The sequence below is a fragment of the Thermobia domestica genome, chromosome 11 (genome assembly GCF_964235325.1).
Source record: "Thermobia domestica chromosome 11, izTheDome1.hap1.1, whole genome shotgun sequence".
Classification (NCBI taxonomy): domain Eukaryota; kingdom Metazoa; phylum Arthropoda; class Insecta; order Zygentoma; family Lepismatidae; genus Thermobia; species Thermobia domestica.
In genome coordinates this window covers 157259859-157331947 of record NC_137464.1, presented here as the reverse complement: position 1 = coordinate 157331947, position 72089 = coordinate 157259859, and the positions used below count along the sequence as shown (strand labels likewise).

Here is a 72089-nt window from a genome sequence, read left to right as displayed (position 1 = left end):
CAGAAATATAACAGGTTATCATATTAATTAGGTATTTTTATTTCAAGTGCGTCATGGTACTAAGAATATTCACTTTTTAAAAATGGGCCATGTCTCCTTCATTTACCCTATTGAGTACTTCATAAATAAAACTTCACTGTTTAGTAATATGAAACAAGACTTTTGTGTGAGTAGCAAAAACTTCATAGCGTCCAAGAATATATAAATTCTCTTGGGCAAAACAAGCAAGGAATCTCTTGCCCTCCTCCTATACTATCGAACTATCGAACAGGGTAGTAGTTGATAGATACCTCTAGTGTGGCCATGTGTATACTTACCGTAATAAGAACCGTTCTTTGTGGTATTTAGTTTTTCTCAGTTGTAAGGTCTAATGATGTATTTTATGATAATACTTAAATTGCTCACAGGAAATGTTGTAACAAAGTTCAAAAAAAAAATATTTATTTGCCTGCGGTAACGAAATCCGAAATCGAAATCCAAGAGCGTGATGTTCTATATTGTCTCCCTTCTTACACTTCTGCCATTAGCGCACTGCCAAACTACAGGAAATAGGCATAAGTACCCTTAGCTCTCTTTACCCTATACATCGATATTCTAATGAACACGGAAAGCAGGCCAGTTTTATGTTTCCAAGAGTAGTCTCGTTTACGTAGCTTTATCTTCGATCCTCTGCAGGCCCAGTTACTGAGCTCAGGAAGCGAAGCTGTTATGCAGCTACTCGACTGTTTCTTTGTCATCTCATCATACAAACAACCGAAACTCCAGTTATCGAATTTTGCATGGCGTTTGTGAACATGTTCGTAGATTGAACTTATCAAATAAAATCTGAGGTCTTACACGCCATTGAAGAAAGATTTCGCTTTACTTGTTTGAGTTCGCCATTTTGTTACAAGAAATACTGCTTGTGGTAACCTGTTCGTGCCGCCTTGTGTCTGAATGTGTATAAATTTCATACATAAGATATTTCTTAGTGAGTACTAGTTTTGCTTATAATGTCCAAAACTAAATTCAAAGTGCGACGTTGGAGCCACGGTGGCTCAGTGGTAGTGCGTTCACTTCTAGTGCGTGGGGTCCCTGGTTCGATCCCAACTTCCGCCAGGTGAGCTTTGTGGTGGACAAATACCGTGTGCGTGAGTTTTCTAGGGGTTCTCCTGTTTCCTCCCACTTTCCCCCTTCCACAATTTCATTTATTTCTCATTATCACCTTCTCAGTGCATAATCATGAGATGTTAAACTAACTAGTAAATATTTCATTTGTTTCGATTTGCGATGTTCGATTTACATGTTAATATTTGATTTTGGCTAAAGTAGTTACCTGCCTTTGCCCAATTGGGCAACTGAACTTAGCGCATTGTATCATAAAAACCAAATGAATAGACTAAGATTAGAAGTGTGAGTCATGTGACCTAGAGTCCTATTCTGCAGGTCATTTTATCAATCGAAAAGTGTTAGGCTTGCAATTGTAATATCAAGTGCGATTTTGAAATGAATAACCCAACATATTTCGACTGATAGACACCTTTGCAAATATTATCGTTACTATTCCGATAAAATTACTCGTGTATCACCGCTTTAAGACTATCACTCCGAGGTTCCTCCTGCCTATGATTTGAATAATTTCTTTCTGAGATTTTTAACCACTTAGGCTATTGCTCTTAAGTCGATCACTGGAACGATGATGTAACTTGCAAACGACTGAATACACACCTTCCAACCTACAATCTTCGTAATACTACACTTACCCTCAGTTGAACCAATCGAAGATTAAGGTCGGTTAAGATAATCCGTTGATTATTTTTGTCGTTCGATAAAACAACTTAGATCACTGCACCAACAGTTTGTGAGAAAGGATTAACTTTTTCACAAATAATCGGAAGTTGCATAAAATAATGACATTCTACAACATAATGTCATTTAGACCTAATATCGTGCTTTCATTAGCTAAAAAATGCGTGTAACAAATAAACACTGATTCGTGTAACATGTGGTAAGAAAAAATATTTAGCTGTAGTGTTTAGTGATTTTTGTAGTGGACATAGTCTCTTGTTACTAGATATTTTTTAAAAAAGTGATAACTTCACTCCTTAGGAAGGCGAATATGTCCTAATGCTGGTGGACAAATACACACATCGTTAAAAACGAAAAAGATTTGGTTTAAAGTTGCAGAACGTGCCACTACATTTAGTGCAAAGATGGGTCCAATTCTAGTTTATGTTTATGGGTCTATTCTAGTCTGGGTCCAAATAACTGTTTCGATTTACTATTCCAATTTATTTATTTTTCTTCTTTGCAGCAATATTTAATATACAAGGGTATATTCAACTTCAATAAAGCAAAGCTATAAAGATTTTAAATGCAAATAGGTCTGTTAAATGAACGAATGGAGACGTGTATACCATACAATATAATTAAGTGCCAGAGACTGGCATGCCGTAGATTAGAATTTCATAAAAATAAGCACTTAAATGTGATATAAATTTAACATATTGTTTCCACCTGTACTAAGTGGCCACTAAAAATGAAATTTCTTCAATTCACAAACTATAGTAAATTAATCTTATATATAAAAGAGAACGCACAAATCCTTTGTTCCCTCATCACGCTAATACGGCTGAACCAATTTCTTTCATTTTTGGGGGGTTATTAGGATTTGGACCCTAGATGGTTTTTATCATATCACTTTAATTTTTAATTACCAGTGTCTTGAGATAATTGACCATTCAAGTGTCCATAACGTACAAATCCTTTGTTAGTTCATCATAGGTAAAAATAAACGTATTTATATGCAACCCGCATGACCGTGTCACTCGGCGGGTTAACATAAATGACAGGCGATATAATGTTAACATTTACTGCAATCTACTATGGTTTTTATCATATCACTTGAAAGCGAAAAAGTAAAAATTATCTAAGTAACAACGTTTATTGCGTTCCGGGGTGACCGCAGCGAAGCGGGGCGGGTTAACATAAATGACAGGCGATATAATGTTAACATTTACTGCAATCTTCTATGGTTTTTATCATATCACTTGAAAGCGAAAAAGTAAAAATTATCTAAGTAACAAAGTTTATTGCGTTCCGGGGTGACCGCAGCGAAGCGGGGTGAACGCTGCTAGTCTTATATATAAAAGAGAACGCACAAATCCTTTGTTCCCTCATCACGCTAATACGGCTGAACCAATTTCTTTCATTTTTGGGGGGTTATTAGGATTTGGACCCTAGATGGTTTTTATCATATCACTTTAATTTTCAATTACCAGTGTCTTGAGATAATTGACCATTCAAGTGTCCATAACGTACAAATCCTTTGTTAGTTCATCATAGGTAAAAATAAACGTATTTATATGCAACCCGCATGACCGTGTCACTCGGCGGGTTAACATAAATGACAGGCGATATAATGTTAACATTTACTGCAATCTACTATGGTTTTTATCATATCACTTGAAAGCGAAAAAGTAAAAATTATCTAAGTAACAAAGTTTATTGCGTTCCGGGGTGACCCCAGCGAAGCGGGGTGAACGCTGCTTGTTAATTAATAAAATAAATAATATAATGTAGTAGTGCAAAATTGGCGTTTTTAATCGTTTCGTTGTAGTGATAGAGTGTATTAGTACAAATATTATTTCATGCTTTAGAGGTGATTGAAATAACTACAGTAACAACGCTGATCGCGAAATTATAGCCCGTTTTCCATTATTTATCTTAATCCAATGATTTGTTGATATAATCTTCAGATCAGTGTTGGCGCAACGCATTACCCACAATTCGATGATTAGTTTCATACCTATCCACAGATTAATCCTTGGTTAGTGGAACATCATTACTAAAGTTTAAGTTAATCCTCTCTTTCTTATAAAAGGCCGGTATTCATTTTGATTAATCACAACTTACGTAGTTTTTTTCCTAATCGTTCATTGTCTTATTCAGGAAACGTTAAACTGACCTGATTTTTGTGAATGTTATTCATCTTTCGCCAAATATTATATGTTAAGTATTCTGTATAGGGCATATTATGGAGGTATTCTCTATACTATGTTGCATGTCGATACATATCTCATGCAATAAAATAAAACAGCGTAAGCAAGTAATGGGAATCTGTTCTTTATACATAAAAAGAAATATCAGCATACACAAAACACATTCATGTTCTGAACGCAAAACGAACTCTTACTTTCACAATTCCACTTGAATGTGTTTTGTATATATATATATACTTTAACGCACTCTCTCAGTCTTAACATGACATGTGAAATATTATTGGAATTTGCTTTGTCATATTTCTTGCAAAAGAATTCACTTTGGTTTTTGTGGGAAATTTCTATGTACAAACAGCTCTCCATTCATTTTTAGCATAAATTGAAATTGAAAACCACAAGAAAGAAAGATGAAATGTCGCTTTTTGTTAGAAATTGAATTATGGATATCAATGTGTATGCCTTGACGAGTAGAAATTGCTATCCTAACATTATAGTCAAATGGTGCGTACGTTATTTACTGTCAACTAGTGGAAATATCAGTTGTTCGCAAAATAAGAACGTGTTTAAAGTACGGTATTTGAAATTCTTTCGCCCTTAGGATATGCATTTCAATGAAAGTATAATAATAAAAATCCGTACTTTCGTGACTCCTTACCCCCATGACGATTGGGATTGGACTTAGACTTAAACGGCATTTGGAATGTCACCATTCATCTCAGCCACCCCGAAAACTATGAATTGGACACTAATATTAGTCTCTTTCGATTACTTTTATATGTCAACCTTCCCACTACCACCTCTCACTAACATAACAATTGTGCATTTAAATGAGATCGAGAGTGTCACTATTCATCTCAACAACTTCGAAAACTATTGATTTGATGCTAATATCGGTCACTTTTAATTATTTTTACCTGTCGCCTCTTCCCCTACCCCTCATGCTTATGGGGGATGAATGTGGACATAAATAGCATCGAGAGGTTCACTATTCATCGCAGGCTATTTCCACGCGTGACGCACTCTACAAGGGAAAATGCTCGTATATTTTAAAACTTTACTATGATAATGAATGTAATGATTTTTAAATACAAACCACTAAATATGATTATAGAAAGGACATATTATAATTTCCACATATTGGTATTTTTATATTTAATTATTAAAATACCAGGTTATATTTATACACTAAAACGTGACCCACACTACAGAAAGGGAAGTAAAATTTTACTCATATTTTGAATTTAGGAAATCTTCCTCCGTATGACTTTACAAAATGTATTTTGTACATAATCATTTTCCAGAAGGAATGCAGTGTTCTCACAACCACCGTTTCATTCGCACTTCACTGTAGTAAACATATGACAATGAAATTTCTCTGTGACACACACTACAGTTCACTTGTGACGCACACTACACTTCCTTCAATGACAACACTGAAATTTTCCTATTGTTTGGAATCTTATTGATTGTTTGAATTTGTTATTCATCGTATCTCATACAACTGTGGAATGTATTTCCAAAACATGCTATCGAGGTAGCTCTGTTGATACAGCGTTGGTTCGCAATCGGAAGGTCGTGGGTTCGATACCGCTGCCGACCATTCTGACGGGTTTTTCTGCTTTTCCCTCAGTCCTACCAGGCAAATGCCGGGATGGTACCTAGCAAATCTACTCTGGCCGACACTTTCCAAAATCCTTTCCTTTGTTATTATTACGTATCCAGTGTAAAAAGCCTCTGAGCCGTATCTGGTGTTCGTTAAATAAATAAACGCATTTTGGTGATTCAATAAGCACATTGTTTCTTTTATTTTTTCAAATGCCTATCGATACCTGCAGTAGTTTCGTTTCAATAATGTTTGTTAGAAGAAAAAACACACTTAAAAAAATTAGGGAACTGAGGTATATGTCGAAAGGTATTCGAGAAATGAAAGAGCAAACTCAAATATACTTTATTGAGCGACCAAAAAACGATTTAGCATGTTTCGGAAATGTGTAGTTTTCACTAAAATTTATTTGCATGATTATTGTGTTTTCCGGTACATTTTCTTTCAGGGAGCCCCTGCGTAGTGGCTAGCACGCTTGACTTCGGATAGCGTGGTCACGGGTTCGATTCCCGGTGGGGTACAGTTGAAGGACCAAAGTGGTTAGGATTCCACTATTATCAGTAGGTCCACGTGTTCTTTAGCCTAGCAGGCATAATCTTGGGACATTAAACTAAATCAACACAATTTTTTTCAGGATTTTAAAATAATTTGCCTGATGACGCAGTATAAATGCATGCTATAAAAAACGGGGTAGTTTATTCTATAGTTTTTTCATCACTTCCTTTAATGTTCCTGACATTTCCTCTTTCGGCACGTTGCCAGTCTCATCAGTATAGTGTATTGTTGATAGGGGATTTCCATATTTAGGCATGCGCACGAGACAAGATCTGAGGCTGTCTCGACTCGAAAATGTACTGTAAAAGTTATGTCTCGACTCGAAAAATGTATATTTTTCTATTGGAAAAAATGTGTCTCGACTCGAATTTTGTCAGGAAAGTTCTGTCTCGTCTCGTCTCGTGCGCATCCCTATCCATATTCGTGTCCATTGGTTGAGTAGAGTTGAGAAGCAAAACGAACTTTGGTAATTCACCACGTTCTTGTCAAGTATGAAACATACAAGTCTCAGATTCATCGTCGCACACTTCGAGACGAATCAGATCATTTGTGCTGTTTGACAGAAATGAACATGAATTTAACAATAATCTAACATTCTCGTGATTGGTACACAGAAAGATTTGGTGGTGTTTGCGTTCAGCAGACGTGTTTCGGCCGAAGTTCACAGAATTTACATCTTCCAATCTCTATATCAGGATTCTGTTTCTCAAACTGTTTCACCGAGTGTTAGGAACGAGTACCGTTTTTGAACTTTTTGTTTGCTGAATGAATCTCTGATGATTAAACAAGCTCGAAGTCCTAGTGCCTGGTAAGATATTACATCGCTTAAATAAAACTGAATAACTGTTCTTCAGTTGCCGTTTTTGATGAACTTTGATCTAGTGTCTTGGCTGGCTTGCTATTGTCGGGTGCAAACTGTTCAAACAATTGTTTAACAACAATCTTACGTTTATTGGAACTATGAGGTATGTTTCTTTTAACTTTAGCCATAGCTTTTCCATATGAACACCAAGATGAAAACACTTTGTTAGATGAAGATGCACTGGTACTTCTTTATTTAACATAACATCAATAGCTGTGCTTAATTTCTTCCCTCTTCTTCTTTCGCATATGCTCCTTCTCTTCAATTGTAATATTTTTTCTTTCTCCTTTCACGTCTAAGTCTCTGTTTCTGAGTCTCTTTTCTTCGAAATTCGGCATTATTTCCGGACGTACGGAGCCTTTCCGTGCTCTGCTTTACGTTGTGCAGCAGTTTTCGCCATACTTGAACGTGACACACACTACCAGTGACGCACACTACATACACTTCAGTCTGTGTTTATTTGAGTTTCCAAATCAATACCACGTCAAGTAGTTGCTCTATCTGTCAAGAAGGAAAATTGAAAGTATTAATCCGTTACATGCAATAACTAACTTTCAGCAGGAAAAAATGTTTTTTTTTTTTCGTGACGCACACTACAGCACAAGACCAGTTCTCTAATATGAAATACCACTTAGACAGCTGAAAGTAGACAACATTCGCATATGTAGTGATACACAATACAGTACTCTGCACTCAAAATTATAAACACCATTTTCTTCTATTCTCAATAAAATGAATGATCGACAATTAAATGTCAGTCGATATGGCTTTCAGCTTGTCTCGCAGAGCGGCCATATTGGATCAGCACTGTTGTCAGTTCAGCACTTTACAAACTGCAGCAAATTATATAGCATTCATAATTTTAGACCTCAATCGAAGATATGGGTGACAAAAACAAGCGAAACAAATAAGTTTAGAAAATACATTTTTGGTGTACATTCCCGTGGAATTACCCCGCAGCAACATTGTAAACTATGAATAAGACACTAATGCCGTCGTTTCCGATTATTTTTATATGACACTCCTTCCCACCCCACCCCTTCTCATTACCTATGCCGATAATATGATAAAAGCTTAAATTGGGGCATGGAAAACTCATTTTCCAAAAATAATAAAATTCAGTACAGAGGTCTAGGAGGAGTTGTCTTTCAAAAATTGTTACATTCATTTTTATTTATATGGATAATGTCCCAACCCAGGCATGTACCCAAGAACTTATTTCGGGAGATGTCCAAGGATTTTGAGGCCCAAATTTAATATGGATAAATGATATTAAAATTTATAAAATCGCCCCCAAAATTAGACTAAGTTTACAGAAAAGTCGGGATTTTTGGGGGGGAGGGTATCCGGACACTCACTGTCCACCCTTGCGTACGTTTCTGCTTTAGCCTTTCTTAAAAATAAAAATGTTCAAACACGCTGGAACATGTAACCCATTATTTTTAATAAAGAGTTTTATACTGAGTCTCATCTTTTTAACTTGACAAGCTCGTGAGGCACTCTATTTTTGCCATAAATTATAGAATATGTTATCATTTAGACTTAAATTTTGTTATGTGTGGAACATTGTATAGACAGGAACCGATTGTTTCTTCTTTTTTCTTGTAGGTAGGACAGGATGCTAACTCGAGAGGAAAGAATCAAAATTTTCCTTTTGACTGGATGATGCAGTTCAGCAATAACATCCGTCTTCAAAGAGCGACATCCTAATCACGAGACGGTGACAGACAGTGCTGTACGAAAACTAATCCGCAAATTCATGGCAAAGAGAAATGTTGCTGATTTACCTTCATCAGGACGACCACGAAATGCAACTGTTCCAGGCACATCAGCAGCTGTGTTGGGGTGTATTGGTGAAAACTCCTACGAAGAGTGTGCGACGACTATCAAGTGAACATAGGCTAATGTTAGTGTCAAAAGTATTCAAAGAACATTAAAAAGGGAAAAGTGGCACTCTTAAAAATTAAAGATGAAACAAAAACTGCCAGTGGATGATTCAGATAGACCAATGGAGTTTTGTGAGTAGGCGTTGGCCCAGATAGCTCGTGACCCAGTGTTTCCTCATAACATTGTTTTTAGTAATGATGCAAATTTCTATGTAACAGGTGAGGTTAACAACCAAAATGTCCGATACTGGGCTAATACAAATCTTAATTGGATAGACGCATCAAAGATGCAAGATGCAGGTAAGGTAATGGTGTGGTGTGTAATATGGGGCTAAAACTTATTGGACATGTTTTCATTGATGGGACCTGGGATGCTGCACAATATGGAGATATGCTTGAAAACACTGTTATTCCACTTTTGTTGGAACAGCAAGGGTGATTTCGTCAATATTGGCAACAAGATGGAGCACCGCCGCATTATGGTAGTAGTGTAATCGATGGTTCAATGAACACTTCCCGGTTGTTGGATAGGTCGACATGGACCAGATGAGTGGCCACAAGGTCCCCCGACCTACCTCCTTTGGATTTCTATCTTTAGGGACACTTTAAAGCTATTGTCTAAAAGTGTAAACTTATTGACATTGGCTACCTGGAAGGGAGAATCATTACGGCCTCTGAACAAATATCACCAACTATGCTTCGCAGAGTGCACAAGCACTGGGTCTCACGGTTAAGGATATGCATGGAACAGAACGGTGGGCATGCTGAACATGTCATGTGATTGTAATTGTCTCATGTGTGTTAGCTCTCACCTTTCCTGGTTATTAAAGAATACGTAATTTGAGATGTTACAAAGCTTGTTTTTTTACTTTATCTTTAAATTCGAAACTTCGCACAGCACATTTCACAGCATTTCATATATAACATATCTTAAATCTATTGACAACTTCAAACCTGATGCAGGTTTTGAAAAAATAACCTTACCATTTGGTTTCTCTTCGAACGAGGATGTTGTTTAATATGTCATACGATTATGTTGCCATTTAAAATAAACAAATTGATTCCAAAATGGCGGTCACCAAGATGGTGGAGGACAACCTTAAACACATCATAATGTTTCCCCCCCTTGCACCAACATTGATCGCAATTGACTTCGGATCGACTGCATTTACAGTTTCTCAAATATTTAGCCCAATCCAATTTCACTTAACAAAATATTATCTTTCATTTACTTCGGACATTTTGACATTTTCCAATATGGCGAACGAAGAAGTTGTGGGATTTTAGTATGTTATTTAAATAATATTTGTCAACATCTATGTCAAATTTTAACTAGTTAATGTTTACTTCCTAAGTTTTATAAAATTGTAAACCATTGACGGTAGTTTTCGGAATTTTAGAATTTAGAGCTAAATATTTGTAAAAGTATGCGTTTTATGAAAAATTGTTTCTCTTTAAGAAATATTGTGTTATCTATGTTCTATAAAACGACACTAAGTTAATCTCTTTATGCTCAACCATAGCGAAGATATTGCTATGTTTATCTGGGCATTGTTCATTTGACACTTCCAGTCGCCATTTTCCAATATGGCGGCGAAGGTCACCTGGGATTTCAGGGGACTTTTAGTATGTTGTTTAGAACATCATTTCCAACATCTGTACCAATTTTCAACTTGTTATTAATTTGTTCCTTTCTTCATTAAAATTAGAGCTTCATTTACTGCACTATAAGCGAACTTTCGCCTCATTGAATAATTTTATTCGAGTGAAATTAAATCCTTCAGTCTAACGTCCAACGATTATTTCCTTTATGTTAAGGGAGACAGATTGTTCAGGCAAGTGGATAATGATGAAAGAATCGGTGGAATGAAAATATGCAAGGAAACGGGACTACCCCGAGATAACCCACGGATACGATATTGTCCATCATAAACTTACTTGGTCGAGGATCGAACCACGAATCCCACATCTCAGAGGTGAACGCTCTCTCACTGAACCACCGTGCACAACACTATATTCAAGCTTAAGGTTTAAAATACGCTTTTTACGTGGGGCTATAGAACTTTTATAACGAAAATGTGTTCAACTTTCTCTGAAAATGGCTACAACTAATGATGGCGAAACTAGTTCTCCCCTCCCCTTACAGAACTAACAAATAAGCCCTATCGAATTGAGTTTCATCACTTGAAGGGTCCCCTATATTCGGGGGCCCGTACGAACTGTTGTATCTGCAGGGTTGCTATCGCCGCCACTGTCTACAATTCCTTTTAGATTCAATTAGAATACTATATTTTTTAAATAAACGAGAGAAAAGAATGTAATGAAAGGTTCAATTAGTGTACCTCGATAAAAAAAAAAGTGTAAAATTACTCCGCACACATACAGAACAAGTGTCATCTCGAACCTTTTTTTTTTTTTGTTTTCTTCAAGAACACTATAGCAAGTATCCAACCATTTCTTAAGATATTTTTCTTTTTCTACCTCTCTTTTATGCTACGAAAAGTCGGTGATGCATGCAGTTGAAAGAGGAAGTAGATTGCAAAAAAAAAAAAAAAAAAAAAAAAGCAGAAAACACGTAGCTCCGTAATCAAAGATCACCGTAAGTCATGTAAATATACCACCTTGTTTTCATTGCATAATCTGTAATACATTTTACAGATATAATCAAATGTATATTCTCATTTGTTGTTAATAAACTACCATAGCTACAATTTCAAAACTAAAAACAATTTCTTTGCAAACAAACTGAATAAAGTAAAGAATTACACAGAAGAACAAAATCGTAACACAAAAAATTGTCGTGGTCTGCCTACTCTCCATAAAATACGTATTCGCCACTCATAGTTTTCTTTGGTGACAGTGAGACGGCGCTTTCGTTAGTTTTTTGTCTTTTGCTTCAGCAATAGTCTGTGACCTGTTGTACCAATCAGTATAGATACCAGGTACATTGAAGCGTATTGTATTGACAACACAAATCTATTTTATAAACATAACAACATATATTGTAAGTTACCTCTAGTAGGTATAAGTTGTCATTTTGTTAACTTAATATAAAATACTGCTGTTGAACAATTAACAATAAAATGAAACATAAGAAGGAATTTCAGAAAGAAGTCGGCCTAAACTTACAGGTACAGTACCATAAAATTTGCCTGATGTGAATGAGGAAAATCTTCGAGCAAATTACACATAAGATGCTCAGCCACAGAATTCGAACTTGGGATATCCTGATTGGAGAGCAAGTACGAAAGGAACTGAATAACTAAATTATATTTTGAAACCATAGTTAAATATAACGATAGGCCTAACATGAACTATAAATGAAAACAGATGTAAATTTAAATCAAAATACATAGTAATAGCAAAGAGGGGCTACTGTTGGTTTTGCTACTCCAAAACCGGAGTCTTTTAAAATGTTTGTATATAGATCATGCACATGCCTGACGTTCCCCGTCCCCCACCTCTCAAAAATTACACCAAACGTCGCATATCGTTAGTGCACTAAGAACTAACGTTAGTGCTATCAGAGTTTACGAGTTATTGAAGATTTTTGGTAGGGGATAACCTCATTTGAAGTTAGCCCCCACTCATCTTTATGCAAACAGATTTTCACCAAACTTATCACATAATGCATCATTAATGCACTAAAACGCACTAAGTACTAACGTCAATGTTACCATACTTTAGGATTTATTCAAGATTTTTGGTGGGGGGCCAACTTCAGAAATATCAAATTCCATACAAATTGACATAAGGTTAACGACAATCGTTAGTGCATCGTTAGTTCACTTAAACGCACTAAACACTAACTTTAGTCTTATATTTTGGGAGTTATTCAAGATTTTTGATGGGGCCCAACTTCAGAAATATCAAATTCTATACAAATTATTAGTGGTTTCTAGAAGGAATAACGATGCGCTAATGAATGAAACTAATTTTTTGTTAGTGCTTGAAGTGGGAGCAAGTTGACGCTAACCTCCAAAGATATTTTACTTGTAACACCTACACTAATGAAGTACTAAGGTTAGATGTTGGTGCACCAAGAAACATTAATGATGCACTAACAATTGCACTAGAAGAGGTAATTAGTGATTTTGAATGTGGCGGGAATTTGACACAATGAGAAATTCGCCCTGTATTTCCTATGGAAGTTTCGTGACTTATAATTGGTCATATCTACATTAATTGTGAAGCACTAACGAAACTACTTGTGTTTTCTAAGAAGCACTAACGATCCACTAACAAATGGCACTAATTTTTTCGTTAGTGCTTATAGTGGGGGAGCCTCTGTCTCACTTCTGTATCTCTAACAGATATTTATTGGTTGCAATTTTTCATTGAGAAATGTTTAAGTTTCTCCCTATATCAATTTATGAATATCGTTTCGTCTCATTTTTATTCTTTCACTTTATTGACACTAACTAATACATGTATATTTTGAAATTAGAATTGTGCTCATGTTGTTGCTTATTTTAATATGGGAGGGAGGAAAAGAGGAGAGAGAGAGGATAAGAAGGTGTATATTGGATGGCCTAGGTGCACGCTGTCACTTTTTTATGCGGAATGTGTAAGTTCAGTACTTCACCATGAATAGAGTCAACCAGAAGTCTGTTTGTAACGAAGAAATAACAACATGAAATGTGAAATTTCTTTTAACAAACTGTAGAGATTTGAGAGTCGACGAACTTTACTCTTTCCGGTACCGATTACCTCGAAACCCGGGTAGCCAGAATTAGCCCGGGAATGGGAACTTACATCTAAAAAAAATGACCATTACAGCAAAATGCAGAAGTCTTTTAGTCTGAGATAAAAAAGGAATGGAATATCTAATTTCTAGTTCTATTAATCTTGTAGCTCTGAGTGTGTGGCAAGAAATATGGATAATGATTTATGATTATTTTGTAGAACGTTCGACTTTAATATCACAGGAATTTCATCTTTCGGTTTGCTTACAAGGGACATCACCCAATTGTCCGGCTCCGATTTCAATGACTTTTTTCTAGCTTATAGAGGACATATATGTATTATTTGTGATGACAGAAATTTTTGCCATGGTGCATGTTTTCTATTTTTTTAATAATTTTTAAGAGTTGTGATATGGTTATTAGAGATTACTGCAGTAGTCCGTTACTAATCTTTGTAAACGGAGCGTTAATGAAAGAAACACCATGTAGATACATATAAGGCCTAGGGGGAAGTCATACGGTAGGTATGACATTGACGGCAGCCATCTTGAAATCCGCCATTTTGAATAGGAATAGGGTAATATGATACATAATTTCGGGCTGGAATTTAATCAGAAAGACAATGGTGAAGTTAGTTTTGGAATACACCCATTGGGGAAAAGTTACAGGCATTTAATTGTTCGCTTACTACGTGCGAATGTCCCTTACCTCTGCTTCTAATGATAATAAAAGTGGATAAAAGCTTCGGTAATACATATTATGCCTAGAGGGAAGTAATACAGTAAATATATCCTTTACGGAAGCCATCTTGAAATCCGCCATTTTGAATTAAAGTGAAATTTGAAAAATGAAAACCATAGTATGTGACAGCATTTTAACAGCAAATTTTTCCAAAAAGCCAATGGTATGCTTATTTTTGTTCTATAGTTAACCAGCATGAATTTAGGACTGCTTCTAATGTGCACCAAACGTTCATTATTCAATCTTTCAAATTGGCAACACTCCTAATTTTCAGCGCATGTTTTAAGATTCCAACTGGCACTTTGCAATTGTTGCCATGGCTCATGTTTTCTAAATTTATTACATTTTTTTTAGGAAGTGCGATTTGTCAGTTTGTGAATAGTGTTGGAATAAGCATCCAGAAATCATTCTGAATTTTGAAGAGTTGCAATGTAACTATTTATTTTAAACGAGAATACATGAAGAACCTATGGACCTATGTGACGTGTAGAAATACAAATGAAATTATAACAAATTGGTGTTATACGAACACAAAATTATCAGGAAATATAGCTTACATGTTCCCTAAACGACTAACAATAAAATATTTTTAATAAATACAACTTTAAAGGAACAGCAGCAATGATAGAAAATATCAAAGAGGCATAATATGACTGTTTCTAAAACATTGTTTGTACCATAAACGTAATATGAAAACAGGTAACTTGTTTATAAAGAGGTAACTTAATTGAGTTCCCGATCAATACTGCAAACATGAATCATCAACAACAATCGACTTTTTTGTTTGACTAGCAGAAAATTGCCATAGAAAATAATTAAATATAAAACAAAACAAAAGACTCTTGATTTACACAACAATCATATTCGTTTTCCTTTTTGAAGTGAATTTCCACTTGATTTTTCGTCTCATCTACTATACAAGCTACGTCTTCGGTATTACCTGAATGCAAAGTTGGAATTGTTACGTTTTGTGGATTCATGTCAGTAAAAGAGTTTTTGAAGGGCAGGTATAGGAAATAAATAATTAAATGGCAAGTCTTCAAAATTCAGAAAGATTGCTGGATGCTTATCCCAACACTATCCATGAACTGACAAATCGCAACCCTTAAAAAATGTAATAAATTTAGAAAACATGAGCCATGGCAACAATTGCAAAGTACCAGTTGGAATCTTAAAACATGCGCTGAAAATTAGGAGTGTTGTCAATTTGAAAGATCGAATAATGGACGTTTGGTGCACATTAGAAGCAATCCTAAATTCATACTGGTTAACTATAGAACAAAAATAAGCATACCATTGTTTTTTCTGGAAAATTTGCTATTAAAATGAAGTGTCACACACTATGGTTTTCATTTTTTAAATTTCACTTTAATTCAAAATGGCGGATTTCAAGATGGCTTCGTAAAGGATACCTTTACCGTATCACTTCCCTCTAAGCATAATATCTATTACCGAAGCTTTTATCTACTTATTATCATTAATACGCGGGTTAGAAGCGGAGGTAAGGGAGTTACGCACATAGTAAGTATAAACAATTAATATGCCTGTAACTTTTCCCTAAATGGATGTATCTTAAAACTAACTTCACCATTGTCTTTCTGAATAAATTCTAGCCCGAAATTATGTATCAGATTACACTATTCCCATTTAAGAAACTTGAACTTAATTCAAAATGGCGGATTTCAAGATGGCTGCCGTCAACGTCATACGTACCATATGACTTTCCCCTAGGCCTTATATGTATCTACATGGTTGTTTTTTTTATTTACGTTCCGTTTACAAAGATTAGTAAGGGACTTCTGCAGTAATCTCTAATAACCACATCACAACTCTTAAAAATTATTTAAAAAATAGAAAACATGCACCATGGCAAAAATTTCTGTCATTACAAATAATGAATACATGTCCTCTATAAGCTAGAAAAAACTCATTGAAATCGGAGCCGGACAATTGGGTGATGTCCCTTGTTAGCTGTAAAAAATTATAGAGTATATGGCTATACTATGTAAAGTATGTGTACTGCCACTGATTTGAGATGACAATCAGGAACAGATGTAAAAGATAAATTAGAGTAATAGTTTTCTATTAAGGGGAAGTATAACTACTTTTAGTTTAACACTTTTTTGACTTAAAGTATTTGTTCGGATTCACCCTCTTTCCCCTCAACCTTTGGTATGGAAATGAAAGAACACATTTAGATACTGATTGTTGATTAAAGTATATTCCATATCCTAAATTTTCGATATCGATCTTCTTAGGGGCGAGGTATAGGGGGCCCCTAAGACTTGCGATAGATGAAGTAATAAAACTTAGTTTTTACAATAGTGTTTTCTAATGACAATTTCTTCATTACGACAAATTGCGATGTAAATAAATCTAGTTGCAAATTTGCAATATTATATACTGTAATTTGTTAGCCGCCAAACAAAAGAAACAAAAAAGTACCTGCCAAAAGAAAGTGCTTCGAACTTTGACCTAGAATTTATCATAAGAAAGTTATGGTTCCTCTCTCTCGGAGATTTCCATTTCTTTTGGTATTTTTGACTGCTCATTGAAAAAAATGCACATATGACCGTTACTATATGCAGACATGCTCTTAGGCAGAGTCAGAGATTTTGAAAAGGAAACGAGTTTTCAATAATAATAATAATAATAATAATAATAATAATAATAATAATAATAATAATAATAATAATATAAGACAATTGGCTTTACAACTAGTTCCTATCCCTTAATTTTCATGCGAGGCACGCAAGTCTGCTACGCGAATAGTCTTCCTTAGTCTATGTTTATCTTTCTTTCCGTTTCGTGTTAATGTTTATTTTTGTGCGGTTAGGCTTTTATATTAAACCTTTACATTATGTAACCTTTTCTTACGAGTTTTTGGTTTTTTTTTTGGGGGGGGGAGATAAAAGAAACTGATTTCCTCTGATATCTATTTCTTATCATTCATCTTGTTTGAACTGCTTAAGGAAGATCATTTTGTAACTTTTTATGTCATCCATTGCCCTCACGATAATAAAATCGTAATTCTTAACGATGTATTTTTTTCCTCTTATTTGCAGTTTGCCACACTGATATATTTGTAACAAAATTGAGGTTTAGTTGAACGCCTTTCTAATTCCCAACCACTCCAACAACTCTGTTTTTGGGTTGTCTACTATTTCAAGAAAGGGAGAATTGTAGGTGGGAATGCACTTTTGGAGTCGTCCATACAACACTCACCGTCTAACACTTACAGTTAAGCTGCGAGTAACCTGCAAGTCCAATGAGTCCCTTTATAAAACATAAAAATATTCATTCTTCTTATCAAGTGGACTTTTGTATTTACAGATTGCGCTATAGAGCTTCAGCTCTTTTTCTTATTTAAAGGCTACATTGACTCTGGCATATGCAAAGAGTAGCTTCGGAATGTCAACCCTCCCTCCCGTGAGCAAGATAGTAGGAAAAATAAACATTACTATATTAAGATATAGGGCCTTTACAGCCTACGTAGTTGCTTTTTAAGATATAGTTCCCTTTACGTATTGCACGAAACCGGCTTCGTATGTCCGTTCGAGTCAAGGTACATACATTGATTCAGCCTATACTCTTATATTATACTATATACAAAAATCACGGGTGTCTTGAAATAATATAAGATTGAGTGCGTGAACACCTCCAGTCCTTAATAAAACTCTGCGTACACAACTCAATTCATTTCGTTCTAAAGAAGCTTGGTTTGAGTAAGTTTTCAGAAGAATCTTTCCAGTTTAATTAGTTTTCTTAATATATCTTGGAAACATTAATTTACTCAGTATTTATTTCGATATATCGAGTATCGTTTAATTAAGTGTAATCCTTGAATCTTACATTCATAAACATTCCATTCGTAAAGTTCTTATTTGTTACACATATTTAGAGTTATATAATCCAGATGAAGTATTCAGATTATATTAGCTATTAATGGAAATAAAACAAGTAAATAAAAATTTGGTTTATTAAATAATAAGGAGTACATTACCAAATAACGTACTACAATTGTGTTAAAAAATTGAAGCTTGTTCTCTTGCATGTTGCAAAATCTATAGTCCAGTAAGCTAAAACAGCCAATACCTATTATCAACATCAACATCCTGGTATTCGACACATCAGGTACTGAAAAGAAAAAGAAAAGTCTCACAGCATATGAACGCTATAAGTTACCAAAAGAAACTAACTGTTCATTAACACTAACAGCTGATTAATAAAAGAAAAAATGTAAACTAACTATGACTATGCAATGTCAAAATCATTCAAAATTAATGGAGATAAATTGGGTATTATCAGTGATGTTGGTAATAAATTTAGTTTCTGGTTAGAAGCACTGTTACAAGATGGGTATTGAGGAAACCTCCAGATTATAAGTGAAACTAAGAAAGTATTCTTAATTCCAGTAGCATCAATAAGATTCCCCTAAAACTATGGAGTAATAGCAATATTAATGATAATATAATGATTACACTGTACGACTTTGTTTTCGTAAAATAAGTGACAGAATGTCGTAACTCTTTCAAGCCAAAAGGAATGAACAAAATCCGTGCACCTATGTGGAAGGTATCTGTGAACATATCCACAATTCATTTAACAACGGACCAAATTGAGAACATCCTCGTCGTCCTATATTTGAAAGACAGTTAAAAAAAAAAAAAAGCGCATTGTGCAAACTTTTTAACATTTGCAGTAGCAAGTTTCAAGAAATTACAAAGCCACCTTATGGTATTAAACGAGCTCGGCTCATCAATTGAGAGCGAAACAGGCTGAGAAAAGAAGGTGGAAGAAGTAGAAGAATAGAGTGAAGCGGTGATGGCAGTGTACGAGTAATCAAAAATCAACTGGTGGTACTAATTCACCCAATGGTGCCAACACTGCCTTTACCAATACCGGTTTCTCTCTATTGCACAGAGCATACCTGTGGTAATGGAGATGAAGAGGATAAGAATGGAAATTTATAAAGATAACCAAGAAAGTTTTGATGCCTTCTGTGAAGGTCTGTGTTCCATTGGCCCTCACACCGTGAGTTGAATGCGAATGAAGATAAGACAAAGGTCAGCTGTTGGTTGGGTATATTCAACATACTATCTGGTTGTGGCACTTCAGTTACACTGAACTTACGTAAGGACAGAGTGAACATGGAATCTCCACACAGCATCATAAGGATGTGTATGCTGTACGAGTCAAACGCCTCTGCAGCGGAGCGGAAGATATACCAGGCCTTTCGTGAGGGTGTCTCGCTTTGTCTCACTATTTCTCGCCCTATGGAAAAGTGATAATTGATTTTTATCAATTCTGCTTCCAATAGAAGATTAAAATAAGAGGTGAGACATATTCTTTCGTTGCTGAATATATACATAAAAACTGCTTGTTGAAATCATTTTCCGTTTTATCCACTATGCGATTATTATTGTGGTCGGAAATCGTAGGATTTTACCACCTAGAGTTTGAACACACAGATAAAAGTAAAAACAAAACGCATTTTTGGGACGCTGAATCTGTGTCGAAAAAACGTTTCTCGATATCCCTTACCGTCTTTCCTCTATGAAAATTAGCTGAAAGCAATAGTAAATTTCAACCACTTTTGGATTTAGTACATTAGGCCTATTGTAGGTTTTCTTGAGATGTTGAGTCATTTAAAAAGAAAAAACGCTTGTACCCACATACTACTGTTTCTGTTCCATGAAGATCAACGCTAAAACCGGAAACGGTGGATTTCTACCACTTCCGGTTTGAACAGAGGATTAACGGAGGAGATGAAACCTATTCTTAGGACGCTGAGTCAATTGCAGAAAACCTCTAATCATTATCTCATACCGTTTTTGCTCCTTTACCTATTTACAGATAAAAAGACGGACACAGTCATTCTTTAAGACTTTTGAGACTTTATGCGTAGCATAGTTTGAGAATCTAATATTTGTTGTTTTGAGTTGAATGGATTTTGAGTTTAAAGTCCTTTCAGTAGCAAGGCGATATGTGACGTGGCCCTACTGATTAACGTTTAATGCGAACCACATGAGTTCCCGCCGGGAAACGAACCCGGGTTACCCACGCCAAAGGCGTGTACGCCAACCGCTTAGCCAGGAAGGAGCAATTTGTTGTTTTATATAATGTATTATTCTATGTACAACTGTGCATTGAGGAGTGTGTAAATTCGCGACTGCACTTGCGTGTAGTCTTCTCCCCCTGTTTGAAAAAAAAAAACTGCGGAAGTTCTTGGTAGTTGTATGTAAATTCTGAATATCAAATGTCTTCCTCTCCCTCCTCAAAATCTCTAAAGAATCTGGTAAACTTAGAGTGAAATAAAATCTAAGATAGATATCAAAATTTCTATTTTATTCTCGTTAGATAACAAGCGAAGTGTATCATGCTACATTTGTTGAATAATTTAGCTTTGCGATAAATTAGGAACAAAAATCATATCTTTTATCTTCAGAGAATAAAAAGTGTAATATAACTCACTTCAAAAATGGATAACTCTTAACATGCACTCACTTCTGTAAATAGGTTTTCATATTTCACCCAGTACTTAGTTGCTTATTCTCTGCCAAAATAATCTACATTTAGTTTCTGATTGGTTGATCCTCCTCCTCTTCAATAGTGTTACTTTTTGGTTAGGTTCTGGCACTCGGAATCTTACTAACTAAGTAATGTTAATTATAGTTCCTTCACAGCGACTCTTCATTAGTATCTAATTCATAAGAAGTTATAAGTAGTTTTCGAGTAAACCTATCTGTACTACAAAACATTGAAGCAACTTAATTAGTACTTTCAAAGTCTCACGTACAGTACACACGATATGCAACTTCAATCTCTTCGTTAAAATAAATCAAGCTGATGGGCAATACTTAAACACGTAATTTTATAACTTGGAAGAAAATATACGCATGGGCGCTGACCCTAGAGGCGGTAAATCCAAGAGCCTCGACTTCCGTAAGTTTGCTTTGGCCTACGTATTTAGGTTTAAATTCTTATTGATGTATTGTTAGATTTTATCTGACAAGTCTGAATGGAAACCTCTAAAGTTCTACAGAATTCAACGCTGCTGCATACACATATATATATTTAGTAGTCGAGAATTAGCATTGTATATCCGACTAGGAATCCTAAGAGGTAAGCTACTTCCATTTCTAAAAGGTAATCTAGAGATTCTTTGTTTTCGTGCCCCACAATTACGCGAGAACTGTCACTGCGTTCTGGATTAAAACCATGTAAAGACTTTAATTGAAAAATATCTCAAATCCATAATTTTCTAATTTTCAGATATTTTATTAGTCAGCATCTATGTTCAATGGTATTACAGTCTAACCGAACTATAAATTATCTTTTCAATAATAGTATCAGCTGAATAGAATAGCGTCCCAAGTCAAAGGATGTCAAGTTTTTGCACTCAGGCGAATCAGGTCGATGGAATGGATAAGTTTAATGACAGAGACAGATTTTATTCTGCTATAATGCTTTATTTCAGTATTCGTAGTTTGAGGAAAATTTTCCTAATCTAGGGAAATTTCGTAGGTATTAGCAAAAAGGAAAAAAGAAATTTTTTCGATAAAACATGAATATCCAGGGATATTCTCGCCTTGACTGATTGACCAATATAAATGCTTAAATTTTTCTTTGTTCTTCAGAAATAAATCCATACAATAGCAATACAGTGTGTCTGTTCACAGAAGCATAATTAGCACCCATTGTTGGCTGGGTATATTTGTGTGTATTTTTCTCTTGAAAAAAGAATGAAAACTAAAAAGATAGAAGCAAAACAATAAATGTGACTGGTATTTCCTTTAATATAGCTAAATTAATCTTATAACTTTTGTCATAGAAATTGGACACTTTACAAGCCAGGGAAAATTTGATAAGAAAAGGGAAATTTTGCCAGTCGAGGGAAATTTCGCCAAGGAAACCTTCGAACACTGTTTTGTTTGATGTTAGTCTCTAACAACGAGTAACCAAAGTTACTCGTCTCTCATATATTTAATAGCAACATTATAGGGCTGTTTGGCATGACTTTTGAAGTTGGTACGACAATATTCTTTCAGTTGTTTGATTGTTATAGTAATATCACAGCAATACGTAAATCACAACAATTACAGTATTATAACACAGTGGCGTCATCTCAGGGTTTGATTGGGGGTGGGGGATAACGTAACCAATTACTCACAGTTTCAACTTGTAACAGTACTTAACAATACAAAAATATTTCAAATTAAAGATTTTAAATGAACAGCATCCCAAGTCTACAGACATTTCACGTTGATATATCTGTTTCACGAAGTTGATACTTTAAGGGGAGGGGGGCAACTAGGAATATAATTAATAAGACATACTACGAAAAACACTTCCAAGCAACAGAAAAAAAAACATTCCGGTGGACGTGGAACGTCTTTCATTTCAAATCTTCAATATTTTTATATGATGGTTTTTGTCCGTAGCTTGATGTAAGAGTACCCATTGTTTCAAATAAAATTCTAGAAGGAGGAAGAGCTACCAAATTTCACGATTATCACAAGTTTCTTTCAAACCGCTGAAGATATATAGAACTATACTGTATATGTTAGTATTCGTTGAAAATCACACGAATAGAGAATTGAGGATTTTTTTCTGAAGCACTAATTTTCCATTTTTAAATAAATGTAATAGAATCCTACTAATTAGTTTAAACAGGAGTCAATTATATAATTTATTTGCACTTGGTTTGGAAATTTCTTCCTGAAGGAAAAGGGAAAGCCGCAAACTCATTATGAAGAATGCAGAACAAGGGATACAAAATATAGTCAATTGCAACATGCAAAGGCAGCTAATCTAGTCTAGTCGTCCAACTTTTAGTAGTCTAAACTAATAAAAGACAAACCATAGGAAAATATAATTTTGAATAAATATTGAATCATTTTGGATTACGTTGTGTTGACAATCCGAAATATTAGGAGTTTCGTGTAGGTCGTACTAAGAAGCCTTTTAACCTTAGGGACTAGTTTCATCCAGTTTTTGCCACAGCGTCATTAGCAGTCGTCTAAACATGAAACACTGGGTGGAGACAGACAGGGTTGTAATGGTTATTATAAGGTGGTATACAGCGTATACTCACCTTAGTCCAACATATACTCATCAGATATTTACGACTGAACGAGCGTATAAGTGGCGTGGATATACATTATGTTTTTGAAAACGGTCTAGCGTATACTGACCAAAAAATTTAGGATTACTTCACTGGAGATAGATATATTTACAATATTCTTCCATTAAGAGGAAAATAGGTGAAGCCGAAAGTTATCACGCAGTAGTTTTCTAGAGCATTTATGATTCGAATAGCAAAATAGCAAGGTAACAAGTATTTATGCATATTAGAACTTTGATGATAGAAGACATATTAGAAGTTTTAATACACATTAAAAGTATCATACATGAAGCTACTAAGCATATGATTACCTGCCCATGATAGGAAGTTGACACAAAATTCGTTATTTGAAATATCAGGAAGAGCGAAACTACTGATAAACTGAAAAACTGTATATAAAAGGAATATACAATTTATAGAGAAACTACAAATTTTAATCAAGGTAGAGTGGTAACGAAGTTGAATGCAATAACTACTTAGTTTAAGAACATGTTCTTTGGGGCGGCAACATATCAGGTAAAGTTAAAAGTAGTGTTATTGATCAACAGAGGTACTTCTGTGAAATACATTTTATAAAGTGCATATACATTGTACTGAAATATACATTAATTTTAAACTGTTAGAGAAATATTTACCATGAGAAAAGTTCAGAAGAAATAAACACCAGGTAAATTTAAGAGTAAAGTGTGAATGTTCCTATTCATGCCATATATTGTTGAAGATATCGAACTTCACGTACAGGATTGATGTTTAGAGATTGAGAAGAGTAGAAGGATATACTGTACGAATTAACGATTTCACTTCTCTTCTTCTTCTTCTTCTTCTTCTGTTTTTACTACAAGATGAAGCGATGGGCATTAATATGTAAATGCATCATGCAATTTTTAACCATACATTATGAAGTATCTATCTTAATGTGTGAAACTTCGAAAGAACTAAAAGGAAATCGACTATAATATTATGCTTTCCATCATTACAGTCCCATTTCTGCGAATACGTTATCCAACCATGATTAGAATTGAACTCTCGGAAAATCACTGGCACTTATGTGGATTCATAGAATAAACTTGGTTTCAATTAATATTTCATCCTTGTTAATAATTCGTATTCTACAACTCTGAAATTATCATGTTTTGGTACCACCTTGATGTTCAATAATGTATCTTTTATTTCCTTCAGGCAATGCAATATACCAGACTAGATGTTGCAACATTATCGCTCTATTAATTGTTTGGTATTGATCTAATCTACATTCTGTCGAGGACTCTCGTGCATGTAGAAACAATGTGGAAATAAGTAGCAACACAAACAGCGTGATTATGTATTTAAATTTGATTTGTATAGTAATGATAACTTCACTGCAAAATTAAGTTGTCGAAAATGTATTACCTAAATTTACACCCAAAAATTATTTCTATCGGACTTCCACGTGGTGAAATTTCACGAGTTTCCTACACGTTTCGTTTGGCCAGGGAATGTCTTGGTTTGTAGCTCACTGGTTATAGTCGCCATAGCTAAACAGGAACGTCAGTAAGAGCAGCTCAAACATGGCAACTCCAAATAGTATTATAAGGGCCTGTATGCTTTGCGAGTTTAAACTGGGAACAAACACTAGTAAGATATGCAAGGCATTCGGTAGGTATACCAATCGAAAGAGAGCATTGGTTTAACGAATTTATAACTTTGATGAATCTCACAAACATGCTTTAAGTACGGGATGCCCACAAGCAGCAGGAACGAGGCATTCAGGGCGAGTACTGAGGCTAAAAATACGTTGTGGGGAGAATAATTGAAATTGCAATGCTGAAAAACTATTTGCCAATACCTCCCGCCAGCTAAAAAATGGTACAAACCGTAAAGATAGCTACCACATGAGCTGATTGTGGCACAAGTCACTCGAGAGATTCATGGCACCATTACGAGTATATAAGTTGTTTGGGAAACTCTAATGTATCTTTCACATTTGTCGGACATTGTACCGATCACCATTTATTGTATTTATTAGACAAACATGCACCAGCAATCCACGCACTGGACAACTCTTTTGGTTGATGTTTGATGAGTTCTACCACCGTAGGATCTATAGTCTTCACAAGGGTTAAACATAGAGTATTGTTGCCGATGGAGATATTTCTAGATTCCAAAGTACATCCGACTTCATGATATCGCCTTTCTTATTGTAGATTTAAAATCCAACGTTGTTTGCGTACCTAATAGCTACTTTGATGTAAATTGAACTTCATTTTATTTTAAAGACTCTAATCCTATTTAGCTGATGTGGTTCGGATCCCACGTTAATCAGTAGGTCCACGTCTCATATAGCCTTGCTGCTGAACGGGACGTTAAACTCAAAATCAACTCAACTCTAATCCTATTTGTAGTATTTTAATTGTAGGAGCTTCGGCTTAAAATGTATTTAGCACCTAGTTTTGAGAGATATGAATATAAAAAATTAAGCTCTTGTTGTAGGTAAATAGGGAATTTTTATAATAATATTCTTAATATGCTGTGTAAAATTGCCATGTGATGTCAGTTAAAGGTAATTTTAATTTTTCACAAGAGCTTGTGATTTAACAGCATCGTGTACGAAGAGGTTTTTTGTCGAATTTCTCAAGTTTCTTCCCATTATTCACACTTTTGTACAGTGAATATATACTTTCATCACTAATATATATTATCAATAGAAATATTTATCACTAATATATACTTTCACTTGCCATCCATCTCTGCAATTCTGAAGGACATAACCAATAGATATTACAAATAAATATTTCATTTTACTACAATTAGGACTAGAATTATAACTATTAAGAATATATAACTAGAATTGGTAAGTAACTTCTAACATTCTTATCTGTGAGTAAGAGTAAATTCTTACCTTGTACGTAATGCATGAACTGAACGCTGCCATATCTAACATTAAATTTTACAGGCCATTGGTAATCGGATTCATTGAATTTCGGAAGCACGATCGTGATTTTCAGCAACATCACATCCAGACTAGTATTCTAGAAGAAATGTTATTTTTAAATAAGATTGCGTATTAGCAATAGAAAAAGTACTGATTAGTTATTTATATGTATTTACGAAATATAAGTATAAAAAAGACAAGCAGTCGAAGAGACTGAAGACAAGATTTCAGACAGTGCTATTTTTTCTACCACATTACGTGATCCTATGTATAACAACCTTGCTGTTTGTTCTCATAAAATCGTATTTATACAAAATTTGATTGGAAAAGTCCAGAATAGTTCTTCCTTATCAGTGGCAGAGCCTTGGGAAGGAAAAGGGGCAGTTGCCCCAAAAGACTGTTTTATTTTATTTTTTATTTTTATTTATTTATTTATTTATTTATTTATTTATTTATTTATTTATTATTTTTATTTTTTTGCTCGTAGCATTAATTTCTTAACGAACAAACAATAAAAAACCATGCCATTTGAATTGTGAATATTTTTGTTCCAAACTTAAATACCCGAAAGCACCTTCACCAAAATTATTCAAAAATCGATGTCTCTGGGTGGAAGATCTCTTATCTGTCAACATTGCATCGTTTTTGATTTTCTAGTAGGCTCAAGATATCTTTTGTATCTCATAACATGTATTTTTTAATTTCTAATACCGAATTATCTTGTCTAGTTTGTATTGCATTCAATATTTGTTACATTCTACTAGTGAGAAACTAAATAACTAAACTATAAGGTCGGTGTTGTTGCACGATTATTCAACCTATTTTTTATTTTAACCAATGAAAAATTGCTTAAATTGTAAATAGTCTTGACAACAAACTTGGGTGAACTTAAATCTCTAAGTGTAGTGCTGTTACATACATGGTTTACATGCCTAGCGCAATCGTCAGAATTTAAAACAAAAATGACAACTGAATTTACATTGATCAGGAGATAAGTTTACAGACATTGAATTATTCCGCTGGTCACGTCAGCTCTGTGTTGAACTTGAAGCAAAGTAGAGTCGAAAAAGTTTCAGGTGCAGACTTCTTTTTTATAAGAAAGGATAATAATTGTTTAAGGATCAAGAAAATAACGAAGTGTCTTTGGAACTTCACACATTTGTTTCGAACACCTTGTTTCCTTTCTATTGACGATATTTATGTAAAGCAAAATGTTTGTTTTGGGTTTTATTAAAATCCATATCGTTGGCTTGACAAAATTTGTAGGCAACTGTAAGTGTGAGACCACACATTATTTACAATTTTTGAAATGCGTATCGTAAAGGGGGTCCATATCTGAGAACTCCCTAAAGCTAGTAAACTAAAACTGTTCTATTGTGATTGAGGCTGCATACCAGTCAGGAATGACCATTTCTGTTAGTTGTACTAATTGTTCCCCTCAAGCCTTCGATTCGTTTACAAATTACGTTGGTATAGGTATAAGAGAGCGCAGGTAGCGACAACTATTAGGAGGGTGACTGACAGACTGAGAAGTGTTGCTTATATTATCGTTGTCTCTTTCAGGTCTTCCACTTACGTAGTGGATTGGGTAATAAGAACATGTGATCCCCGTAGACACAATAAGACTTTCACAACTAAATATGGAAAAACCCTGCCAGCTTATTCTATTATCAGCCAATGGCACTGCTGTGGCCATTAACAAACACCAATATAAGACAATGAACCACTTCACTTGAAATTATCTTTAAAGTTTGAAGTTGATGAAGATTTAACATTTAATAAAAATGAATATCGCTAGAACTATAAACTCAACATTCTGCCAAGAATATTATCAATAAGCTAAAAAACATAAAAACAACACAACTTTGGCTCTAACATATAATGAAAAATGAAAGGGAAACTAACAAATATATTTTTGAACGTGAATCTCGGGATTTCAGTTTGAAAGATTTTCCACGGATCTACATTCAGAAGGTGGTAATTGAATAAAGAGTGATGAATGAATTGGTAGAATGAAGAAAATGGAAGAAAGCAAGAAGCAAGCAAGCAAAAGGAAAGTAATTCCAAGAAAAACTAAGCATATAATATTCGTCTACCACAAATTCATTGGGTGCGATATGGGACCAAACCATAAACCTTGAGCACCAGAAATGAATACTCTATCACTGAGTCACAAAGGCTTCTATATCTCTTTCCAAGTTAACTGTAATTTATAACTGTTAACTGTAAGCTATTACAAAGAAGACGAACCCAGCTGCATAGTGGGAAATTTGATTTCGGAGATTCATCTAAACTTCGAATTATTTTTCTTAAATATTTCTCATAACTGAAGTCTCGTCAGCTATCGCTTGTTACATTTCTATTAGATTTATTCTGGATGAGGTTGTTAAGTGGCTACTTTTTTATTCGATGAAAATGATAAAAAGAAAGAAAACTGGACCTAATTTATTTAATCATGAATGGGAGTCTGCAGATATCTTTTTCTGATATTTTTAAACTATTGAGGTCATAATGTAGGTCGCTGTTTGGGAGTACTTGATCATTCTCCACCTACCACTATAAAAATTGGTGTGGAAGAACTGGAGCATTCTTAAACATGGATATTTGGATAGTTCACACACCAGTTCCTCAGTAATATCTTGACTCGACTACGATAGGTCCAATAGTAGTGGAGCTATGAACTTTTAAAGTTCTCTTATTTCACATTTTCGGCACCCTATAACTCCGAAACTATCCACTTTTGAGCACAGGTTCATATGAACATTTTTTCTTATTTTGATATGAGGAATCTGATTCCAAAATATTGTGACACATTTATGTAACACCCTGTATGTGCTTTCAGCATATTAGCCAAGAAGGAAGACGGTACATTGCAAATAGCTTAGCCAGATGGAAATGTGCCCATATTTTGGCATTTCAGAATATGGTAATCCTACAATCGGTCATATACACGTATAAATCCGCACCAGAAACAATTATTGTAGATGTTAATGAACTTTTATTGGATTTAGCGCAAGAACATCATACTAATATGGCAATGCCTGGAAAGCAGACTCAATATCAACGGCTTAGAAGATAAACATTTCTGGTCTTAAGTGATATTCTTCCAAAAGAAAGAAATATATTCTTCCTGCGAAGCATTAGACAACCCTTCAAATCATAGGCTATGACCTATACATATACAAAAACTTCTAAAAGAGATATCAATGTTCATATTTCTTGAATATGACTGTATTCTATAAGTTGGAATGAAAGCGCCCTTCGGAACAAACTTCTGGCATATGAAGGCGAAAAGTTGGATTTTAGTTTCCTCGGTCCACAGTGCCTTTTGCCATTGTTCATCGTTTCAATCTTTACTTTATTTTATTTTATTGTCTCAGGACTATCTTTTCGTAATATTTCCTGCTTGTAAGAATAGTTTTCTTTACCGCAACCCTATCCCCAAGATCATGGATCTGAAAGCGCTGAGCTTTGATACCGATTGCAAATAGTTCTCAAAGAATTCTACTGGCTCTTCCGGAGTGGTTCTTTCATTCTATTTGGTTGCTTTTCCAGTGAACTTGTCCTTAAGAGAAGTTCTTATATTTAGACTATCAGTGCTTTTTCATGTTGTATTTACACCACTTTGTGACTATCTTTCAAGAGACCATCACGTGGCTCTGCCCAATCGCTAAACGATGTTTCACAGAGAATGAATCTCTTCTCTCAAAATAACCACTTGAACACGCGTTTCTCCTTTTAGTTGACAATTTCTCGTCCGTATTTTATTGTATTTACATGTTTCTCCACACTGTTCAACTGGTTCACGAGAATTTAAATAGTACTGTAAGATCATACATGTCACAGATTTGCATCCAATTTTGCAAATTTTACGACACGATTGAATAGTGTATACACAACTGGACGTTGAAATGAAGAGACAACTACTGACAAGGATTCATACAAACATCAGTAATTGTCGTCGAAACGATCGATGCATCATGAAACAAAGCGTTACGTTAGTTATCTTCTTATTGCCAAACAGCTCTTATCAATAAATTTGCCAATATCAACAAGAAATTTGTCAATGTCAACAAAACCATGAATTTTCGTATAGTTATATAAACAACGTTGTCTATGTTGAAAAACAAGCCCAATAAACGTGGTTTTGTATGGACACAGTGTATTTTTATTTTTAGAAATAATATGCTCAGACTTCTGAAAAATTAATAATATGCTCAGACTTTTACGGAAGTAGTGTAGATATTTCTCATGTTGTGATACCTGCATGTGAAAGAAATAGGAAATAGTACCATATAATCGAGTCCCCATTTCAATTTTACAGTAGTAACTAAATAGGTGGAGATATATGTTTTTAAGTATATTTTTCTTAGTACGTGTTATATTAATAACTCTTCACAACGTAATAGTCAATTGAAGACTACATGCAAAAAAGGAGATAAGTCAAGAAATGGTCGAAAATGGATTAACAGCAGAATAATGTAGCGTGAAAGGTGTAGTTTGCATGGACTAAATTCCACAGTAGGAAGAAAGTTAGTCACTAAGAAATTTAATGCTAAAGATTTTGCCTACAAGGGAAGAAGTAGATAAGTCAGAGGAAATCAGGACAATTGTGTAAAATGATAAAAAAGAAGACTTACCTCCTTTTTCCGCTGTAGTCTTCAAATGTCATGGACAAAAGTTACAGGGTAAATGGTATTGCTACTTTAAACATATAGTATTCCTAACTTGAGATTGAAGTAAGCAGGATCGTTTTAAAGGTACAATTCATGACACATCTAAAGAAAGACACTCTAGACACTCTAGACTAAAGAATTTCTAGCCGATCTAGGTTTCTTTGTCCAGAATGTAGTTATATATTAGGTATAAGAGATTTAAAGGAGAACTATGAGCTTATTTTGCTTTCTTTATAAATATGTTTTTTTTTTTTTAATGAAAAGGAGGAAAGCAATGTTTTATTAGATTTATCATCACTGTATTGTTACCGGTGATGAAAAATGGTGCGTTTCCTTGAACTTGAGGCAGAGGAAGCAATGGTTAAACCCAAAGAGAAAGGCAACACCACGTTCCATACTAGGATGTTGTGGTTCTGATCTGAAGGAACACGGAAGGGATCATCAACATTGAGCTCTCCTCTGTAATCGTATCATCACCGCAGCTATATACTGTGATCAATTCAACATGTTCATACAACACTTCAAGAAAAAATACCCGAACAAACCATATGGATTCAACATCCACATGGAGAATGCTAGACCACATGCTACATACATGAAACTGCTGCCATTCATCAGCTTCAATGAGAGACCTTCCTTATCTGGCATATTCTTCAGCTATGATTTCTACATATTACCATCTTTTCCTGTCCCTCTGTGCATCCGTGGCACGTCCTTCAGAAACGATGAGAAGCGAGTATAATTTCGTTGATGACTTCTATCATTCTAGCCACCAGGGTGTTTTTTTTTTTTTTTTCGTAAAGGTACCCAAGAACTGTCTTGATGTAGGAAACAGATTGTGAACAATGTGCGGGAATACAGTAATGACCTATTTTCTGATTAGTTCAACCCTCATACAACAAATGAATCCATCGGTTCCAAATGGCACGAGCTAACAAATCAACCTTATATCCGAATTTCACACGAAGAGAAATTCTTACATCTCTTTTTGAAAACGTCACATAGACGTGCCACAGAAACAATGCAGAATTCACGATATGCGTTTCAGCAACTCCAAAGTTCGCGGTATATTTCTAAGACAACATTTTACATACATTTAAAACTGCAACAATTCTCTGCTTGTCAACAGTTTTTCCTTTATAAGGAATTTGGTTTGCGAAGAACTTCTTTATACATTTACTCTCTCTGTTTATGTATTCATGCGGGAGACACTGAATCTCAAGAATTTCTTAATGAATCACTATCAATTTTGGAAGGGATGTAGAGGATCAATAAGTCAGAGATTATCTTTGTTGGTGGGGCTGATTTATCCAGTTTATCCCAAAATATGGACAATTAAAAATATACCTTTTTCATTTTTGATTTTTCTTGAGTTGAGTTTAGCGCGCTCTCATCAGCATGGATCTACAGCTTAATGTGGGATTCGAATCCCCAGCAGGATTTGAACCCAGATTACTCGCGCTAAAGACGCATACGTTAGCCATGTAGTTACGAGGGAGCTCTATATTCTCCATGTATTCCAAGAGGAGAAATTATGAATATTATTCACGAAATTATGAATATTAGCACGGTATAATAGACTACCAACAGTTCTATTGAGATTAGCGGCTTAGTATAAAGCTCAAGATGCCAAATATTAATCTGTCTGTGATCTATAACACAAAATTCAAACTAAATGGGTTTTTTTTCTAGGTAAATATTTTTCATGTTCAAATATCCGTTCATTTTAAAGTGTACAACATATAGATAAAATGTTGTATTTAAACTTAGGCTTGATAAAATTGACCTCGTTAAGGAGTTCAGTTTACCGAATTCCAAACCAAACTTCTTCACGTTGTATACACTGCAGCAGTGTTACTTTATTATATTAACAAGATACAAGCATTAACTGAACGAATAAATTTATGTTTGTATTTCTATTTAAACATACTATACTTTTGCCAATTTGGCCTTCAGTAGTCCATCCTCTCAGTAATCCGATATCGCATCATGCGTCTGCTGCATAATGTTGCAACAATCTATCAACGATTGTATTTGTTTATATTGTAGCTGCAGAAAAATACATTCAGTACTATTGCGGCTTCCATATATATAAAACCATATACTTAATAAAGTATAGTATTGTAGTCCTATGTGTTAAACTCAATTTCAGATCCTCTCAATAATCCAGCAGTTTCGTTAATCAAGCACCCCTTTTTGCAAGAAATGGCTGGATTAGCGAGAGTCCAGTGTGTATAACTAATAAAGCACCTTCACTTTAACATATATATATGACACATCTAGACATAACCTATTACTTTTACCTACAGTCCCTCATTATTTATCCGAACTATTTTTGATGAAGCTGACAGGAGTCATACAACATGACTCATTCAACAACCAATTGTAAACGAGTCCAGTCACAAGGAGTCCCTATAGGATCACATATTTTCCTTTATTTACGCTGAACCATTTGATGAGAAATTTAAATGCATGTTAAATTTTTCTGGAGAATTGTAACATATCTTACAAATAATGTCCTATATGCTACATTAACAGGGAAAATAACTCGATATATCGAAGTTGTGTGTATGTAGAACTGCTTACCTTAAAATAAAATCACTCACTTTTCTAGTTATGGTAATCTTCCTCGTTAATTGTTCCAGTTAACAGCTTTCCTTTAGTTTTCTGTAGAAGGATACGCGTCTCCACTGCAGTAAAGTTTACATATTTCTTTCGTGTAATGGATTTTATATTATAAACTCATTCTAACTTGAAAATACATCAAATAACTTGTTTAATTAAGAACACACTTTCATCATCCTCTTTCATCTATTACAGCTAGTCACTCATGTATGTTTATAGAAGGAGAGAAGATCAAACAAATTAATTTAATTCAATTAATAATTGAAACTAATCACATATTAAATTAATTGTTACTAGGATTGATCAATAAAGAATAATCATAAATGAACAAAATATAATTACCTGTATTAATCCTCGAAATGTTTATGGTCCTTTTCAAAATAGTCCCCATTACATGCAATGCACTTGTTGCAACGTTTTTGCCAGTCATCAAAAACATGCTGGAAGCCGTTTTTGGACAGAACCTTCAAAATCGCCTCCGCACCTTTCATTATTGCCTTTAAAGATGCGAAAAGCTGTTCCTGGAGGTGTTTCTTCAAAGTTGGAAAAAGAAAGAAATCACAAGGGACTAAATCAGGGGTATATGGAGGATGAGGTACACACGGAACGCTGATCTTCGCAAGATAGACAACAGAATTTCTGTGCTGTTCTTCGTGTGTCATTTCCATGTTGCCTTTTGTGAAATTGAAAGTACGTGTGCTTGAACGGCTACATAGGTCACATTCCTGACGTCATGGCCTTCAAACTTGCTCGATCTATTCGTCCCTTCTCCCACTACACAGACGTGTTTCGTTTTCTGTGGCTTGTTGTTGTATTCACCTCATAAACACTGATAATCAGTCTTTATTGATCAGCCTACGTACATAAATGTTAAATAATAATAATAATAAAATAGAATGAAACAATCTCTCTAATGTCTGATGATGTAATGTTTTGATCTAGGACATGCCTCGGTACAAGTAATAGCTCACAAAGATCGTTTCACTTTGTTTCGTGGAAATTTTCGTAAAAATTCCCCAATATCAATTTTTTTCTTTATTTTATAGCTATTTTAAAAGATAACGAAAGTAGTGATAACTCTACTTTGTCGAACTTATAAAATTGCAATTCATTTTCATTATAAAATGATTTCTATATTAAAAATTTCATACCCCTAAAAGCAAAAACGAAGTTTTCTTCACAGGATTCTGTATTTCTTACACTAACTTCGAATATTTTTATAGTCTAGGGGACACGCGGTCGTAAAGGCGTAAAAACTTTTTCAGGAAAGTCATTCTGAGTGATGATGTCTTAAATTTTCCCCATTCACACCAGACAGAAACGTAGCCAAAATTTCATTGGGAAGGGGGACAAGGGCATGGAAATCTTTCGAGGTTTTTGTGTTAGGAACCTTCTTTATACTCCATAGAACCAGACAAGTAGTCAAAATTTCATTTCGGTGGGGGGACAAGGACATGAAAATCTTTCGAAGCTTTTGTGTTAGGAACCTCCTTTATAGTCTATAGATTTGCACTCGAGGTTTTTGTGTTAGGACACTCCTTTATAGTGTATAGACGCAGATACGTAGTCAAAATTTCATTTCAGGGGGGAGACAAGGACATGAAAATCTTTCGAAGCTTTTGTGTTAGGAACCTCCTTTATAGTCTATAGATTTGCACTCGAGGCTTTTGTGTTAGGAACCTCCTTTATAGTCTATAAACGCAGACACGTAGTCAAAATTTCATTTCAGGGGAGGAGACAAGGACATGAAAATCTTTCGAAGCTTTTGTGTTAGGAACCTCCTTTATAGTCTATAGATTTGCACTCGAGGCTTTTGTGTTAGGAACCTCCTTTATAGTCTATAAACGCAGACACGTAGTCAAAATTTCATTTCAGGGGAGGAGACAAGGACATGAAAATCTTTCGAAGCTTTTGTGTTAGGAACCTCCTTTATAGTCTATAGATTTGCACTCGAGGCTTTTGTGTTAGGAACCTCCTTTATAGTCTATAAACGCAGACACGTAGTCAAAATTTCATTTCAGGGGAGGAGACAAGGACATGAAAATCTTTCGAAGCTTTTGTGTTAGGAACCTCCTTTATAGTTTATAGAGGCAGATACGTAGTCAAAATTCCATTTGGGGAGGGGGGAACAAGGACATGAAAATCTTTCGAAGCTTTTGTGTTAGGAACCTCCTTTATAGTCTATAGATTTGCACGTTACGACTGAAAAACACACGCATCTAATTTCATTACATTTCAATTTATTAACTATCTATTGGTGAAAAATATAACTTCTTATGTCCCTTTAAAGTATAGACATACTTACTATAAAACACAGTGGAAAGAGTTCATATGTCCGTTCACAGAAGCAATTTTCTTTGTTCGTAAGCAAGCATAACATCACTTTCTCAAAAATAGGTGACAGGTGAGAATAAATTGATAGCAGCGCAAGTTCTGTAAGCCCTCCCCAAACATTCTGTTTCGAACATGGGATTTGATTCTTTTCATTGAAGAAAATGATCTTTCCCTGGTGCGGTTGTAACAGGCAAGAAAGCTAAGATATTTTATAGAATAGTTTACTGGTTGTTGGAAAGAAGGCTGGTTTACACCCATCGAATTTTGACGGTTTATTTACTTCATAATGCCACTTTTTACACCACATACCACACTGAGCCTTGAGGATGGGTACTAAACAAAATCAGTGCGATACCACTTAGTTTTCTTTCCTCAGCATGTCTTGGAAAAAGTATTTCCAGAAAACATAACACTTCCTTGGTGTCACAAAACTTTAAGACCGCAAACTAAATCATCTAAGCATGATACAAAGACTGCGTTTTGATCGTATACTTAAAAATGATCTTGAACCTTCAATATTGAGTGTCAATTCGTGATTTTGGATTTTTTTTAGTTACGATTTTATTTACTTCCAAATATTAGATTTGGTAATATTTGAGGAGAGACACTGCTTAGCAAAGCACTTCACTCTGAGATTGCTCTTTTAATCAGATTGCTCAAGTATGCATACATGTATTTTACCGTTCAAAGCATTTAATATTAAGTACAACGTCATTTGATACAGTTTTCAAACATTAAGTACAAGTGCGTTCTTAATGTCAGGCACTTTTTTAAAGAGTCCTTCTCCTAAGTATTATCATACCTAATATTTGGAAGTGAATAATTCAGTAACTTATAAAAATCAAAGGTCACGCACTCAGATTCGACATTCAAGATTCAAACTTAAATATATAGGTCTGATTTTAAAAAAATGCCGAACTATAGATTTCCAGTTACTACATTGATATAGCACCAAAGAAAACAAAAAATAAATTACATGTCAAAGGAAAATTCTAACTTATGTTAAATGATGCTGAGTAGGTACAAGTTTACTATCTTTATTCAACTGAACATATTACAATTTCAGAATGTTAGTAATCCTCAAACATATTTACTCTTTCGCTGATTCATATTACTTTCAGAATTCGATCATAAACATAATCTTCACTCGAATCACTAGAAAAGCTAACTGTTTCAACCTCCCCATCCTTCTCCTGTCTTTCAGGAATTCACACTTTACCATGGATTCTGAATTTGGCGGAGTTGCCCAAAATTGACGGAGTCAATGTTACAGTAGAGTAGTCAATTTACTCGGAGTAATCGTGTCTAGAAACACAACTGCATTGTGTTCCCAATTAGGTACCTATTTACTACAGAGTAAGAGCTTAATCTAGTTGGAGAAACTCACCCTATGGGTATTAAATTCCACTGTACTATCGTAGTACTGAAAATTTGAGAGTATATTTGATTAGGATTATTATTTCGTATTCTATTTACCTTCTTTTCCCTTCCCTCGGTCTTTTATCAACCCTTATAACCCTTTCCACTTTTGCCCTTTACAAAATTTTTTTGGGGGACGTGTCCAGTGACGGATCTAGAAGGTAAAATCTGGGGGAGCCAGCCAGTACCCAGACTATGATAGGTATATATAAAATTTCAAAAATATATAAATAATAGCTTAAATTATTTTTGTCACTGAAAAAACTGGGGGGCCTAGGCCCCCCGGCCATAGGCTAGATCCGCCACTGGATATGTCTCACCTCTCTTGGCTATGTCCCTGACACCAGGCAAATATCGAGATCTACCTCACATAAAGATCTAACGATGCTTCCCCTCTTCTCCCTTCCCAACTTCCACAGACAATATGCTCGCCGAGGTGCATCATCCTTTAAAAACGTGACTGGCTTAACGACATAGACGCCGGTGTTGGCCAGAAATCTTTATAAATAAATAAATAAATAATAGTCTATGGTGTATTATAGATACAATATGCAACCCACCAAAAAAAAAAAAAGTTCCGAATTTGTATAAGACAGTAATGCTCCCCATTGAAAATCTACATCTAACTGCTGCTTTAAAACAAAATTAACACTAGGAACGAAAATAATACACAAATAAAAAAGCGTTTTCTTTTTCTTTTTTCTTTTCTTTTTTTTAAATAATGCTCGATTCGAACAAATTTCGCACCACAGAAAGCGTCTGTACAAAAAATGTAACTTAAGATTTTAAAAATCAGTTAATTAATTAAATTATTATTTGTATCTAATATCAGTTAACCAAGAAAGTTCGTGGGATTTTCGTCACTCACTAAACATGGCCCATAAAAATCTTAAACACCAGATTTATTCTTCTAAAGAATCGCCATTGGCTTCAATGATATGTTCCCAACGAGAGACCAGCTTATAAATGTCCTTTAAAAAAAAAATCCTTTTCTGGAGTCCAAAAATTATGATATAGCCTTTGTGACACCGTTGCGTTTCCGGAACTGCTGTTCCCACAGGTGGTCATCCATGGCCAGACAAGTAATAGTCCGATGAGGCGACGTCCGGGGAATAGGGTGGATCAGGCAGAATTTCCCAGCCCAGTGTTTTGATCACCTCTTGGATCGCTTTTCGCGTATGAGGTTTAGCAAAATCGTGGAGGAGGAGAATTCCTCTTTTGTTGAACTGTGCTGGCTGCTTCTGGAGCAGTGCAGCTAAATTTCTTTGCAATTGTGACCAGTAGACCTCAGCTATTATGTTTTTTTTTTTTTTTTTCTAGATAGTCATAGTAGTCTATAGCCGCGCTGGTTCACCAAACACAGCATTACCATATTTTCTTGAATGTCCGGTTTAGCGGCCAATGAGACCGAACCATAAGTTGACCAATGACGTTCCCTCGTACATTATCATTCACGAACCATTTTTCGTCACATGTCAAAATTTGGTCCATGAACTAGGCTTTGTTATGGCGCGACAGCAACTTCAAGCAGATATTCAACCGTTGGAGCTTGTTTCCCTCGGACAGGATTTGAAGAACAAACCCACTTGTTTAGCTTCCCTCCTGTCATCCCAAGGATATGAAGACGTGGTCGAATGGTTTCGTCAGATGCTTCAAACCGATGTGTGCAATCTCCTAGCTGGTTTGATGAAGATTCTGCTTATTTCCTCCTCCAGCTGGACTTTGTCGAGGATGTATGGACGATCAACACGAGGCTTGTCTTCAAGGCTAGCGTCTCCGGAAGAAAAGCGACTGAACCAATTTTGAGCAGTCCGTTCACTCACTGACGTCTCTCTAAGCGCAAAGCGTATTTTTCTAGTGACCTCTTCAGCTTTCTTTCCTAATTTGTATTCCTAAAGCAAAATAGACCTCAAAATCCATCTTTTCAACATGTTCTTTCGAAGATTGCGCTTCCTTCAAAACTGATAGCGAAACGCTCGACACATTGAACAATTCTCTGCTGTATATGGTTTGAAAGAAATGTAAACATATGACGTCAACACAATCAATTTGACTACACTAACGCGAGAAAATTAACTTTTCTCAAAAATCGGAAGAACTTTTTTGGTTTAACAAACTAACTAGAAGTTAGAAAGTATTTATACATGCAGTGGATACGTGCCAGTCCGTGATTTTATTCACTTACACAACACTGTTTCTGAACCTGAAACAGATTATTAAAAGGCTTCCTTTGTAAATATTTTTGTTCTATCAGTCTAAAATAGAACTACAAAAAATACAAAAATGTAATTAACTAGTCCTTAAACTCAGAGTTTAGTTCGGAGTACATTTGCAAAAAATTGATTCTATCTAGGTACACACAAAAACTGAATTTACTTGCTCATATTCATTTAAACAATAGAGGCAAACAGGGTTTTTCTTTCCACCACCCTACATGCTCTGGAAAAAAAAAACACCACCATTCGTTGAATAATTAAAGGGAATCATACTAGTGAAAGAGGACTTATGTTAAAATGAATGTCTATGTAATGACACAAAGAAAACTTTCTTGAAAGTTCCAATTTCAAGAATCTATATCTCTGTGATTTCCTTACAAGTTATTGGCCAAAGGCAGCTTACAGTAATAAAAAAAAAATTGATTCTACATACAAAAACTGAATTTGCATGCTCATATTCATTTAAACAATAGAGGCACACAGGGTTTTTCTTTCCTCAGCACTACATGCTCTACAAAACAGCACCACCACCATTCGTTGAATAATTATAGGGAATCATACTAGTGAAAGAGGACTTATGTTGTTAAAATGATTTTCTATGTAATGACACAAAGAAAACTTTCTTAAAAGTTCCAATTTCAAGAATCTAAACCTCTGTGATATCCTTACAAATTAATGGTCAAAGGCAGCTTAGAGTAATAAAAAAAATTGATTCTACATACAAAAATTGAATTTGCTTGCTCATATTCATTTAAACAATAGAGGCAAACAGGGTTTTTCTTTCCACAGCACTACATGCTCTACAAAACAGCACCACCACCATTCGTTGAATAATTATAGGGAATTATACTAGTGAAACAGGACTTATGTTGTTAAAATGATTTTCTATGTAATGACACAAAGAAAACTTTCTTAAAAGTTCCAATTTCAAGAATCTAAACCTCTGTGATATCCTTACAAATTAATGGTCAAAGGCAGCTTAGAGTAATAAAAAAAATTGATTCTACATACAAAAATTGAATTTGCTTGCTCATATTCATTTAAACAATAGAGGCAAACAGGGTTTTTCTTTCCACAGCACTACATGCTCTACAAAACAGCACCACCACCATTCGTTGAATAATTATAGGGAATCATACTAGTGAAACAGGACTTATGTTGTTAAAATGATTTTCTATGTAATGACACAAAGAAAACTTTCTTAAAAGTTCCAATTTCAAGAATCTAAACCTCTGTGATATCCTTACAAATTAATGGTCAAAGGCAGCTTAGAGTAATAAAAAAAATTGATTCTACATACAAAAATTGAATTTGCTTGCTCATATTCATTTAAACAATAGAGGCAAACAGGGTTTTTCTTTCCACAGCACTACATGCTCTACAAAACAGCACCACCACCATTCGTTGAATAATTATAGGGAATCATACTAGTGAAACAGGACTTATGTTGTTAAAATGATTTTCTATGTAATGACACAAAGAAAACTTTCTTAAAAGTTCCAATTTCAAGAATCTAAATCTCTGTGATCTCCTTACAAATTAATGGTCAAAGGCAGCTTAGAGTAATAAAAAAAATTGATTCTACATACAAAAACTGAATTTGCTTGCTCATATTCATTAATACAATAGAGGCACACAGGGTTTTTCTTTCTACTACATGCTCTACAAAACAGCACCACCACCATTCGTTGAATAATTATAGGGAATCATACTAGTGAAACAGGACTTATGTTGTTAAAATGATTTTCTATGTAATGACACAAAGAAAACTTTCTTAAAAGTTCCAATTTCAAGAATCTAAATCTCTGTGATATCCTTACAAATTAATGGACAAAGGCAGCTTACAGTAATAAAAAGAATTGATTCTACATACAAAAACTGAATTTGCTTGCTGATATTCATTTATACAATAGAGGCACACAGGGTTTTTCTTTCCACAGCATGCTCTGGAAAAAAACACCACCACCATTCGTTGAATAATTAAAGGGAATCATACTAGTGAAAGAGGACTTATGTTGTTAAAATGATTGTCTATGTAATGACACAAAGAAAACTTTCTTAAAAGTTCCAATTTCAAGAATCTAAATCTCGGTGATATCCTTACAAATTAATAGTCAAAGGCAGCTTACAGTAATAAAAAAATTGATTCTACATACAAAAACTGAATTTGCTTGCTCATATTCATTTAAACAATAGAGGCACACAGGGTTTTTCTTTCCTCAGCACTACATGCTCTACAAAACAGCACCACCACCATTCGTTGAATAATTAAAGGGAATCATACTAGTGAAAGAGGACTTATGTTGTTAAAATGATTTTCTATGTAATGACACAAAGAAAACTTTCTTAAAAGTTCCAATTTCAAGAATCTAAACCTCTGTGATATCCTTACAAATTAATGGTCAAAGGCAGCTTACAGTAATAAAAAGAATTGATTCTACATACAAAAACTGAATTTGCTTGCTCATATTCATTTAAACAATTGAGGCACACAGGGTTTTTCTTTCCACCACCCTACATGCTCTGGAAAACAACACCACCGCCATTCGTTGAATAACACTAGTTAACAAAGGTTTTGTTACATAAAAGGAAATACCTGTTCTTAAAGGAACTTTTTGCGCTGAATTCCAATATGCACTCGGTTTTTCTCCATCACGTACGATTTTCCCATAACAGAGGGATTTTCGGGAAAATCCCTCAAAAATTTCCCTTTTCGTTTATTTTACACCCCAAGATCTTGTCCCCTTGCATATACTAACATAGAAATTATACCTAAGTATACTTTGATTCATATTTAACAAACCCTCCAAGTTTCGTAATAATCGCTTTATTCTTTCTAGAGAAATAAATGTTTGTATGTATACTGTGTGTACTGTTTATTGCACCTTATAGTAATGCTTTCAGATCTCTTAAGTTGAGGTAAAACGTTTTGCTTTATTACCACAAACACATATATAAAATATAATACAATATAATTTACAAGTGTGACAATTTACAATAAACAATAATACAAATGTACCAAAAGGTCATGAAAAGACAATCAAAACTATCACAATATATGAAACTTCCATTGGGTTACAAAAACGTACACTACTTCCTTCTTTTGTAAGAAATGTTGCATTCTCTAACAAGACCCCAATAATAGTCCCCCATCATTGAAGGATCCCATCGTCCCTGGTACCTTTTCTCCATTGCCATTATATCTTGGTGGAATCTTTCCCCCTGTTCGTCGCTGAGAGCACCTAGGTTAGCAGGAAAGAAGCTGAGGTGGGAGTGCAAAAAGTGGAATTTTAAAGACATCCTACAACCCAACTCTTTGTATTTCTGTATCATGTCCTGTACGATTTCTGTGTAACTCTCAGCTTTGTTATTGCCCAGAAAGTTGCGCACAACACACTTAAATGCTGTCCAGGCAGCTAGCTCAGCACTGTTTAACTTGCTGTCAAAGCTATCATCAAGCATTAATTTCCTAATTTGGGGACCAATAAACACTCCCGCTGAAATCTTAGCATCACTCAGGTTAGGAAACTTATCTCGCAAATACTTGAAACCTTCACCAGATGTGTCCATGGCTTTGACAAAGTTTTTCATAAGTCCTAACTTGATATGAAGTGGCGGTAGTAATATCTTATTAGGATCTACCAAAGGAGCGTATTTGACGTTGCATTCTCCAGGTACGTAATTCACTCTAGGTTCCCATTCCTTCACTTCATAATGTTTATCATCAGCTCGGCTATCCCATAAACATAAAAAACATTGGTACTTCGTGTAACCGCACTGCAGTCCTAATAAAATACCAACTACCTTGAGATCACAACATATTTGCCAACAATGGTCCTTGTAATTTATAAGATTTAGCAAAGTTGACATGGTGTCATAGGATTCCTTAATCTTCACTGAGTGCGCAAGTGGTATAGAAGGTTTTTTATTTCCATTATGTAAAAGGACAGCTTTAAGGCTGACCTTTGACACGTCGATAAATAACCTCCATTCTTCTGGAACGTAAGGAATTCCTAGCTCCGCCATCAACCCATTTATATCCGTACATACGCACACATTATCTTGCATTGAGAAATAGCTTGAAAATTGAACATGCCTTTTCCTGTACACTGATATGTTCGTTTCTGCATCCAATAAGTTCCACTGCTGGAGCCTTGATTCCAGAAGTTCCGCCTCTTGTTTTGTCAGGTGCAAATCACGGACTAGGTCATTAAGTTCACATTGCCGGATGAAATGTGGCTCTCGAACACAGTCAGGGATGAACGTTGGATCCTTGGATGTACATGTTGATGTCGATGGTTCATCAAGGTCATGATCATCATCAGAGTCTTTGGCCATATCTCTTCCCAGTTAGTAGGGGGCTCGGGAAGTGGAAGTTCTTTTGCATTCTGTTACATTTGATAACAAATATTGATAACCATTTCATGAACAAAACGAAAAAACTTGGAGAATTGTATATATAGGTATTAAGATATACATATACTGTACGTTTTTAAAAAAATATACGTTGGAAGTACATTCTATTTTTATACACGTTTCTAATTTACAGAGAGCAATACAAGTGTGTTGTTGACTATTGTAAATATTCATTTTCATGTCTGTGTTTGTAGTAATAAAGCAAATCGTTTTTACCCAACTCAGGACATCTGAAAGCATTACTATCAGGTGCAATAAACAGTGCACACAGTATACATACAAATATATTTATTTCTCTAGAAAGAACAAAGCGATTTTTACGAAACTTTTAGGGTTTATTAAATATAAATCAAGGTATACTTAGGTATAATTTCTATGTTACTATATGTAAGGGGACAGGAGCTAGGGGAATAAAATATCTGAAAAAGGGAAATTTTTGAGGGAATTTCCCGAAAATCCCTCTGTTACGGGAAAATTGTACGTGATGGAGAGAAACCGAGTGCATATTCGAATTCAGCGCAAAAAGTTCCTTTAAGATCAGGTGATTTTTCTCATGTAACAAACAAAAAGTTTAAATTTGTTAACTAGTGTAATTAAAGGGAATCATACTAGTGAGAGAGGATTCAAGTTCTTAAAATGATTGTCTATGAAATGACACAAAGAAAACTTTCTTAAAAGTTCGAATTTCGAGAATCTAAATCTCTGTGATTTCCTTACAAATTAATGGCCAAAGGCAGCTTACAGTAATAAAAAAAAATTGATTCTACATACAAAAACTGAATTTGCTTGCTCATATTCATTTAAGCAATAGAGGCAAACAGGGTTTTTCTTTCCTCAGCACTACATGCTCTACAAAACAGCACCACCACCATTCGTTGAATAATTAAAGGGAATCATACTAGTGAGAGAGGACTCAAGTTCTTAAAATGATTGTCTATGAAATGACACAAAGAAAACTTTCTTAAAAGTTCCAATTTCAAGAATCTATATCTCTGTGATTTCCTTACAAATTATTGTTCGAAGGCAGCTTACAGTAATCTTAGCAAAACCACACAAATATTTTAGATAGAATTCGTTTGTATAATCTGCAAGCGGTAATTAACCTAAACAGTACAGAGCAAAACGATGGAAAATCGATATGTCTAATTAGTAAGGACTCCAATAGATGTTTCTAACTAGAATATTAGAAGCCCAATTATCCGAGGTAGTCAGGTCCACATTATATTGGATGAAAACTTGTCAGATTCTATATGATCTTTCTTAGGTACAAATATCCTTCCTCGTAAGTCTAGTATCACTGCTGTGGTGTAGTCGGGTGATCTTATGTATTAGGCTGTTGATTGTAAAGTGAACCCAATTTAAATTTCGGATCCGTCTTAAGTGCATGATTGTCTTTGAATGTTCTCGGAGCTTCTTTGTTGATGTTCCTGTCATATTGAATTGAGTAGATCAGATAACAGTCGAAAAATCATTGAGACAAAGGTACGATTGGGAGGAATTGAAGAAGAAAACGTAACAAGGGCATGTGCTTTTGACTCATGAGATCACGGATTTAGTTCCCTGTGAGAGATTAGTGTGGACCAACGGGGGTTAAAAGTTTTAACTGATTTGTATCTGCAATTCATGTTAATACAAGCATGATTCACTTTTATGAGTTTGCAGACAACGTAATACTGTGGATTCTCGATTATCCACAGTGCTACAGACATATAATACAACATTTTCTAAAATAGATGCACAAGAAGAAAAGGCTAATTATATTAGACGCATGTGACTTCATCCAAGAAAATAATACGGTGTAATGTAAAACGAATAGATCCAACATTTGCAACATACATGTCCAACATTCAACATTTGCAACATATATACATGCAACATCTTTCGAATTCATCACACAAAAGTAATGAAATGAAAATGAAATCTTTAACTTTTACTCCCCGCGGGTATGCGGGCTAGGCTAAAGGAGACGGTGATGATGAGAAATGAATGAAACAGTGGGATGAAGAAAGTGGGACGAAACGGAAGAACCCCGAGAAAACCTACGGACACAGTGTTTGTCCACTACAAGGTTCTCTTATTCAATAAACATCTGGACGATAATTGTCATTTTAGATTTTCAGGCTATATCTGTGTAGTAATATTATTAGTTTTATTGGCTTTACGTCAGTATCCTATGGACTCTTACATACTGCATAAAGTACTTTGAGAATGCTCTTCAATTTATATGGTAAATATATGCACATGCTTTGTTTATTTAATCGAAAATGTGATTCTAAAATTTAGTGTTTTCTGAACCTGATACATTCTCACTGGCACTCAAACCTGCCTCCCGCGAACGATATCTATATTTCAAATTATCTTAATAGAAAAGGTTGATTACAAATACGGTTTACTTTGAGAAACGCAAATTGCAATCATTCATTAATGCCTTCTAAGCATTTACAACATTATCCTAAAATTAAAATATAGGCACTCAGGGTTTCTCTTAAACACTAACAGTCAATAAGAAAGGCTGAAATGTTGAGTACGCTATCTGCTTGCTAATGGAAACGAAGAAGTTGGAAACTAATGTTGACCACTTTTCAGTATGTACACGGTAATTCTGTCTTTCTTTTCTTAGTTTAACCTTGGAAAAGTCTTCGGGACTTGTACCTTTTATACGGGTGGATGTGTCAAATAGTAAAAGTAAACATTATGTCTCTGACAGTCAACGTTTCATATATAAACATCTTTTTCAACATAATTCAGAATAAAACAAATCACAGAATAATATTAACTACTCAGTGATTTAGAAATGCACCTTGGTTTTCTTTTTGAAAAATAACATGTTTTTGAAGTCTTTCTTTGTATTACTAATTACAGAGTTTTCTTTTATGACACATACACAAGTTCAATTACATTAATAACAGTAGGCCTTTGAATATAAATATATTCCAATGCAACTTTAAATTATTCAAATGTAATTAAATGATAGTGAAGAACTGTAGCTCTATCTGAAGACTATAATTTCCAAAATTTATTCGTCTGTTTAACCAGTAGGAAGACACAAAAAAATATATGCAACTTTTAATGATGTGATTACATCATTGTAATGTTAGTACCATTAAAAATTTTTACATATTAAAACCGCTAGGCTATAGCTATTCATTAGGGAAATTTCGAATGAATAATGTAGAGTTTATTAAATAAGTGTAGTATTACATGCATATAATTCCTGCTAAATAAATAAATAAATAGTCTGTTTCTTTCTCTAAATTGCATTCATTATGATAATGAAAAAATACTAATTCTAAGAGGATAGCTATTTGATTCATTTTGATGAAATCGTAACATATTGTAGGTAATCTTCTCAATCACCACAATGCAAAATTTAATAGGAAAATTATTAGTCAGTTCTTTTGTATTTCTAAAGATGCCTTAAAATACGCAGATACCTACATCCTGCCTTAAAATAAGGCAGAACTATCAAAATTCCCCCCATTTTTTGTTTTAAATAAAGTTCGTTTTAAAAAAAGAACACAATACATATTCATGTTTTTATATTAATTTCCTTTTTCTGGCAAGTTAATGTTAAATCCGAGAAACTACCACACTTTGAGAAGAAAGAGCATAATACACATTTACCTTAGTATAGTTCTTCAATACTGATGGATGAAAAAATAATTTTCTTAAGGCTTCTCAGCACATATTTCACTCTCGCATTTCTATCAACAATGTTGTTTTATCACTATGGCTAACTAGCAACTAAATTCGTATTATTAAATTTTAAATAGCAAAGAATTGAAGAAATTTCATTGTTATTATTGTTACTTTTCTATTGTAATAATTGTCTATCCATTCTAATTTATTTCAAATATTAAATGCTAATACTCATGCTAGTACTTTATAACTTTCTTCTCGGAGTTTATAGTCGCATAGCCGTGAAACATTTTGTCATTTTCTTTTCATAACGTTTAAGAGTGGTAATATTTAATATAGTGTTTTAAAGTTAGGGAAGAATGAAAAGTGTCTAATTAAGAGCCATTCTTGTTTTAACGTTTCTATTCCGTCGACTATCCTCTAAATTTTGTTGTAGATAGAGTAGATGGTAGTGAAACCAAAAATATATATGTGGTATCCTCGTCGCCATAAGTGCCTTTACATCGCAGTGACGGGTATGTGACCGCGCAGTACTCCAAGGAAGGGATGGTTGTATAAGAATTTGTGATTAATTTTGAAGAGTTTTTATTTTGACTAGGGAATTAACATAGGTGAAGGGAGTAAAGACACAGATTTGAAGCATCAGTTCACTGTTATTGAAGCATCAGTGCACGAAAAGATTCGTATTCTCAGTTTTTCTATTTATTGTTTTATATGTTAAGTTAAACACCACAATATGTATCACTGATATCGCAGATCGTATTATTTTTTAAAATCGTGTTTGTAACCTATTGTCAAAACATTCATCTCCAGACATGATGTAGAGAGAAGAGAAAGAGATACGACATCTGTAATATATGAGGCGTATAGTTTCTAAATCCGCCATCTCCTTCATAAACGGTTTCGAGAAAAACAGTAAAAACTGATAACTCAGAGATTATGTGAGATAAAATTTTCTTTTTAGAAATACTTTACTGCTTGCTGGACATTCATTATAACTACCAAATGACAAAAATCTCTCTCATCTCATTTCTCGGTTATTGCAGAAAGCAGTTTGGAGATGGCGGATTTTGAAAACAACTTTTGGAGATGGAGGACTTTGAATCAAACGTACCTAAGTAATTTTTGGGGTTTATTTGCTTCCAAGTCATTACTATTATAATTTCTGATAACTATTTCAGAACAGAGCAGTAGATGGAGATAAACTGAATCTAAACGACGATATTAACTTGTTGGGTGACATTATAATGTGCACAAACAAGGAAAAAAGAAATGAAGCTATAATCATAGTACGTTAGCTACATTTACAGGTCAAGTTCCGAAGTTCCCAGCCCGTTTAGAAATATCGTCTCCTAACATAACATAAGCTTACTTAACCTCACCTCACTAACCTAATCTAACCCATTGGAACCTAACCTAACCTAACATAGCCTGACATAACAGGATGGGAACTTCGGAATAAATGCCACCTTTACCAACAAGAAAAGGATTGAAAGTGATCTTTACACTGTTTTCAGATATAGTTCTCATCAGAATCATGTTCGAAACACTGGCATTCAGCCTAATCCTCATCTACACTTTCTTCTGTTGAAGCAGTCAGTCTCTTTTCAGCATCAACATAAATGGCTAAGTTTGAATTAGCACGCCAATTCTCCCCGAAGTGTTTCGTTAGGAGTTGAACAACATCTTGCAACTTTTTTTCATTAACGTCGGTCTTCAATTCATAGCATAGAATAGAATAGAATCGAGATGATGGGGTTTACAAACACACTGCTGAGTGTAGATGGCGGCTTTTGAAGAAACCCTGAACTTTAAAGCAGTAATTGAGGGTGGAGGTGGCGACATTTCAAACAACTCTTTTCACCATCATGTAGGGCATGGAAAGGAATACCAGTAAATCTACTTACCTCATTTTTTTTGAAAATTGGAGATGGCGGATTTAGAAACTATACGCCTCATATGTATATGTGATTCACTAAGTAACTGTAGAAATTAATTAAAGGACACATAAGAGAGCGAAAAGGAGCTCTAGAAGTCTGAACTTTTTAGAAACGTCCTAGATAGGTGAAAATATAGTTAAAAATTGCCAAAGGTATCATGTAAATTACATCTCTTTTCTTATATTCTAGTATACTTTTTCTTTCACCTCCAAACATCTCTATTCAGAATTACGAGATAAAGGTGAAGAGAGAAACATTCCCATTTCAAGAATTATATAAGGAAAAAAATCTTTTGACTTAGACTAGATTCGAACTCAGAACCCTTGAATCCATGGCTCAACGCTCTACCGATTGAGCTAACAACTTCTGTGGGAAACGCCTGATTTCTACAACTACTGGTTGCTGAATGGTGTGTATTAACCAAGTTTGCCGAGATAATTGCTTCATATAGCTATTGCAATAATAATAATAATAATAATAATAATAATAATAATAATAATAATAATAATAATAATAATAATAATAAAGCAGAAGAAGAAGATCAGAATTTAAAAAGTCGCATATGTTAAAAGTTTGACGTGCAGAGTAAGTCCTAATATGAGATTTTATTAATTATATATAATAAATGTAAGCGTGGTTTATTCGTGCATGCTATTCAAACTGCGTAATTCACTTCCTAGTCCCATAAGGGTTGTACAGTATGGTACAGTAGCCTTGCGTCCTCCAACCGTGAAGAATGTTTCGGTTTGAACCTATGCGTGTCCTAAGAGGAAGGAGGAGATTGAAAGAAAGAAAAGTGGTTTAGAAATTATGCGAACGTAGAATATCTCACGAGGTGAGGTGATATAGAGTTCAGCGTGTCTTTCAGCTACTACTCTATACAAGACATGCATCTACGACTTAACGTGGAACCCGAACCACATGACTCCTGACGGGAATCGAAACCCGTATCACCTCTAGTTCTATTATGGGAGACACAGGAACATGTAAAAATAATCGAAAATGAACGATATTAATGTTAAATCCATAGCTTTTGAGTACATGAATTATGTATGATACCCTCTATATCGTTCACATCAAAGTTTAGCATTATCGGCATGGAGGTTTAATAGGAGGGGTGAAAATTAAAAATTCCTAATTGAAAGATATGATTGTCTATTCAATAGCTTTCGGGGTCGCTGAAATGAATAATTACACTCCCGATACTATTAAAGCCCAAAACTTTAGTCTTTCGTTAGCAGGAAGTTTATTCATTTACTTAACTCAGGACACCTTAAAGTTAAGGATATGAAACTCGATGCATATATTTCTAATTCAAAATTATTAGATACGTATTGTAGCTTAGACTTCTAAGGAGGGGAAGGGACAATTTACGCAATGATTTCCCTCACATTCGAATAAAATACTGCCCCATTATATTGCGAAAACTCATTTCGAGTGGTGTCATTGCTAACAGTTTTCCGTATTTGTTTATATCCCTACTCATTTATAACAGTATCTCACTTTTCCTGTGACGGGAGCAACACCTAAGCGAGCATTCAGTAAAGTAAATGCCATTAAAATCTATATTCATAGCATAGTGGTGCAAATAAATTTGAGCTCTTTGGCAATCTTTAGCATGGGAAGCGAATAAAGTCACCACATTAGAAAAGTAGCTAATGAATTCCTCTCCGGAAAAGATCACCCGCACATTTATTTTACAGGTGGTGGTTTATAGCTATACTTAAGTTTGTTGAAATTGCTCCAGTGGGGCGAGACACTGAAGTCATTCGTAATAAGGAGGGAAGGGACATATAAAGTAGTCAAATATGAACAATATTAGTATCGAAATCATAGTTTTCGTGGTCGCAGATGAATAGTGACGCTGTCGATGTTGCTTAGGAACAAGTTAAGCCTTGGTTGGCATGGAGGTCAGAGTGGGAGGGTGACAGGCAAAAAATAAATAAATAAATAAATAAATAAAATCGAAAATATCCTATATTTGTGTCGAATATATATTTTTCGGTATCTCTGACATAAATAGTAATATTCCAGATGTGGTATATGACCAAGGTCGGCCCCATTTGCATGCGGTTTCAGAGGAGAGAACCGGTGAAGATTTCAGAACAGTTCCTTTGACTTAAGTTTCAGTACACTGAGAGTGAAGAGTGGTAACACACAAATACTGGTGTCACATCCGGACCTATCAGAGGTATGTTTTCTGGGGAACTGTCGTTGCTCTAGGGAGGCATTACCCCCTGATCAGTCCCTAAAATTCTTACTGCTTTACAGGGACATAGGCAGGAATTTATTTCAGTGATCGAAAGCATTTTTAGGGGTAAATTGTCCAGATGGTAATGTATACGTATACTAAATTCATTTGAAATCCCTCCAGGAGCTCATGTAGCATCGTACGTTCAACTGTACTTTTTCTGAGTCAAAACTTTGTCTCTCTCTCTGTCTCTCTCTCTCTCTCTCTCTCTCTCTATATATATATATATATATATATATATATATATATATATATAACAGTAACAGGGTCGGTTCTAGACATTTCGTAACTGTAACCAAACAATATTTAGGCGCCCCGCCTATATGATAATAAAATAATAGAATGCTGTAATGGACAAAAATTCTTCAGATAATTGTTACAATTACAAATTTCTTCAATATATAATAATTCAGTCTTCCTGTGAGTATTAAAGGAAAATGGCGAAATTAAACCTAATTAACTGTGGATGAATCATGACCAAAGTTCCAGTTTTAATAATTTATATCTTTTTTATTAAATAAGCACAGGAAACAACTAAAATGTATACCTAAGATGTATTTTGACAAATACAGTTGAAACAAAAGTCGAAATAGAATAAAACTAATGAGCTTCAAGTCTAACATTATCACAGGTTTGATTTTGACAAAGAGATATGCTCTTACACTTCATTAAAAGTATATTTAAATAGTGTTTTCTAGTGATACAAATATGGTAATTAGCTTAATTTCTTGTTTTCTTTGTTACTGTAAAGTTCATGTTATAAAGACACTTTTCTGGCTTTCAATTTGGCACAATCTCTTATTATTGCATCCATATCAATTTCATTCAGAATGTCATTTTCAATGGCCATCAAAGCTAGTCCATTTAATCGTTCTTGAGATATACTTGATTTCAAATAATTCTTTATTTATTTTAGTTAAACTAGTTCAATACACAACAAATGACAAAAGTGTGTGTCTTAATTTATATGTAATTTGTCCCCGATCAGTGTCAGAACTTTAAAATCAGGTTTCTCCGCAAAAATTCTTTTCAGGGCCCTTTATGCGTATAGAACAATTCAATTCTTTCATGTTTCTTTCCCACATAGACGTTCGAAATCAGGCAGTAACACAATGTAAACACAAGCAATGATGCACCCAAGGTTTTTCTTTGGGGTCCGAAGATTTTTTCGGAATAGCCTACAAAATGCAAATAATTTTGTGTATCTGCCCCCTGAAATTGTGCTAATTGGGAGATCCAGACCCTCAGACTACCTGTTCAGTGTTTCGTCCACACATATTTTAGGGGGCCACTCCCCCCCGGAGGAGATCAAAATAATACGTCTATAATATAATAATAAATAAAAGAGTACCAGCAGTGGCCCTCTGAATACTAAGTGTGCCCCCCGGAAGATTTTTTCTGAATGGAAAACTGCACCTATTAGGGATGCGCACGATACAAGATTTGTGGCTGTCTCGTCTCGAAAATGTGCTGTAAAAGTGATGGCTCGACTCGAAAAATGTATATTTCTCTATTGGAAGAGCCGTGTCTCGACTCGAATTTAGTCTGGAAAATCCTGTCTCGACTCGTCTCGTGCACATCCGTAGCACCTATGTCGGTACATCCCTGAACACAAGTAACTAATAATCAAAACTCTACTTTGCATTAGAATTATTACTAATTTAAAATATAGCTCCATCTAAATTTATTAGCAGAAAATGGATTAATAATTATTGTGGAGTGGAGTGGATTTTAGTTTAGCGTCCCGTTCAGCAGCGAGGCTATATGAGACGTGGACCTACTGATTAACGTGGAATCCGAACCACATGAGCTCCCGCCGGGAATCGAACCCGGGTCTCCCACGCCAAAGGCGCGTCCGCTAATAATTATTGTTATCTGTCATAATAAAACGAGCATCTGAATACGCTGCTGTGATTGAAAGTGAGAGTACTGAAAATAATACTTGTCATCCAAATGACCTTTCGTCGCTTTCGATTTTATCCTTTCAAGTTATATACTTATATGCCACGGGAAAACTAATTGTATTCAAACAAATTTTGAAATACATGAAATTTAATTCAGACCCGTAACCGAAATGACCGTATCGTTCCATTTTAATTCAACAATTAAATTACTGTAATCAGGTAAAATAAATTTACAGAGTCAAAAGAATGTCGACCTGCAAATTCTTTCGTTAACAGTGACTGATATTGACAACTCCCCACCTCAATATTTCTATGATTTTGTCCAGCAATCGAAAGAAACTTTTTCGATTCCCGGCGGAAGCTCATGTGGTTCGGATTCCACGTTAATCAGTGGGTCCACGTCTCATATAGCCTCGCTGCTGAAAGGGACGCTAAACTAAAATCAACTCAACTCGAAAGAAACTTTTTATAGCCTTCGGTTGCCTCTTATCTTCTTTCACGTTTTGTAGCTTTCTTTTACTATAAAATGCTCACTTGGATTTATATCGTTGGTCGAGTAATGAATGAAATGGTGGAATGAAGAAAGTGGGAGGAAACGGGAGAACCCCGAGAAAACCGACGCATACGGTGTTTGTCCACCACAAAGTTCACTTGGCGGGGGCTGGGATCGAACCCGTGACCCCAAGCACCAGAGGTGAACGCTCTACCACTGATTCCTTAACTTGGTAGACGTATATGAAGAAATCACTAACAGAAAATAGCTGATAGCTTTACACCTAAACATCTCAGCGACCTCGAAACTATGAACTCTACATGAACATCGGTGTCTTGTCCCTTATCCCAATGCATGAAAAGCAAATGATATTTTCGCAAACAGCCAGGGGCAGGGAAGGAGTAACAGAACGCACACAACTCGCTGTATAGCTTTAGGGCAAATACCTAAAGGCACAAGCAATAGGCCACTTGACCAAGAGCAATGTTGCCAAGAAAAGCCCACGCTCAGCCTGTTCGACACAAAATCACTGACCCTTCGAACAAGATAATATTGTCGCGCTCTCAGAGTCAGGTTTTAATTGCATTTGTGTTGAAGTACGTTTTCTTTGGTTTTTAAACATTTGATGAATTTCTTACACACTGTTGTGCATGATATTTTCTATGTGGAATATTATTGTATATTTTGTACTGTACACGTTGTGTAAATAGAACTCATCTGTATTTCTTACATTGACTTTGAAAACTTTAGCAATGCCCTCATGCGCTGTGTACGGCTTTAAAATGAACACACGAAATAGAAAAGTTGGTGAAGCGAATGTCAAGTTCCGTTCATTTCCAAAGCAGGGAGATATACAGCAATTGTAAAGCAATAGGGGTGTAATTTTGTCATCTGTGGTTGGACCCAAAAAGCCGTAGATCCACGCTGCTTATGCCCTTAGCAGAGCTGAGCTGATTTTGAGTTTAACGTCCCGTTCAGCAGCGAGGCTATATGAGACGTAGATCTACTAATTAACGTGGAATCCGAATCACATGAGCTCCCACCGGGAATCAAACCTGGGTCTCCCACGCCAAACGCGCGTACGCTAAGCTTGTGCCCTTAGTTTTATGAATTTTACCAAATTAATGAATATCTACATATTTTAACACAGTATATGAGTTCTTTGCTATACTGCTTCTGTAATAATATTTTTGTCATTAATTTACTTATTATGTATCTTTCTATATAAAATAACAAGTTCTGGCTGGCTGATTGATCAACGCTAGGCCAAACCGCTTAAGCTAGAAACTTGAAGTTTAGAAAGGGCATATGATTTGTAATGTAAGGTCCCACTAAAAGAAGAATATTTGGAAATTTGAAGGGAAAAGGGAGAAAGAGGAGTGTCAATTGTCTTAAAATGCCCATACCTTGGAATCTTTGAGTATGAACGACATGAAATTTGGTATATGGACTTCTCATTTAAAATAATTAGATATGTATGTAAGCGCTTTTATGATATTTGCCCTAGAAAGGAAGAAAATAGGGTAAAGTTACAATTGTTATAATTGGATGGTCATAACTCGAAAATCGTTAAGGTTATTGACATGAAAATCGGTTGAGTTGATTTTGAGTTTAACGTCCCATTCAGGAGCGAAGCTATATGAAACGTGAACCTACTGATTAACGCGGAATTCGAAATACATGAGCTCCCACCGGGAATGAAAATTGGTGTTTAGGTTTTGCAAGTAAAACAATTAAAGACATGTTTCTGCGTTTTTTTTCATTTTTCCTTAGAAAAAAAAAAGGTTTAAATTGTAATTTGTAAAATAGAATGGCCATATTCCAAAATCCTTTAAGAGTAGAAACATCTTGATTAAAGATGTATTTCAGTTTTTTGATATTACGGTTAGAAGAAAAACAGCAGGAAGACAAAGTTGGGGGTTGAAATTGTTAGAATAAGATGTGCCATATCTCGAAACCACTTAAGATCAGAGATCTTAGGGATATGATAAGTGAGAGGCCGGAGAAAGAACAAATGCAAGCGTCTGGGGGCGGACTCCCCGCATAGCCGAAAGCAAGTTATGCAATTAAAAAATTTGCATCAGTTAAACTTTACACGGCGGCTTCTGGGTGTCGGTTTTTGAAGCTCCAAGTTAATCACATAACTTCAATTTACATGTGTTTATTTTCTAAAATTCAGCAGTTGTTTATAAGTGGGTATTTTGGACTCAAATTTTACATTTAAATTCATATGTTTTTTCGTTATTTATATCTGGTATCAACTTTATTTTCTTTATCAGAAAGATAGAAGATAATTTATTAGAATATTTTCATAGTTGAGGCTTTTGTTATACAGTAATGTCAATCTTAAGCACTCTCCTTTAATATGTCACATTAGGGTGGGCCAAAATATAAAACGAACATTAGGCGATTCTCCACAAGGTTTATTTTATTCCTTGTGATGTATACAAATAACCAACGAAATTTCAGTACAATTAAGTCATATTTACAGTCGCTTCATTTTTGCCTTATTTTAGTTATTGTAGGATTAAAAGTGGATCTGAAAAGGCATGGGGACGCATTCGGTCACGCTGTCCCGCGTGCCTATTTTTGCCATTTGTAATACTTTAGGAAGTAGGAGATGCCATGTATATTTTTTGAAGTGAGGCTAACGGCGTCCCCTCATTCCCCCTCAGTTTTACCCCTGATTTGTTGCCAAAACTTTTAGAAAAATGTCACTATTTGTATCCTCAATTTAAAAAACACTTTCTTCAGTGGAGTGGAAACATTTTTAAGATGGTTTTCGACCAATCGAAGAATAAACTGTTTCTGTTCCTAGTCTTTTGTCAAGGCTTCATTATACTTTTGGATGAGACTGATACCTCTTTCAGCTACATTATTCACCACAGCCATTTATTTTGATAATTCACAAAATTCTTGAAAAAAAAAAAAGCATTATCTCGCAAGCGTTGTAGTGTTTGTTTGAGGAAAGATTGAGACTTCTCTTTGCCTTTTTTCATTAGGACATCAAATATTGAGTGTTCTTGCTGTTACTAGATCCTCCAAATTAAGTTCTTCGGGTTTCTTTGTCAACTTAAGTCGTAGTGGAATGTTTGTTTATGCTGGCCGCTGCAGGCTTTGGACCATCTTTTCCTTTGTTTCTTCTGATACTCTCTCATCAAAAAAAAAAAAAAAGCTAATTCTGATAAAAGTGCAGACAAAAACTAGAGATATCTTGAAAATGCTGCACATGCACTACTAGAAATGCAGTCCTCTGAATAAGTTTTCAAAACTGACATAAAGTTAGTCATTGAGAGGGGTTTGGTTGACAAGGGGAGCTTCATTCCACTTTTTCACATAAACAAGGCTGACAAACAGCGCTAAACATGTGATAATTTTACTTTCGCGCAGTCATCCTAAATTGAGACTTAAAAAAAAAATCAATGCTTAAATGCCTTTCCCCATCCATCTAGCGTGATGTTTTGGGTCTCGAGCTTGAAATGACTGATTGTCGTTGCATCCACCAAGAAATATGAGAAATAAACGCAAAAGTTCCTTATAATCATCTCTAGGCTTCTTGGCTTAAGGAGCACTTGGTAAATATTTTAACATCTGATATGTTTGTGCATCAATGGATTTCGTGCATAGCATCTGTGCATCACTGGACTCTCAAATAGGTCGTCAGTTGTCTTTGTAAATCATCCTGATTTACTGATGACCACTGTTTATGAAATTGTTTGAACGATGAAGTTGATAGACCTTCTGCCGGACTAAACAAACATTTGAAGATACTAGAGAGGGGCCGTGGTGTGTCAGTAGTAGAGCGTTCACCTCTGGTGCATGGGGTCCCGGGTTCAAATTCTGCTCCCGCCAAGTGAACTTTGTGGTAGACAAACGCCGTGTGCGTTGATTTCCTCGGGGTTCTCCCGTTTCCTCCTACTTTCTTCATTCCACCATTTCATTCATTTCTCAACATCACCATCTCCTTTAGCCTAGCCGGCATAACCGTGGGACGTAAAACTCAAAAATTTCATTTTATTTTTTAAGACACTAGAGAGGACTACCTCCATAACATGATGACACCATCTAATGATCACAATGAAAGCTACGAACTTATCCGGCTATCCGGCTATTAGCACAGCAACTGTGTTAAATTACATTGTAGTCTTGACGCCTATAATATAGTATACATGAATATAATACCCATTAGGAACCTAATATTTTTCTAGTGCAGCATATATTTACCTTAAATTTACGAATGAACGAGTATATACGGAGAAGGGTATACGCTATATTTTTGAGAACGGTCCAGCGTATACCTCAGAAAACTTCTAGCGTTAGTTCATTGGTAATACTACATAAACAAAAAGATTTAAAATGGAGCGACCTGTAAATATTAAGCAACAGAGCTGAAATTAAGCAAGTAAATAGGTTATGGCTAGAGGAAAAAATAAACCTTGTGGACTATTATTTGAACAAGTTGAATTTTTGCATTTGATTTTGGACCACCCTAATGTTACATGTATCGTTTAAAAAAAATAATCCTATTCTTTCTAAAATTATTTATGTAGATCAAACAAGGAACAGAAAGAAGTAAAATTCGTCCTTATCCGTTTGTATTTCAGCTGCTATTTGTTCCTTTCGTTTTGTAGAAAAATCAAAGTACAGAATTGTGCAGGAAAATTGCTTTTGAGAAAGGAATTAAATGATGATTGTTTAGAAAATTGAAAGGGAATCACTTGCGGTATCGGCATTTGTGATACTGCAACAATTGCGGTACTTCGAGTATTGACTTTTGTGGTATTGGGACATTTGCGGTACTATTTGAAATAACTTCTTATTCTCTTTGCTAAGAGAAAATATTTTCGAGTGTTCAGTTACAGGATAAGCACGCAGTATCAACTGCTACACAACGACCAAATTTTATAACATTGGTGTAGCTAGCACTTTGTTTTAGGGGAAAATAACATGACTGTTTTAGGGGACTCGGGTTTTTGCATACTAAAAGCAGACTAAAAATCTTCTTTCAGAATATGAAACCATTATTAACTCACATACATACATACAAACTTTTCTCAGAACACTAAGAACATGTAAACTCAAATATAAGGATCAATTATACAGAAAAGTGAAAAGAAAAACATTTACTAGGATACATGGTAGACACATCCGAAAGATGTAAACAAATGCTTGTTTGTGATTGGCCAAAACTGGAAAATGTAAACAAATTCTTATCTCTCATTGGTCAAATGCCTCCGCGTATTTAAAGGAAACTTCTAGAAATGTTTATATTTTTGTTTTCTTTCATGGCTTTCATTAACACTTTTCCAAGAACTACAGATAATTATGATGGATAGATTGAGACAACTTACAATCACAATAATAAAAACGGGGGGCGCGGTGGCTCAGTGGTAGAGCGTTCACCTCTGGTGCTTGGGGTCCCGGGTTCGATCCCAGCCCCCGCCAAGTGAACTTTGTGGTGGACAAACACCGTGCTCGTGGGTTTTCTCGGGGTTCTCCCGTTTCCTCCCACTTTCTTCATTCCACCATTTCACTCATCTCTCATAATCACCGTCTCCTTTAGCCTAACCGGCATAACCGTGGGACGTAAAACTTAAAGATTTCATTTCATTTCAATAATAAAAACAATAAACAACGTAGCCTCTATTCTGGAAGAAACAATAATTACTCCAACTTTTGAATGTGTACCATTGTCCTCAAGAATTTCTTGACATCTTTTGAGGATACCTAATCAGTTAATGCTTTTTCTATTCTTCCGTCCAATTCTATGTACGCTTGTTGTCTACGTTTCCCTTCAATGTTTAAAGGTCTTCTTTGATACAGCTAGCTGCTGTACACAGCCTCATTTTTTAGATACTTCTAAACAACACACTTAGGAGTTGATTTACTTATTAATGATTTGATTCTGTAATTCCACCTTCAACAGCATTATTCGTTCTGTGCTCTTGATTCGAGTAGTTTCACATGAATATGTCAATACCAGTATTATTTAACCTGCATTATTTCTTAATCACTGTTCTGCAAGATAATCTAAAAACCTAAAGTCTTTCGTGATGTGATGCATCTTCGATAATGGAAAGCCACCCAATAGCAATATCATCTACAGGGAGAAATGGTAGGGCAAAAGAAATTCTGAGGCGGAGCCTCACCTCTGGAACTGATTTATAGTTGAGTCCTAATTCCTGAACCTTCCTCCACAAGCACTGATTAAAATGGAACTTACACCAAGTAATGTGCGTTTCCTGGAACAGTGTTCTTCGAGATGTTATTGCTTTTTGCTCGAAACGTAATTTGCTTAATTTCGGATTCCAATCATAATATTAACCTTCACCAAACTGAAAAACTCTGATATCTCTTACTATCTCTTGCTGGTAAAAGGACGAAGATCCAAGGGACAATATTTGTTTCCTTCAAGATGTGTTCCCGTTCTTGAAATTTCAATATTGTCTGTACTGAAAACCCTGATGAGAAACGCATGGTTTCTTAGATGTTTCGATTATTGTGATAGTTTCCATTAAGCAGCCCGCGTGATCTCCTCTTATATATTTATGACCTACTAAAATCAGCCAAACAGAATGAATCACATATATTAGGCTGTCGCATCTGCATACCCAACCTCTTTATTAATGTATTCATTGTAATTTAGATTAACGGGGCTGAAACGGATGATTTCGGCGCATGTTCCACGGTGTGTATCGCAAATGTCCTACTGTTTAAGGGAAAGTTTTGAACAGTACCGCAAATATCCCAGAAAAACTGGTGTTCTGGTTTTACCGCAAATGTCCTGATACCTAGAAAAATAATGACTTCAAGCAATGACCATCCGGATTCTCTAAGATTTAAATACAGATAAGAGGGTATATAATGGAAAAGCATTCTACGTAAAAATATTGAAGCCATTGAAGAACCTTATACACAGCAGGGAATAGTAACATCTGCATTAATTGAAGATATATATACTTGAGAAACTCGGCACTACATGATGAATTATTTACAACAGTACCACTGTTGTCAACGGCTTGAGCGGATCGGATCACAGCTCAGTAACCACCGAGCCAAGCCGAAAAGTGAGCCAAGGAAAGAACATCATTAGAAAATTAACAGGCATCATAAAAAAAATGAATTTGTTAGCAAGTGTGAACCGGAGGTTTTAATATTTTATCCCATTTAGAACATACATAAGTATAAATTAACTAAACAAGCAACTGAAAAGTTCTTCCTCCGAAAGAGCATTTTACAAGCAAATGAAGAAAGTGATGAAGCGAGAAAATTAAAAGTTCTGGAAAGAAATCCTGATTGACAAACGCAACTGGATTAGGCCAACTGGGGATACAACTTAAGGAAAAAAAGAAAAATGAAATCTTTGAGTTTTACGTCCGACGGTTATGCTAAAGGGGGTGGTTATGATGAGTAATGAATGAAGTGGGAGAACCCCGAGGAAACCCACGCACACGGTGTTTGTCCACCACAAAGTTCACTTGAAGGGGGCTGGGATCGAACCCGGAACCCCAAGCACCAGAGGTGAACGCTCTACCACTGAGCCACCGGGGCCCTTAAGGAAAAGGAAAAAAAAGCGCACCACAGACAATAACTCTAGAGTTGTGGGGAAAGTTGTCCAAATAGACTTTTCTTTTTATTTACATTTAAAAAGAAATAAAATATATTTCCATGACGGAATAAAATTCCACTAATATAATAGACATCTAAATTAGAAATAGCAAAAGACAGCTGAAAGTAAGGAGAAAACAGTAATTTCACATCAGGTTCCAAAAAGAATACACAACAGCAAGCGAGTAAGCAGACAACAGCGTAACTTCTTCTGTGGTTCTGTCCCGAGCGAGTGTCAAAGGTGACGTCATTGCACGAGTAGGACAGAAACGCGCTCAGTGATGAACTTACCAAGGCAGTAACTACTGTATTTACTCCATGGAGTCCGACACTCTATAAAGTGCCTTTTATCTATACAGGATTATGCGCGATCAACATTATAACTGTTACATTTTTCATTCTCTGTTGCAAGAAAATAATTGACATAAGGATAGGACCTGTACTTAAACGAAAAATTACATAAACGGTCTGGTAGTTTTAGATAGAACGATCCGTCAACTGGAGGTGGGGTAAGTTCTCAAACATTTAAATATACGACGTCTTATGTAGGTGCACTACGCAACCAGTTACTAGAGAACAAGCCCCGAAGTAAGACTGGTATCAAAACGAGACAATACGAGACTACTTACAGTATTAGTCCCCTTTCAATCGACAAATAGCTATCTCAGTCTCGTCTCGATAGTTCCGAAGTAAATTGTGTGAAATTATTGCACACTAAATTCGACAGTAGATAAATAAAATATACCTCCAAAAGTTCTCCCTATTACTTCAGAATATATCCTGGATGCACCATTTTCTACTAGATAAAGTATGAATTAGCAATTCATATACAATATTCAAAAATGAATATGTCTTTTTCCATTAAATATAACCATTAGATATATTTGAGATTAGTTTTCCCAGTAGAATACGTATTTGAATCGGAATGAAATAGTACGAATCCATTTCCAGCAGGAGCAACTGAATAAACTTGCCGCTAACGAAGAATAAAGCCTTGGGCTTTCTTGGTATCGGGAGTGTCATTATTCACTTCAGCGACCCCGAAAACTATTGAATAGACACTCATATCTTTCAATTACGAATTTTTAGGACGTCGAAAGCTTTGGATTTAACATTAATATCGTTCATTTTCGATTATGTTTATATGTTCCTTTGTCTCCCATAATAGAACTAGAGGTGATACGGGTTTCGATTCCCGTCAGGAGTCGTGTGGTTCGGGTTCCACGTTAAGTCGTAGATGCACGTCTTGTATAGAGTAGTAGCTGAAAGACACGCTGAACTCTATATCACCTCACCTCGTGAGATATTCTACGTTCGCATAATTTCTAAACCACTTTTCTTTCTTTCAATCTCCTCCTTCCTCTTAGGACACGCATAGGTTCAAACCGAAACATTCTTCACGGTTGGAGGACGCAAGGCTACTGTACCATACTGTACAACCCTTATGGGACTAGGTAGTGAATTATGCAGTTTGAATAGCACGCACGAATAAACCATGCTTACATTTATTATATATAATTAATAAAATCTCATATTAGGACTTACTCTGCACGTCAAACTTTTAACATATGCGACTTTTTAAATTCTGATCTTCTTCTTCTGCTTTATTATTATTATTATTATTATTATTATTATTATTATTATTATTATTATTATTATTATTATTATTATTATTATTATTATTGCAATAGCTATATGAAGCAATTATCTCGGCAAACTTGGTTAATACACACCATTCAGCAACCAGTAGTTGTAGAAATCAGGCGTTTCCCACAGAAGTTGTTAGCTCAATCGGTAGAGCGTTGAGCCATGGATTCAAGGGTTCTGAGTCCGAATCTAGTCTAAGTCAAAAGATTTTTTTCCTTATATAATTCTTGAAATGGGAATGTTTCTCTCTTCACCTTTATCTCGTAATTCTGAATAGAGATGTTTGGAGGTGAAAGAAAAAGTATACTAGAATATAAGAAAAGAGATGTAATTTACATGATACCTTTGGCAATTTTTAACTATATAGTCTGTGTTTGCTTGTTGAAGTGTATAGACGTGTTTTCGCTTTGTGCAACAAGCCTTGGCGCTGTTTAACTTCAGCGTTGCCTTACTTATCAATCACCCTTGCTATTATTATTTTTTTTTCTGTCTGTTATTGTGACTGAATTGGTATTGAATGAATCATGTCGTTAAAAAGGGTAAATACCTTAAAATATGATTTTGGTAATGTTTCCCAACGACCAAGTACATTGAATTTGCACCAGTGGCTTAGTGATAATTTCAAGTTTTCTGTTGATGATGTCCTAAGCATAGAAATAGATGTTTATCGTAAGTTGTTGTATGTAAAACTTCGTACAGAAGACCTATGTGAAAATGTTTTGCGTACTTCTGGTGGAACTGTGCATTATACTGATACAGATGGCAAACATGCAATTCCAGTTTCATGGGCTGATGTTCAAATTATTACTGTTAAGTTGTTATGTACTCCAATGGAACTTGCAGATTTAGAAATTAGGAAAGTTCTTGGTGAATACGGTGTTATATCTAATATTTCTGATGAATTGTATTCTGTAGATCATGTGTATCCAATAAGAACGGGACGTAAGCTAATACGCATGGAAGTTAAAAAACCTATTCCGTCTTTTGTACTTATACAAGGGCAAAAGTTTTGTGTAACATATCCAAATCAGATACGGACTTGTCTCAGGTGCAATGGGGCACATATGTATTCGAATTGCCCGCTTCGAGTTCCTAGTGATCCTAACAGTTATGCTGGAAAAGTAGCTCCTACAATTAGACATAGTGACCCTTCAGCATCTCTTATGCCTAAATTTGATAGCATGCCCGTTATCCCTTGCAACAGGAATAAAACATCAAATACAGTTTCGTGCCCATCTGATCCTAGTATGCCTACTTTTGACGAAAAAAATTTCCCGCAACTTTTAAATAATACAAATTCTGTGTGCGAACTAAACAGTGTGAATTCTCGTTCTTCAGTAGTTGAAAGAAATACATCTAGTGGCACAATTACTGAGAAGTCAGATAACTGTGATCATGATTCTCAGTTGCCATTATCTCCAGTACAACAGACACACATATCAGCGGATGTCCCTCCATCTCATTCTACCAATGAAATGGAGAATGTACCTGATGAGCGAGAAATTTCTTCTGATAAATTGAATTTTACAGAGAGTAGCAGTAATGGTCAGGTTTGCAACTTGCCTGGTTCCCAAGAGCAAGATTGCTTGTCTGATAAAAGTATAACTGATCACAGTATATCTTCTCATTCTAGTGACATACACGTTGATTCTTCTATCACAGACTTAAATGAAATTACCGAAGAAACTTGTACTCGTCGTAAACGTACCAAACGAAACGAAATAAGTCAAAAACTGTTCAAAAAGAACTGAAGCTAACACAAATATGTCTAGTATGTCTACAAGAAGCGCTGTTATGATGTGATTATTTCTCTTGCACATTATATTTTAATAAGTTAAGCTATATGCAACTAGATTAGTTCTCTTTTATTAATTAGGTCAGGTTTACTTTATGATACTTCTGTGTGCTAAGTTTTATCAAATTTATTTTTACGTTAACTACTGTGCTGTTTTTGTTAGGTCAGGTTTACTTTATGATACTTATGTGTTCTAAGCTTTATCGTATTCATTTTTACGTTAACTACCGTGCTGATTTTGTTAGGTTAGGTTTACTTTATGATACTTCTGTGTTCTAAGTTTTCTCAAATTCATTTTTACGTTAACTACTATGCTGATTCTGCTATTTTCTTTGAAGAACTGTATTCTTCCTCAGTGGTCATTGTATTTCCTTGCCAATGTGATGATGTTGCTTAAAATAGCTACAATTAACATTAACAATATACAAAGTCCCCTGAAGCAATTCGCACTCTGTGATTTTCTGCGAAATGAAGGAATTGATGTTGCTCTTTTACAGGAAGTTGGTATCGCGGAACTAAATTTAAGTCCATCATACATAGTTGAAAATAATTTTGACAATAGTGGCACAGGTACAGCAATTGCTTTCAGGCCTTCAACACGTTTTTCTTCTCCTATGTATCATCCGTCTGCTCGCATCTTAAGTGGCAAACTAGGGGATATCAATGTTGTCAACCTTTATGCACCGAGTGGCTCGCAAGCTAGAATCCAGCGAAATTCCTTCTTTTCACAGGATGTAGCTCTCACACTAGGACCCAATGTTGAAAAATTAATTATGGCAGGTGATTATAATTGTGTTTTAAGACCTGAAGATCAAACGCCCGGCTTTAATTTCAGTCACGCTCTCCAGGAATTAGTAACTGGACTTCATTTACAAGATACATGGATATGTCTGAGGCCACAGGCACGTGATTATACTTACTTATCATATCAAAGTGCATCACGCCTTGATCGTATATATGTCTCCCCACCATTGGTGCCATGTATTAAACAAGTTGAAATTGTTCCTACTTCCTTTTCTGATCACTGTGCTTATATTGTAACTTTTTCTTTAACTTGTCTAAATGTTGAACGAGGTAGGGGTTATTGGCAATTAAATACTTCGTTATTGGAAGATGATCATTTTTGTGCTGAGTTTCAATCGAAGTGGCAATACTGGATTAGGCAAAGGAAATATTTTCCTACTCTTAGCGAGTGGTGGCATAGTTATTTCAAACAACGATTTACTAGCTTCTGCCGCTGGTACTCCTCTGAAAAATCCAGAGATCTTCGCAATTTGCTTTACTTTTATAACAGATGCTTAAGAGAAGCTCGATGTGCTGCTGTTTCTGACTTGTCCATGTTATCTCAGGTTAAACGTTATCAAGCATTGCTTCTAAATTTGAATCGTCGACGTATAGCTGGAATCAAGATTAGAAGGTCCCCTTTGTAGATGCTGATGAAGAACCATCATTATATCATGTACTTCGTGAGATGAAACGAGGCCAAGGTAAATGGATCCATCACATCCGTGATGAGGAAGGACAACTTCATGAAGATATTGCATCCATTAAAAATGTATTTCTGTCGTATTACCACAACCTATATAGTTTTTCTGAAGTTCATAACATGCCTGAGGACTCTTTTGCACCACCCTCTTGTGTTCTTGAAAATACAGTAAAACAATTTCTTGTGCGCCCATTCACTATTGATGATGTACGTCAGGCAGTAATGACAGCACCTAAAAGAAAATCTCCAGGACTAGATGGAATACCTGGAGAATTTTATGTTAAATTTTTTCCTCTCATCGGTGAAACACTAACTGCTCTTGTTAACGAATATTTCAGTGATAATCCACAGATTCTGTATCGCACTCCTGGTGTTACAGTGTTTATACCTAAACAAGCACATCCTATAAATGTTAATCACTATCGACCGATAACTCTTCTCAATTGCGATTACAAGTTGCTTGCTCGTTGTTTGAACAATAGACTCCTACCATATATTGATATTCTTGCTGGGCCATTTCAGTATGCACGAGGAGGTGAAAAGAAAATTTACTATGTGCTACAAACTGTACGTGATGTTATTGCAAATTACCAGTCTCAAAATACTAGTCATGCTTTGCTAGCCTTAGATTTCAACCAGGCATTTGATCGTGTAAATCACAATTATTTGTGGTCTTTGTTGCAACACATGGGAGTCGAAGATTTATTTATTCGTTGGATTCGAGTTTTGTATGATGCAGCACAATCGAAACTAAAAGTCAATGGGTTTCTGACAACTCCTATTGCTATAAAACGTAGTGTCAGGCAAGGCTGTCCATTAAGTATGACTCTATTTATAATTTCTATATGCCCTTTACTATACAACATCAATCAACGTATACAAGGTCTTCGTATCTGTAATGTTCCTATCAAAGTGTGTAGTTTTGCTGATGACGTAAATGTGTTTTTGAGAGACCCACAGGATTTAGAACTTGTTGAAGACTGTGTTCAAAAATATTCTGAATATTCAGGTGCACTTCTTAATCGAGTAAAGACTAAACTCATGCCCTTAGGAAATGGTTCTACAAATTCATATGACCATTTTCAGAAAGTAGTGCCGGTTATGAAAATATTGGGCATTTATTTTTCCCGCAACTTACATGACAGCATATCAAAAAATTATGAAGATGTTTTTCTGAGGGTGAGATCTGTTTTACATCAACACCAATATCGTCAACTTTCGTTGATATCTCGTGCATATTTTGTGAATACATATGCCTTTTCCAAGTTGTGGTATATCTGTCAAATTTTGCCAATGCCTAAACCTTATATTCACAAATTTACAAGTATAGGTAACTGGTTTATGTGGGCAGGTATGATTTTTCGAGTACGCTATCCAGCTACATGTTTGCCATATCATGAAGGAGGATTGAACTTGATACATGTTGAAAGTAAAATGAAAGCTTTATTTTACCACAGAGGATTCCAAAACATTCAAGGCATTGGAGATCAACTCAGCACTACATTACTTTCATCTCTCGTCGCTACCAATGATAAAACATTACCAGTGTCTTTGCCTCTCATTCCTCCCGAATTTTGGTATTTTACAGAGGTTCTATGTACTTATTTTTATTTGTCTGCCAGTGGCGCCCAAAATCTTCCTCAACGTGTGAAACTTCTTTATACTCTGCTTTTACAACAACAAAATAGCCGCTGTCATCACATAATCTTCACATTACCAAATGAGAATTGGAAACAGATCTGGAGGAACATTTCCTTCAATTTTATATCAACTTCAGCTCGTTCGTTATGGTACAGGGTTGTTAATAACATCATAGACACTAAGGCAAAACGACATCATCTCCAGATTACTGACGACAATCGATGTGATATCTGTGGAAAAGTGGATACGTTGGAACATCGTTTCACGCTTTGCAACAGATCAACACCAGTTTGGAAAATTTATTGTGAAATGATTCAATACCTGTGTAAAATCAGCTGCGACTGTGTTACTGTCCAAATGCTCCTGTTACCTGATTTCAAGTATTTTCCAAAACAGAAACATCATTCTGTCATTTGGCTGAGTGCGAACACAATTGAATTTATTCTGTCTCCTTGTTCTCCTGAAGCACGTCACACGTACAAGGACTTCCTGTGTTTACGATATGGTAAATTCCCTCCGCCAAGAAAGAAAATATTATTTGCTAATTATCTGAATTATCTCTTCTATGGTCAATCTTTATAATTTTTATATTACACATTCTGTACTGACAATGTAATTATAACTGTCAATTATGTAAATTTATTATTGTAATTCGACAATAATGTAAATAATAAGTGAATAATAATAATAAAAAGTGGAAAAAAAAAGTGGGCTAGCGCTATATGCTAATAACGAAAGTCTCTTTTGGCGTGAGTTCAAACCTAGCCCGAGAAAAGTTTTTTACATTTTTTTTTTTTTTACTTTTTATAACACTTTTTAAATTAAAATAATATGAAAATAATACTCAAAAAAAAAAAAATCGGTAGAGCGTTGAGCTATGGATTCAAGGGTTGCGAGTTCGAATCTAGTCTAAGTCAAAATATTTTTTTCCTTATATAATTCTTGAAATGGGAATGTTTCTCTCTTCACCTTTATCTCATAATTCTGAATAGAGATGTTTGGATGTGAAAGAAAAAGTATACTAGAATATAAGAAAAGAGAGGTAATTTACATGATACCTTTGGCAATTTTTAACTATATTTTCACCTATCTAGGACGTTTCTAAAAAGTTCAGACTTCTAGAGCTCCTTTTCGCTCTCTTATGTGTCCTTTAATTAATTTCTACAGTTACTTAGTGAATCACATATACATATATTACAGATGTCGTATCTCTTTCTCTTCTCTCTACATCATGTCTGGAGATGAATGTTTTGACAATAGGTTACAAACACGATTTTAAAAAATAATACGATCTGCGATATCAGTGATACATATTGTGGTGTTTAACTTAACATATAAAACAATAAATAGAAAAACTGAGAATACGAATCTTTTCGTGCACTGATGCTTCAATAACAGTGAACTGATGCTTCAAATCTGTGTCTTTACTCCCTTCACCTATGTTAATTCCCTAGTCAAAATAAAAACTCTTCAAAATTAATCACAAATTCTTATACAACCATCCCTTCCTTGGAGTACTGCGCGGTCACATACCCGTCACTGCGATGTAAAGGCACTTATGGCGACGAGGATACATAAAAAATCCTGAGTGATTTATCAAAGCCTAGACCTGACATCCAGCGCCGTAACTTAGATTTTTTTTCTAGGGGGCAAGTATTAATATTTAGGTCCCCTAGGGAAAGTTATTTGGGCCCCTCGCAACATTCGAAAATAGGCCTCTTCTTTCTATCTTTCTCTTCTCTTTGTGGGTCCCCCGGAGCCTGTGGGCCCTCCTGCACGGCAAGGTTTGCGCGGCCGTTAGTTACGCCCCTGGACCCGTTCCATACGTGACAAATTAATTAAGGGGACAATATTGACAAATCTCAAATCCATACGAATAAATATTATTTCTAAGGCTGTCAGTAATAGAACTTTTTATTGAAATGGGCCCACGACTTATTTTTGTTTTATTTACTTTTTGTGTGCTGTTTTTTTTTTAATGTAATGTAATGAACCTGTTTGGTGCTTCATTTATAAAATGATTTCATGTTCGTATCGTACGATGGGGTAAGAAAATTTTGTCTTAAAGTAGGCCCTCTTCGAACGACGAAGAGCTTCCCGGGGGGGGGGCGGAAGCAGTTGCCCCTCCTTCCCTCCACAAGTTACGGCCCTGCTGACATCCTAAGAAAGATACTTGAAATTTGGGCATTATGTAGGATTTTTATGACATAAGGTACCACTACGCAATGATTTTTGGACATTACAAATACAAGGAATATTGTAGTTCCAATTATTATAAGAAAATATTCAAATCTCGGAATTCCTTAAGGTTAGAGATATGAAATTTGTTACTGGAGTTTTCATTTAAAACACTAATTCAACACATGTTTTACCGTTTCTTGATATTTGACCTAGAAACAGGAGTTGAGATGGTTCATTAAAGTCTTATTCGAATTTCGTGCAAGACTTCAAGTTCAAATTAATTTTGTACTGAGACGCAGAATGAGGAACGCGAAAACAATTGTTCGCCGTAAGACCTGAAGGCATTTGCAAGTTGAGAATAAGACAATTTAGGGTTAATAGTATAGATAACATCCTTTTTTAATATTTAGGGGTCTCGACTTAAAATACAATGATTGGTCTTCCTGAATTCGTTATAATAAAGAAAAAATCTTGTTTCTTGCTACCTATTACAGTTTTAGATTTTTATCATTTCTGCTTTCAATAGAAGGATTAGGACGAAAACAGATTAAATCTATTTTTAGTAAGCTGAATCCATATCAAGAAATGTTCCCTTCTGTCTGTTTGGTGTCCTTCCACTTGCGTACAATCCCATTTTCGTACATGTCAAAATCCTTCCCAGTTGCGTACAAGTGCCAGATGCAAGAAATGTCATGATTTAAAAGCGAGATAATAATTGCCATTTCCGTACAGGTTCAATAGCTGGTACTACTTTTGTGAATTTTTGTTAGTACTTGAGCAGAGGGGGATATGAAATCTAAAGGTTTCGTTTCGACTAGCAGCCACAGCGAATAACAGTCCCTGAATAGTTTCATTTTGCAGGCCAGCACGACCTTGTTTATTGGCGGTACATTTAAGAGCTACAACAAACTTTTCTCCCAAATGTTTATAATTCATGCAGATATTGGAAGCTTTATAGAAGAAACTAATGTGATTCTAGTAGTTTTTAGCCTTCTCCCGAACAAGAGAAAGCACATATATGAAAGGTTGAAGTCCGGAATTGGAATCCTGAAGTTGCAATGGTAGACTTCAAGGAAGCAGTAATAAATTCTTTTAGGACAATTTTCCCTTCAGCTTCCATAAGTGGGTTGCAATTTTCAGTTTAACCAGTGTCTTTGGTGTAAGATACAGGATTTGGTCTTGGTTACAGACTACAAAAGAATGACTTAAGGTTCGAATGTTTGCGTCATTAGCTTTTCTTCCGTTAGAAATGGACGACAATAATTCTACAGTCCCAATAAGCATGTGGAACTGTCAAAAAAAAAAAAAAAAAAAAAAAAAAACCGCCATAGAACAAATAATCCTGCAGAGGATTGGGATAATAGATTAAATACTCTGCTAAACAAGCAAAATCCTCATGTCATCGAATTAGTCCATATTTTCGATTTTTTTCACGGGAGTGTATAAATTCAGTAATTCACCATGAATA

The 72089-nt window shown here is 35.2% G+C and overlaps 1 long non-coding RNA gene across 1 annotated transcript; it reads right to left on the bottom strand.

The window, feature by feature from the left end:
* Positions 1–18315: 18315 nt before the first annotated feature.
* LOC145663685 (uncharacterized) lies at positions 18316–47762 on the bottom strand. Its single transcript, XR_014127226.1, has 3 exons — positions 47661–47762; positions 26318–26447; positions 18316–18449 (listed from the first exon to the last, which is right to left on the bottom strand). It is a non-coding gene; the product is annotated as an uncharacterized LOC145663685 (long non-coding RNA).
* Between the last annotated feature and the right edge of the window lie 24327 nt (positions 47763–72089).